General features: G+C 44.1%; 1 protein-coding gene across 1 annotated transcript; it reads left to right on the top strand.

The window, feature by feature from the left end:
• The first annotated feature begins 33,435 nt into the window (after nucleotides 1–33,435).
• Nucleotides 33,436–65,695, top strand: nr2f5 (nuclear receptor subfamily 2, group F, member 5). Its single transcript, XM_061717426.1, has 4 exons — nucleotides 33,436–34,605; nucleotides 50,149–50,429; nucleotides 53,630–53,876; nucleotides 63,478–65,695. The coding sequence occupies exons 1-4, from the start codon at nucleotides 34,239–34,241 to the stop codon at nucleotides 63,795–63,797; spliced, it is 1,215 nt and encodes a 404-aa protein (XP_061573410.1). The 5' UTR covers nucleotides 33,436–34,238; the 3' UTR covers nucleotides 63,798–65,695.
• Nucleotides 65,696–72,089: the final 6,394 nt, after the last annotated feature.

The raw sequence follows: 72,089 nt of genomic DNA, 5'->3' as shown, positions 1-72,089 counted from the left end.
AGAAAGGCCCTGCTGGACGGTTACAACAAAGAAATAATCTATGAAACACAAATCTCCTTTCAGCTCTGGCAGCACCAGTTTTGGATGTTGTCTCGGTAGCTACACTTGAAACGAGGATGTTTGTTCAGATAGGGTAAGAATGACTGTAAAGTAATATCAGTTAGCGTCATAGCTTAGCATAGGCTAAGTCAGCCAAGCTAAAATGGCTAACCTCGACCTAACCAGGGTGGGCATGAGAGATTTCACACGCTTTCCCAAGAAAACCCACGGGTGACATCACAGCGGGTTTAGTCCAGTTCTTCTTTTGCAGTGGTTTTAATCATGAAAAACTGAGCTATTGAAATAGTCAGCAAATGTTTTAGGAGAATTGAAAGTCTAAAAATACTCAAAGAAAGATGGGAAGAGCTCTTAATATTTATCTCTGAAATAAAAGAATACCGTTGGACAGTTTATGGAATCTGGAGGATTTTTGCCCACATATGACCTCCAGCCCCTCCAATCAAAGACTGATACAACCACATGGATCAGGATCAACTGGGGGAAGAGATGCTATTGAAACACAAGACGGGAAAAAACCCAACAAAACCAAATATCGTATAGGCCACAAATTTAAAGCCCGACCGGTGAAGGATGTTTTGTCTGCATATATATTGATGGTTGATCCCAGATTTGGCAAAAATCTTAAAGTCACATATATTTGTGCATTTCGATCCGGCAAAAGATGCTTTATTTATTTATCTATTTAGTGTGTGCGAGAGTGCGTTCCTTCGCCGGCCACTCGATGGATTCAAAGACAAAGAAAATATCAAAAAATTCCCACGGTTTAAGAATGTTTTTCCATTATCTTTCATTTTTTAGTCGCCATAAAAGTTTATACAGATAAAATCGACACTCAGCTAATATTCTCAATAATGATATCAAACCTTAAATCAGATTTATGCTGCTAATTCGACGATGTCCTGCGAAGAATCCAAAATCTGAGAACCGAAGCCAAGAAATCAAAACTTCTAACTGAGAGCATCATCCCCACTTTGTCTCTCCATCTGACCATCAGACGCCACGTCGCTCGGCGGCGGGGAGGCGGGACCCAGCTGAGACCCGATGGCACCAGAAACCTGCTCGCACAGTCACGGACAACCAGCCAGAGGAGGTAAGCTGTTGACATAAGGCACATCGGTTAGCGATGACGAGATTCTTGGCATTAACCGACACCATGCAAATGTTTCCTTGTACGTGTGAACGTGCTGTCAGTTAAGGACCACGGCGCTTGGGATTTGATGATAAATTTGAAAAAGGTGTCTTAAGTTTAGGCAGCACGGTGGCTTAGTGCTTAGCACTGTTGCCTCACAGCAAGAAGGTCTCCGGTTCAACTCCCAGGCCCAGCAGGACCTTTCTGTGTGGAGTTTGCATGCTCTCCCCGTGCTTGCGTGGGTTCTCTCTGGGTACTCCGGCTTCCTCCCACAGTCCAAACACATGCATGCTAGGTTAATTGATGATTCTAAATTGCCCGTAGGTGTGAGTGTGGTTGTGAGCATGGCCCTGTGATGGATTGGTGACCTGTCCAGGGTGTAACCCCTGCTTCTCACCTGAAATGAGCTGGGATAGGCTCCAGCAGACCCCCGTGACCCTGCAAGGGATAAAGCGGGTATAGATAATGGATGGATGTCTTAAGTTTTTGATTTGCATTTCAGGAAGGTTTCAAAAATGATGAAGCTGATCAAACTGATCACAATAGTTAATAAACAAGGTTTTAGCCTTGCGTCCAGCATCGTTTACTCGTCGTTGGATGGAAACTGAGCCTGAGTCGTGTTATCGCCGAAGGTCGAACCTTCGGTCGTCACGGGAACCTTTGGACCGAGATCCAAACCGGTCGGGTCAGCAGTTGTGAAGCCAGTTCGTTGCATCAAGTCCAACCGCCTGCTCCCGGGCCTCCCCGGACCTTTGATACCCCTTTTCCATCAAACTGGTTCCAGGGCTGGTTCTGGTTCTGGGCCAGTGCTGAGTTTGGAACCGGGTTTTCTGTTTCCACTGACAAAGAACTGGCTCCGGGCCAGAAGAACCCATTCCAAGGTAGCACCAACTCTTTGCTGGACTAGAGCAGGGGTCGGCAACCTAGAGCCGCATGCAGCTCTTTAGCGCCACCCTAGTGGCTCCCTGGAGCTTTTTCAAAAATGTTTGACCTTTTTTTTCTTCTTTTTTTTCTCTTTTTTTCCTTTTTTTCTTCTTTTCTTTTTTTCCCTTTTTTACTCTTTTTTTCTTCCTTTTTCCTTTCCTTTTTAATCTCGACATTTAGACTTTTTTTCGACATTTCAACTTTTTTCTCGACATTTCGAATTTTTTCTCAACATTTCGACTTTTTTCTCGTCATTTCGACTTTTTCTCGAAGTGCATAATTTTTTGTGGCTCCAGACATATTTGTTTTTTGTGTTTTTGGTCCAATATGGCTCTTTCAACATTTTGTGTTGCCGACCCCTGATCTAGAGGAAAGAACCGCTTACGTAAGCGGAGGGGGTGGAGTTATTAAGACCAACAGCAATAGCAAGACTGGGAGACGGTGACATTTTCAAATAAGAATTAATCTGGATGCAGCAAAGCATCATGGGTCTGAGGAGGAGACAACCTGTCTTTTAGAGATGTGTCCACGGAGGAGCTACGTGGACCAAGTCCTGTTAGAGCAGATACCTTGTTGTTGCTGCAACTTTCACGCAAACGTAGCAACATAACTGACGTTTGCAGAGACATAATGACGTGGCTCTCCTTAGCACCCGAGCTGTGGAAAACCAATCCAGTTCTCAGTTGGTTCCCAAGTTGAACGAGTTGTGAACCAGCACCAGCACTGGCTCAGAACCAGTCCTGGAAGCGGTTTGGTGAAAAAGGGGTATGAGACGTTCACCTCCCTGCTGGTCGGCTGAAAGCAGCGTGCCGGTTATTAGCCCTTTCTTCCCGAGCGGGTGGAGGCGCAGCTCTCCCCGGTCGCCCCGACAGGAGCCATTCAGACGTCACGGCTTCACAGCACAGGCGTGAAAATCAGCTACATTTAATCAGGCATGGTGGGGAACTTAGAGAAAAGGATCAGGAGAGCTTTGTCTTAATGGATTGGGCACAGTTTAGAATTTAGAGATCCTAGTAGACTTGTAGTCAAGACCACCTAAACCGAGAACTAAGACGAGAGAGTATCAAGACCAAGACAGACCTAGTAATGTCCTGATCCTGCGTGATTGTAGAACATCATCCTGGTTCAGCTAGTTTCCATATGAGGTTGTATTCAACTTCAGCTCAATAACACAGAGAAGTGGATGATGATGTTAAACTCACTATAAATGTTTTCATCCATCAGCTGAGATCAGATATGTGTGGCGACTGCACTACCGCTATTTCTACACTATTGGAGGATTGACTCCAGTGCTTTTAAGGATTGACACGACTACTAACTAGTCCCAAAGTATCTAACAGAATAACCAGCTCCAACACCCCCCTCCACCTCAGAAAAGTCATGAATAGTAAATGTTACTGATTTAAATTGGACTTAATTTGGAGATGAAACCTGAATTTTAAATATTAAAGATACAATTATCAACTTGAAATTACATTATTTACCATTATAGTAATCAGATTACACCGTATATCAGCATCACTTAAATGGACCTGATGCTTAATCAATCACAAGGATATGCAAATATTATTCATATATTTATTAAAACAAGGCCGTTATAAACACAAAACTGTAATTAAATACAGACACACATGCAGATGCAGATACACCAAAATATTAAATCAGATGCAAAATACAAATAGTTTTCAAAACTGTACATTAACAAGAGGAAGAACTGCTGATCACCAGATTCTGTCACCTTGGTGTTCAACGGCATCTCAATGATCTTAGTCTGAGACCTGGAGAGACCCGAGACAAGACCAGGACCACAAAGAAGTGGTCTCTAGACCTACAAGTCTAGATCCTAGTTTCAGACCTCACAGCTCGGTTTTAGCCGTTTTTGGAGGCAGCAGAGAAAGGTTGGTTCTGATATGGTTCTGTGGTATTTTTTGACATTTGAGAGTCAAATGAATTTGTGCAGTCGGGGCCCCAACAATGGTTATGATTGACTGTCCCCTCAATCATTTCATCCACGTTCCAAAAAAGCAGAAAATTAAAGAATAAGTCGGCTTTTGTGCGTTGGAAGTGCATGGAGTGACTCCCGCGTACAGTGGCTCGATTCTTCCAGCTTGTCTGTACATTAAAATTTCAAGCTCACGGCCATGGCAATTCTTACCACTACAGTACGGCCATAGAAGACGAGGGCGACATTCAGAAAAAAGGGCCAGTGCACTCAAACAAAGCAGTAAATCAAGTGGCTTGACACATGCTCGCCAGACAGTTTGCCGTTTGTCACAGGCGCCTGAATGGGACTAAAAGCAAAGTTGCGGACGCGTCGTGGCGATCGGCATTGCTCAGATGCTGCACAAGAGGCCTTTTCAGACAGCTGCAACACTGATTGCATTGTGCGAAGCCCAATCAAAGGGGAAGATGACGAGAGCAGCCATGCCGGACACACACACAATGCACAAATGGCCGCTGTGGTCAGATGGTGGAGGAGCGAGGTGGCGCTCCGGGGGAATTTAAAGATGCTTTTTAAGGGATCGGGGTCGGAAACGCGGACCACTCTCTCACACCCGTGCAGGACAATGGAGGGACAGAGCGGGTCAGAACCAGCGTTGTAGTGCCACCGGTGGGACTCCGGCCAGATCCAACGTGACAGAAATGAAATGTAATCTAAACTTTCTAACCGAGAGATCAAAAGTTTGGGGGGCAGGGCTGCAAGAACCATCTCCAAACTAATTTTAAACCGGCTTGAGCTGCTGGTGTCACAGGCCGTGTTAAAATAACTGGACAGGGTGGAGGCGCAGCTCGAGTGGTGTTTCACCAGACTGCAAGAAGTTGCTGCATCTGCGATTAAAAAATGGGAAAAAAAAAGGCAAAATAGGACAAAAAGGAGCCCCGGAGCCCGTCTGGATCACGTCTTCCCTGAGATCGGCTTTGAGTTCTCCAGAGCTTTTGTCAGAGCTCGGTTCTGGAGAAGGTCCTGCAAAAGTTAGGATGGTGCAGGCTTCGCTTGTGAGGCGGCTCGGCCGCATCAGCTGGCTGCTACCGGTTAGACCAGGGGTCGCCAACCCGCGGCTCTAGAGCCGCATGTGGCTCTTTAGCGCCGCCCTAGTGGCTCCCTGGAGCTTTTTCAAAAATGTTTGACTTTTTTTTCCTTTTTTTCTTCTTTTTTTTCTCCTCTTTTTTCTTCTTCTTTTTTCCTTCCTTTTTTTTTCCTTTTTTCTTCTTTTTTTCTCTGTTTTTTCTTATTTCTTCCTTTTTTTCTTCTTTTTTTCCTTTTTTTCTCTTTTTCTTCTTTTTCTTCTTCTTTTTTTCCCTTTTTTTTCTTCTTTTTTCCTTTTTTCTCTTTTTTCTTCCTTTGTCCTTTCCTTTTTAATCTCGAAATTTTGACTTTTTTCTCGACATTTCGACTTTTTTCCTCGAGATTCCGACATTCGCCATTTGCCTTCATTCTAAGGCTTATACAAGACTTCATTTTTTGCGGCTCCAGACATATTTGTTTTTTGTGTTTTTGGTCCAATATGGCTCTTTCAACATTTTGGGTTGCCGACCCCTGGGTTAGACCAAGTAGCGTTCATTGATATTAAAATCTGTGTGTTATATTCTCATCTGCCACAAGTTAAAAACAGTGTGTGACAAATATAATACAAATGATTTGTTAACAGGTTTAAAATGACAATCAGTTCATGGTAATATCATAAAAATGCTTAAAAAGATTAAAAAAACCTCATAGAAATGCTGATATGATTAAAGAGATCAGTCACAAAAAAGAAGTCATAAGGTGGTAAAACGGTTTAAAAACAGTAAAAAGATGTTAAAACGCTAAAAAAGTATTTTATTTCAGTGTTTACCTGTGATGCTAAATTAGTTTTAATGTGAACGGTTCTGGGATCGATTGCTTTTGTCTCTGCCCACATACCTAGGAGAAATCGCGTTACTTCCTCACTTGAGTAAATGCTCTCGTTTGGGAAAGACTGCATCACTCTTGTGATTATTTCTCGCCCTTTTTCGCGTAACATAAATATATTTATTTCTGCTCTAAAGTTGCACATCATGGTTTTTATTTCCTTGATTTTGAGTCCTCTCATTCAGGAAAGTCATCTTTCTACTAGTTATTTAGCCTTATTCGCCCATCAACCAGCGTCTCCAGCAGAAATGGGTGCAAAGGTCCGGCAGGCGCTCAGCTGAGAAAAAGCATCCGGAAACTCAGAAAAAGTCTCCTAAAAAATGTTTGGTATGTCCATATTTGCAGCCAGATGCATCACAAGCGCGATGAATGCTGTCAAATGTCCCAGCGTATCCGCTGTTGCTTCCTTCCCAACAGTAAACCGCTTGTCTTTTGTCCTGGCTGTTTAAAGGGTCGTTCTGAGCGTTTATTACACTTCTGTCCTCCATGTCGTCAGGGTGACACTTTTCTTTGCAATTTTGAAGAAAAACGAAGATCTCGACCTGGATCTTTGGTGTTTTTAAGCCCAACGACCCGAAGGTACCTACTTCGGTTCTGACGTGGAGCTTTGTGCAGAAACTAAACGTTAATCTCAACCGTGATTTTCTCCCGACACAGAAAAACACAAACCAAACCCGACTAAGAGTGGAAACAGAATAAGAATAACTTTTATCAATGCATTTAGTCCAAATCTAACCCACTGTGGACCCGGACCCCTCCTATGGTGGGTTATTGGACCAGTTCATGAGGCAAACACGTGCATCTTGTTGTAGTTTGTGCTCGTGGTCAGAACATCCGGCGTCCCGCTCTGGCTTCAGCTCTCAGATCTCACACGATGCTTCAGCTGCCCCTAAGTATTTCTGCAGCCTCTGCTCTTTTTGGGAAACCAGCATCAGGTCCGGCATCTCGATAACGGCACCACGGGTTGGGAAAAACCCTGAGAGGATTCAGGCCTGTGGTTTGCAGAGACGTGCAGAAATATGTCTTTATTAGAAAAGCGTCCAGCTCATCAGTTCATCTCAACTCAGCCTCGTCAGCGAGCTGTTCTGCAGAATTCAGGCGTGTGCAAACTAAAGTTGCTTTGGTCAACGAAAATTATGATTAAATATTGTCGTCAACGAACCTTTATCACCTGAGGAAAACGAGACGAGACGCAACGAAAATGCTGGTCATGTGATGATAACGATAATTAAATATATAATGCAATATCGACGAATAAAAACAAGACTGAAATGTAGATTACAAAATAAAAACTGCTAAAATGTGTCTTTTCATATTTTCATTGACCAAAACGAGGCGATATGTTCTACCAAAGATCCTTAATGTCCATGTTTTCAGTAGTTCCTCTGGTTTAGTTCTGCTGCTGGGTGACGTCACGTCCTCAATCTCAGTCTCGGCCCGCGGGGAATCAGATCCAGAAGATGCAGCTGCAGAGTTAGAGGCTGATGCCGTTAACGCAGAGCTCTAGGTTCACGTCAATTAAAAACAAAGTTACATAGAGAAACGCGGGGATCTTCTCTGGGGCTGGAGAAGAAGAAGAAGATCCATCTTTGGATACACTTTCCTACATAGACGTGGAAAAGAAAACCGGATGTGTCGTCGGAAAAGAAAAAGATTGGGAGAAATGCGGAAAAATAAATATGTTGTAAAGTCAAATTAGAGTCTTCTGTATCTGGAATTAATGTATTCTTGAGTCTATAAGGTAACAATAATATAATAATAAGATTAAACTGAATTGTAAAATGAGTTTGGCTAAATACAATCTTTGACTAAAACAAGACTAAAATGGACAATTCAGACTAAAATAAGACTAAAATGCTCAGACTTTTAGTCGACTGAAACTTGACACGACTAAAAGGAGAATGAACGTGACTAAAACTAATAAAAACTAAAATGATATCTTGACCCAAAGACTAGACTAAAACTAAGATGGAAACAGGCTGACAAAAACAACACTAGTGCAAACACAATGCCAAGGGGGAACGATAACAGCAAAGACTGTAGAGGGGCAGCTGTCCATCACCGTGGGAGCAGCTAAAGATCACTGACGAGTGGGAGACAAGTGGGAACATCTTGAATCTTTCCGGTCGTGTCACAGCAAGTTCACCCGCGGGTCAGCCCTTCTAGCGCTCACAGAAAATATGAAAAACCCCAAAGATTTACATCCTCGAGCCTTTGAGACCACAGCGACAGAGAGAGTGGTGAATGTTAAAGTTCACATCAGCACAGCGAGACAGAGACCGAACAAGTGCGGCCTGTTTGGGGAAGTAGAAGAAGAAGAAGAAGAAGAAGAAGAAGAAGAGTCCTCTTTAGTAGAAGCCGGCCTCAGCGCGTTGGGCGGCGAGCGCTGCATCTGAGAGAAGCTCAAGACTTTAAAAAACAGTGTTTTTTAGACAGTCAGGGCCCGAATCAAGAGAGAAGACCTCAAATGTCTCGGTTGAGAGGGATGGAAGTGATGGCGCAGTCATGACTTGTACTTCTGCACACTCAAGGGCGTAGGTTTGCATAGGGACGGTAGGGACATAACACTACCAACTTTTCAGGAGGCTCAAATTGTCCCCACGAGCTTTTAAGCAACCTTATTTGCATTATATAATGAGTTCAGATATATAGGTAATTTAGATTGTCTTCCCAAATCTTGTAAGGATAGAATTGACCCTACCATTATTAAGTGAATTATTTTCATTATGTTCAGACTTACATTTACGCCTTTTCACTTGCTGAATTTGTCGGTCCATTTTTTTCCCCTCAAACGCACGTTTGATTGACTGATGACTTGATTATTAATAAGTTTGTTTTTATTGTGTATGTTAATATAATTTAAGTTATGTTCAAATATTGCAATTTAAATTGCTAATAAAATCCTGGAATATTCTGGAAGTTTTCGAAAATTTTTCTTTAGTAGTTTTTGAAAACAAAGGTTTGAATCGAACCGTGTATCAGGTGAACCAATACACATGAAAGTTAGTATAAGTCAATACAGATTTATTTTGCATTGATCATTTAGCCTATCAATTAATTAGGTTCATATTCATGACAAATGTAGCCCTGACCCCCGTTCACCCAATCTGTTTGGTCTTATTAATGTCCCGTCCCCAGCAAAAAGTGTACATGCAGGTTATGCTGTTATATCGTCCCTACCAATGTTGAGACCAAACCTACGCCCTTGTACACAACACTACTTCTTCATTTTTGGCCTGTAGGGTTTTATTTATCTAAATAAAAGCTCCACATGACTTTAAAACTATGACTTGTCTGAGACCGTTGGAGGGAAATGGGCCGAGTAACGTATGACACGAGGACCAAAGTCACCAAACCCGGCAGGAGATGTGAAGCAGGTGGTTCTGGAAACCAGTGTTGGGAATAACGGCGTTAAAAATAGTGGTGTTACTAACGCTGTTATTCTTTCCCAGTAACGGGTAATCTAACTAATTACTATTTCAAAAGTTACAACGCCGTTACTGACAGTGAAATGTGGTCCGTTACTACACACTGACATGGTATCTAACTGCTGTTATCTGACCTGACTCATTCTGAGTGAGTCAGGTTGAGGTGAGTCTCGTTTGAAATAGTAATTAGTTAGTTTACCTGTTACGGGGAACAAATAACTATTTAAAGGAGCATGAGGCAGGATTGAGGCAGGATTTATGAAAAAAATTTGTATACGTTTTAATTTTTCTAGTAATAATGTCAGATGAAGCGTTCCAAACCAAAAAGAATGAGCCCTCTAGTGTATCTCTCCGTTGCCTTGAACAGGCTGTGTGCTGCAAAATGTGCTGCAATTGTGACCAGAATTTCCCGTGCTGTCCTGCAGATGTGACGTCACATGACGCTACATGCGCGTTCTCCCCGCCGGATTTGCTGTTGGCTGCAGTACCCCCGACGGCCATCGTTACGAAGGGTGGCGCTAATGAGTCTCATTTCTTAAAAGGAGCCTCATGCTCCTTTAACTAAATAGTTATTTTTTACGCCGTTATTCCCAACACTGTGAGTGAGTCAGGAGTCAGGTCGGATAACATCAATTACAGTGTATAGTAACGCCCCACATTTCACTGTCAGTAACAGCGTTGTAACGTTTGAAATAGTAATTAAAAATAAAAATAAATAAAAAGTAAAAAATATATATATAAAAAAGTTAATATTTATGCAGATATATGCAGACTATTTTTATATTTCTTATATGCAAAAGAAATAGTAATTAGTTAGATTACCCTATCTTTAGCTATTTTTAACGCCGTTATTCCCAACACTGCTGAAAACACAGGAGATGCTCGAGAGAGAGATCCACAAGCAGAGATCCCCGATCATGATGATGATGATGATGATGATGATGATGATTATTATGATGATGATGATGATGATGGTGAAGATGGGTATCTGCTAACTTCGTATCAGCGATCATTTTGATCACGAGCCTGACGGGAACCAGAGAGAGAGAGTGTTTGGCCACGAAGCGTCCTAAATGGGAATCTGTGTGTGTGTATGTGTGTGTGTGTGTGTCTGTGTGTGTGTGTGTCCGTGTGTCCATGTGTGGGAGGGCTGCTAGAACAGGGGATTTTTTGTGTTGGGGAAAAGAGAAGCTCGGGCACTTCATCTTCTCCTCTGTGCGCTGCCAGAAAGGTCAGAGGTCAAAAGTCAGGGCGATTGGAGAATTCCGCGCTGCATGCCGACAGATCGGGTTTCAGGGCTGGGGGAGGGTGGCGCATCGCCCCGCAGGGATAGGTGCCTGTGTGTGCATGCGTACATGCATGCACGTGTGCATGGAGGTCCGATTTTTAAGATCCCATCGCCGCCTTTGTATTCAGAGCCTCGGGGAGGTTCTCTTGATGTTTGAACTCTGGAGGAACGCCGCTACCTGCACGGTCATTTAAACGTCACCAGGGGTGAAAACAGACTTTTTACTCTTCTCTTTCGCCGTCATCCACAATTTAAACAATGCAAGGCTCCTTTTAGCATCTCGGCTGCACAGACAATACAGTATTGTGTCCTTTGTGACCGAAAACAGGGCGAGTGATCAAAGATTAAACCTGCATAAAAGAGCTGAGTCATGCATACTTTTACTACTTGCATACTTAGTTAAAGCTTTTTTTTCACACTAAAGCTCCACATTTAACAGACAAAGCACCGACACGCTTAAAGAATCACCGATTGAAGGAGTCTCGAGCTGCTTCATGACTAACGGGGACGTTGTTAAAACCTTCAAACTGTCGACTCAGCCTCCATCAATCCACGGACGCGACTGCAGTTTAAACATTGGGCAGAAGGTTTCGGTCGTTCACTCGGTTCGACGTGCAAAGCAGGACGGACTCCAGCGAGTTGCAGCTCCTATTGAGGCCTTTGTAAGCGATCGTTAATGAACATGTGCTCCCGGGGAGCCCGGACGGATCAACACAGTTGTGTTTTATTGTGCTTAACACCCGGCGCTGGAAGAATAACACAACCCCCCCCCGCTGTGGTCATGAGCTGTAACACCTTTTTGAAACTGAAGAAAGTCACTCATGTCCATGAAGTATTGATTATGGTTGTTTAAGGATGTTTAAGCCACTTGTGATGCAATAATGGAGCTAAATACCTTAAAATACTACATTAATGACTTTATTGCACAGTACCCTCTCTTTACTTTTCCTTTTAAAGATCATAAAATCTTAAAATCCTTCCAGTTTTTTCTGATTTGACTCACTGATCATTCTTATTTGGGTCGATACTTCCTCATTCGTGAATCCTGTGACAGGAATTTTGAAATCTGGGGAGTTTTAAGCTCTCAGGGAATAAAAAATCAAAGTCAGAGGATAATTTAAAATTGATTTCATTCAGTCATTTTAAAGTCTGGATAGCTTATTGATTGGTACTGTCTGTTAGTAGTGTTTGTTTTTGTCAGCCTGTTTCAATTTTAGTTTTAGTCTAGTTTGGGTCCAGCTATCATTTTAGTTTTTATTAGTTTTAGTCACGTTTATACTCCTTTTAGTCGTGTCAAGTTTCAGTCGACTAAATGTCTGAGCATTTTATTCTTATTTTAGTCAAAGATTGTATTTAGCCAAAACCATTTTACAATTCAAACAAGGTTATCTTATTATTATATTATTGTTACCTTATAGACTCAAAAATACATTAATTCCAGATACAGAAGACGCTTTAATGTTTACGCATTTCTCTGCATCATTTTAGCATAGTTTTTATTTTGTAATCTACATTTTAGTCTTGTTTTTATTCGTCTACGATATTGCATTATATATTAAGTTATCGTTATCGTCACATGACTATTTTCGTTGCATCTCGTCTCGTTTTTCTCAGCTGATAAAGTTTCGTTGACGACGATATTTAGTCATATTTTTCGTTGATGAAAGCTACTTTATCTGTTAGTAATTTGTACTTTTAAAAAGGTACTTTAAAATATATGCTATCAATTGTATAAAAATAATCCTTTCACATCTATTTGTCGGGACAATAAAACTCTAATAACACATACGATGACGTTTTAACAAGTTTGAAATTGATACCCATCCCAGACTCCTCCGAGCCCAGAGATGTTGACCAAACCTCTGGACAGGGTTGAACATAAGAACAATAAAATAGTAGACGGCATTTGTGAATTTAAGAAGAAGAAATCCAGCCCATCGGACAAAACTTAAGAGCCCGCTGACATTTGATCAATCACAAAACACTAAAGACGATTCTCGTTTTAAGGTAAATCCTTGTGGTATTTTTCTTTATCATTGTATCATTATAAACTATTTGGACATCTAAAGGCTTCAAAGACTATGTAGAAGTACCAGATAAGACAAAAGGACCTGGAAATGTCCTCTGATGTCCGCTTTAAACTTCCCGTCAACATTCCATAGGAGAGGCTGAGTAGTCAAAAAGCAGAAATACCAGCGTGGACGTGGTTGCTCGCACGCATCCTGCTGTTCTTCTATTTATCTGCACAAATACCAGTTAGTATCACTGCATGACAATACTCAGACCACCCTTTGAATGCTGCTGCTGCAAAGCATTGTGGGCCGGCATTATCTCCTTTCCTCTCATAAAGGATGCTCCAGCATATCCTCCGCTGGAGATAAGGGGGGAGGACTGAAGCTCCTTTCCTCGGGGTTCGGGGAATGTAAAACCGGCCTAATCACGGTCCCCACCTGGACATTTCTGAGTCGTTAAACTTTCTTAAGAACCGTCGAGTTATCGGAGGGTTAAGTTTTAGTTTCTGCAGGTCAGCTGTGAAGAATAGGTTTCTTCTTCCTTTTTTGTAGCTACTTCACAGTGTTAAAATGTCCCAGAAGCACAAATACTGTCATTCTTTTGTTAATATTTTTTTTTAAAGTTTGTTTTATTAAAAGTATTCATGTTTTGGTCATTTTTTCATGCATTTAATTTGAAACTTTTGCTCTACCATAGCTCTGCACCTGGTACAGGTCCAATAACCCGCAATTCCTTTACAACAACTAAGGAGAGGCTCCAGTGTTTTCTGATTGGCCAGACATCTGTGTTTGGTGTGTTCTTTCCTTATTAAACTGCTGTTGCGTAATATTAGCCCTCATTTATGCTTTTGCGTAGCTGCGGCTCACAACATCTCTGCGTTATTGTTTGGACGCTGTGTAATTACACCACCAACTTGGTTACTTTACTTTCTGTATGTAGCAAAAACGACGGAGAAGCGTATATTAGTCTTCATATATTAACCATCATGATCAACCCACACTCAGACGCTCTATCTATCTATCTATCTATCTATCTATCTATCTATCTATCTATCTATCTATCTATCTATCTATCTATCTATCTATCTATCTATCTATCTATCTATCTATCTATCTATCTATCTATCTATCTATCTATCTATCTATCTATCTATCTATCGAAACCGAACAGGAAGTTTAATTTCGAATTAATCGTGTAATTTTGGCGCAATTTATGCCATTCCTTCGGCAGTTAATACGGCCCGAACCGTAACGTGCACCCAGGTGTGTTATACATCAAAATGTGCGTCTCCATCCAGCGACAACGCGCATTACTTTTCTCAGTCAAAAGCGTTACCGTAGCGACGCTAGACGCCAAAAAGCGCGCCCACCCTTCATCTGATTGGTCCAGACAGAAAAAACTTTGTGCCTCGAGCCCCACAATACGGTTTGACGTACATGCACGAAAATCGCTACACACCTTTTTTTAGCTACTTCACAGTGTTAAAATGTCCCAGAAGCACAAATACTGTCATTCTTTTGTTAATATATTTTTAAAAAGTTTGTTTTATTAAAAGTATTCATGTTTTGGTCATTTTCATGCATTTAATTTGAAACTTTAACTCTACCGTAGCTATCTATCCATCCATCCATCCATCCATCCATCCATCCATCCATCCATCCATCCATCCATCCATCCATCCATCCATCCATCCATCCATCCATCCATCCATCCATCCGTCAGCATTTATAAATATTTTTCTTTTGGTTTGTAATTTAAGCAGCAAAGTGCAGAAAAATGTTGAATGAGAAGAACATCTGCAGCCAAGCGATTTAAAAACAGCTCATGTGTAAAGATGGGAATTGATAAGAATTTATTGATCCATGCGCCATCACCATTTCTGCTTATTGTTTTGGTTCCCTTATCAATTCCAGTGGGTAAACCATCACACTTTAACGTGTTTTTACCCTCAACACAACAACAGAACAGTCAGAAACACCCATGGAAGTGAATCCCACGTTGACTAGACAGCTGGTGTTTCCATCAGTCCTCCAGAGGACTATTTTATTGTAGATTGCACGTGTCTTTCCTAGTAAATAGTTTTCTCCTCCTCTCTCCATCAGGACTCCATTGTCACAGTTGTGGTATTTCCTGAAATTCTGACCTGGTTCTGAGGTAAAACTCGGTCATGGCTTTTATCGTGTGAGGCTCATGAACATTATATATTTATTTTGCATGAATTGAATTTTGTTTTTGTTTTATTTTGCAGCAGAAGTCGGATCACAGAACTGTGGAACATTTGCCGCTATAGTCGCGATATTTCCTCTAAAATACTCATGTTTGTTGCCAAAACAACACACAAAAGCAGTCATTTCTACAACTGTGTGACGTTTCTTTTGTGTATTTTCTTACATAAACAGAGAAGTGTTTTACATGAGTGGGACCGAACCGGCTCAAAAAGAGTCGGCAACTTGGATGTAACCGCTTACAGAAAATAAAGGATGCAGTGGTTGCACCATAGATCAAATCCCTGCACATGTCACCTCCCACAATCCTCTGCTCTGACTCCTGCTTCATCTCGGAGGTCGAATCCTTTCTGATTATTTGGTTCCACAGCTGTTGCCGGCCTTTTTCCACTTCTGCTATGTTTTCGCCGCCAGCAGCCAGGGATCATGAAAGAGTGCAAACGAGTCATTGATGGATTGAACGAAGCAGCCTAAACGTCAGGATTTAACCCCCCCCCCCTCCTCCCGTCTCCCACTTCCCGAGCCGTTTGAGCGGCGTCCGCATCAGGACCGACTCCCAGCAACTCGTTTCAAGGGGCTCTTTCATCTCGACGCTGCGGCGGCTAACAAAGCGTCCCTTCTGTGACTGTAAGGGCTGGCCAGCGGGGGTCCAGCGAGAGGGGGAAACGTAAACGGAGGATTAGCCGGACTAATGGCCCCGACTTGTCGTTGATGTTAATTAGCGTTAATTAGGACCCTCTCGTTTAGCATCTCGGACTGAAAGTCCAGGTTAAGCTTTTTCACACTTGCCAACATGAGGAGGGAGACCTCCTCGTTAGTTTCAGCGTTCGCACTACAATGACTCCTTTTCACCAGTTTAATCTTCACAGATATTCATCCTCCTCTTTTTTTGTGTTCAAAAGAAGAAACCAGCATTTCAGAGCCGGTCGGACTCCCTTCCCCCTCTCCCCATCTTCATGTGTGTGTGTTTGCATGTCCGCTGATCCAAGAGGACAACAGAGGTGGGATCTGAGATCAGCCACTTTGTTCGGACGGTTGACCCCGCCGAGTCCCAGAGGTCCTCAGAGACCGGGATGGGAGACCGAGATGGGAGACAGGGATGGGAGACCGGGTTAGGAGACTGGGTTGGGAGACGGAGATGAGAGACCGGGATGGGAGACCGGGTTGGGAGACCGAGATGAGAGACCGAAATGAGAGACCGAGATGAGAGACCGAGATGAGAGACCGAGATGAGAGACCGGGATGGGAGACCGAGATGAGAGACCGAGATGAGAGACCGAGATGAGAGACCGGGATGGGAGACCGGGTTGGGAGACTGGGAAGGGAGACCAGATCGAGTGACCGGGCCGGGAGACCGGGACGGGAGACCGGGTTGGGAGACCGGGTTGTGAGACCGGGACGGGAGACCGGGTTGGGAGACCGGGTTGGGAGACCGGGATGGGAGACTGGGAAGGGAGACCAGGTCGAGTGACCGGGCCGGGAGACCGGGACGGGAGACCGGGTTGGGAGACCGGGATGGGAGACCGGGATGGGAGACCGGGTTGGGAGATCGAGATGGGAAACTGGGAAGGGAGACCAGGTCGAGGGACTGGGACGGGAGACCGGAACGGGAGACCGGGTTGGGAGACCGGGTTGGGAGACCGGGTTGGGAGACCGGGTTGGGAGACCGGGACGGGAGACCGGGACGGGAGACCGGGACGGGAGACCGGGACGGGAGACCGGGATGGGAGACCGGGATGGGAGACCGGGATGGGAGACTGGGAAGGGAGACCAGGTCGAGTAACCGGGCCGGGAGACCGGGACGGGAGACCGGGTTGGGAGACCGGGATGGGAGACTGGGAAGGGAGACCAGGTCGAGTGACCGGGCCGGGAGACCGGGACGGGTGACCGGGTTGGGAGACCGGGTTGGGAGACCGGGATGGGAGACTGGGAAGGGAGACCAGGTCGAGTGACCGGGCCGGGAGACCGGGACGGGAGACCGGGTTGGGAGACCGGGTTGGGAGACCGGGTTGGGAGACCGGGATGGGAAACTGGGAAGGGAGACCAGGTCGAGGGACTGGGACGGGAGACCGGGTTGGGAGACCGGGTTGGGAGACCGGGATGGGAGACTGGGAAGGGAGACCAGGTCGAGTGACCGGGCCGGGAGACCGGGACGGGAGACCGGGTTGGGAGACCGGGTTGGGAGACCGGGTTGGGAGACCGGGTTGGGAGACCGGGATGGGAGACCGGGTTGGGAGACCGGGACAGGAGACCGGGATGGGAGACCGGGATCAAGACCAGGTTGGGAGACCGGGATGGGAGACTGGGTTGGGAGACCGGGTTAGGAGACCGGAATGGGAGACCGGGTTGGGAGACCGGGACAGGAGACCGGGATGGGAGACCGGGTTGGGAGACCGGGATGGGAGACCGGGAAGGGAAACCTGGTCGAGGGGACGGGAGACTGGGTTGGGAGGCCAAGATGGGAGATCGACAAAGGGGACCGGGATCAGAGACCAGGTTGGGAGATCGAGATGGGAGACCAGGATGGGAGATCGAGATGTGGGACTGGGATGGGAGACCTGGGTCTTGTTTTTGCTTCGGTTCACTGGTGTGAAATAGGGGCCCCCGGTTCTGCTGCTGGTGGGACTTAAGCCAGAAGGGGGGGCCTAGAGAGAGAAGGGGGGGCCTAGAGAGAGAAGGTGGGGGGGGTTCTGGCCAGCACCTGGTATCACTTTATTAACCCTGGACTGTCATGACCCCTGAGAGCCGAGGAACACCGGGGCCAGAGGGAGCCGCGAGGGAGAGAGAGCGGTGGGGGGGGGGGGTGTATGGATGTCACCATGTAGTCTTTGAAGGGGGGGTGGGGGGGGGGCACTGGCCCTCAGTCCAAGGCCCAGCGATGACTTTACCAGGACCGTGACCCTCCTTAACCCTGACACCCCTTTCTGCCCGACCCCAACCCCATCCTGGCCCCGCCCCGCCTGCAGCTGCCGGGCCCCGTTGGACCCGCGGCGTCCCACCCCGGCCGGGGAGGGGGGGGGCAGCGCCGAGGGGGCCGGGCGAAAGGTCAACCGCTGGTCAGAGGGTTTTATTGGGATCTGGAGCTGCGTTAAAGACCACCGTCTGAGATTTTAACTGCAGGGAGGGACTCTGGCCTCTTTCCACCCCGGCACACATTTAACAGCCGGGCCTGTGGGCCGAGCCGCTCGCAGTTAAGAGCGGAGAAGTTAAACGAAGTGACACCTCCGGGCTCGGCAGGGTCACTCCTGCCTCGTCTGCTCTAATGCAACATTTTTGAGACCTTTGCACAGCGGTTTGACCGGCGGTCTGATCAGCGCTGGGAAGAGGTGCGGAGAACGACCTCGGGTCGAGTGATCGTCATCGACGGAGGGCCCGGTCCGTCCTAGAAGTCCCAGGCGAGTCGGATCAGTCGCCGGCGAAGTCGATGGGGCTTCATCGTTCATGTAGGACCACTGACCTTTCATGGAAACCACCACGAATAAATTAAAGGGTTTGAACAAAATCAAATTAGTGCATCAATCTGACTGGAATCCTCGTTTTAGCGTAAACATCTTATGGAAATAACCACGAAAATATGCTGACTCATGCTTTTATATGTATATATACATATATATATATATATATATATATATATATATATATATATATATATATATATATATATATATATATATATATTTGACTGTTTTCAGATGTGATCTAAATTAAACTGTAAGTCAGAACTTGTAGCCACACTTTTATTTTTGCTTGTAAAAGTGAATCGGCCAAAAGTGCAAGCATGAAAACATTATATATATATTATAATGTTTTCTAATAAACTAAAGTGTTTGAACAACATCAAATTATTCCATTGGTCCAACTGGAATCCTCGTTTTAACATAAACATCTTAAGGAAACAACCACGAAAAAATGGTGACTCATGGTTGCACTTTTGGCCAATTCACATTTACAAGAAAGAAATAAAAGTGTGGCTACAACTTCTGACTTACAGATGAATAGTTTGATCGGATCACGTCTGAAAACAGTCAAAGTATACATATATATAATGTTTTCTAATAAACTAAAGTGTTTGAACAACAGCAAATTATTGTATCAGTCCGACTGGAATCCTTGTTTTAACCCTTGTGCTGTATTTGGGTCAAGGAAGGAGGAAGAGAAGAAGGGAGGAAAGAAGGAAGGGAGGAAGGGAGAAGGAAGGGAGGAAGGAAGGAAGGAAGGAAGGAAGGAAGGAAGGAAGGAAGGAAGGAAGGAAGGAAGGAAGGAAGGAAGGAAGGAAGGAAGGAAGGAAGGAAGGAAGGAAGGAAGGAAGGAAGGAAGGAAGGAAGGAAGGAAGGAAGGAAGGAAGGAAGGAAGGAAGGAAGGAAGGAAGGAAGGAAGGAAGGAAGGAAGGAAGGAAGGAAGGAAGGAAGGAAGGAAGGAAGGAAGGAAGGAAGGAAGGAAGGAAGGAAGGAAGGAAGGAAGGAAGGAAGGAAGGAAGGAAGGAAGGAAGGAAGGAAGGAAGGAAGGAAGGAAGGAAACGACTGAAGATTGAGGAATAATATTTTGAGGAATACATTTTTAATATTTTAAGTTCAAGTTAAAGATCTGAAATTTCATATTTAACATTTAGGAATGATCTGTCAGCAGAAATGCAGCTGCTGCAGCTTCATGTCTACTACACATGACCAATTGCACATAGTGCACGGATCCAGTGAGTAAGGCTGGTAAACGCCTATGAAAAGCATCTTGGGAAGGTAAGCATTCAAGCAGCGAGTCTAAAGTTGAGCCAGGTCCAACTTGATGCAAATGAAAGCATCCAATGTGAGAATAATATCCAATCAAAATATACATGGTTCTTTACATCTTTTCCTGCAACAGGAAGTGACGTTTCCATCACACGTGAGACGCTGGACCTGGAAAAAACGTCTCTTTTTGTTTAATGTGAAACTTGATATTTGGTTCTTTGATATTTGACAAAGACTTTATCTTAGTAACCACACGTACCACACAATCACAGTACATGTAGTACTAACTTAGTTAATTACCAGATGAGTGACGACAGAACAGAATCGATCCTCACCAGAATAAGTTGCCTCTTCAAGCCTCTTACTGACCTAAAAACCCAATTTCAGGTAGATAATTGACAAACCGAGGTTATTTTACGAGGCGTGTTATATAAAAAACTGCATATGCTTCCATTCACCAGCGTGTTGAGAGTTTATGGCCTCATTCAAGAGTTTACCTGCTCGTTTCTGCCACAACACACCTATGAATGAGTGATGTCCCAACGTGCTTTTCTACTGTTTACCCGCGGCCTCCAGTGGGGTCAGGTGTGTTGATCAGATTGTGTTTTATTTTGAGCCTCTCTGGTGGTGAACTTCTTGCCATCTCTCTCTTCAAGTATGAAGCCAGAGAGAACCAGGACAGGAGTCCAGAGTTGTTTAGTGGGGATGGGGGGCCGTACCCGCCTCGACTGGCGAGTCCACCTGAGTCCAGACTCTAGTTAATCTGTTAGCTGGTCACATGACTGCAGCTCCGAGTAGGAACGCCATAAAAGTTACAATACGACGGGTGGCGGATAGATAGATAGATACATAGATAGATACATACAGGACTGTCTCAGAAAATTAGAATATTGTGATAAAGTCCTTTATTTTCTGTAATGCAAAAATGTCATACATTCTGGATTCATTTCAAATCAACTGAAATTTTGCAAGACTTTTATTATTTTAATATTGCTGATTATGGTTTACAGTTTAAGATTAAGATTCCCAGAATATTCTAATTTTTTGAGATAGGATATTTGAGTTTTCTTAAACTGTAAACCATGATCAGCAATATTAAAATAATAAAAGACTTGCAATATTTCAGTTGATTTGTAATGAATCCAGAATGGATGACATTTTTGCATTACAGAAAATAAAGGACTTTATCACAATATTCTAATTTTCTGAGACAGTCCTGTATATATTTACTTATTTACTTATTATATTTATATATATTATATTTATTTATTTATGTAGTTTATATAGTGTATATTTATATAATATTTGTATTTTCTATATATTTATATATTTATGTAATATTTATATTTTCTATATACCTATATGGATAATTATGTAGTAATAGGGATGTTTACGTAGTATTTATATAGACTATATTTATATGAATATTGTGTAGATATAATAACAATAAATTCATAGTTATAAAGGGTTAGGAACTAGGAAAAGTGTATACATGTTCGAAATAAAAAATCATTCATTCAGTCCTGTAGATAGATAGATAGATAGATAGATAGATAGATAGATAGATAGATAGATAGATAGATAGATAGATAGATAGATAGATAGATAGATAGATAGATAGATAGATAGATAGATAGATAGATAGATATCTCTATTTCCTTGGATCTCTGTCTTCCCTCCTCTCTTTTTATGGAACTGACATTCCTGGAGTGGTAGAAACAGAAGCCCTTGTTTAGAGGCGAATACCCCCCCCACCTCCACCTCCACCCCCAACCCCCCCACCCTGTCCCCTTTTTTCATCTTCCTAGTTTTGGAGCCCTGGGGTCAAAGGTCAGGACCCCCTCCAGCTTCAGAGACATGTCAGGTCATGCAAGCCACATAGCATTCCCTGTATAGCCCCCACCCCTCCATAACCCCCACCCCCCCACCCCAAGGCCCACCGCTTACACAAAACGTGTGAGACCGTGTGCAGCTGTGACATGTTGGAGAGATAGTGAGCTGCAGGATTCAACGTGGCTGAAAGTGGCACATGTTTCACTTCCAGGACGACGAAACGATTAAAAACCACGATAAAGATCGAATTCATGACTTTAATAAAAAAGAAGCGAATAAATCCAAACACAGAGGACAAGTCTCTTCCTGCGAAACGATAAGCTGATGTTTCACTTGTCGGGATTTCAGAGCCATCCGTCACCCGCCGCTACGAAAACTACGCAAGCACTTTCCCGAATTCGTACAAAAATAGGAAATAAAGAGCAATAAATTACAGCGCGGCTGAATTAAAGCTGTCAGGAAGCAATTAGGAAAACAGCATAACTCCTCTGCGCGGGGCCAAAGTTGAGCAGATAGCGAAATGTGTTAAGTGAGAATAACCAATTTTGGGAGTGCATCGCTGCCAAATGTGAAAGGTCACGAGACTCGGCGGGGCCTTCGCTCGCGTCCTCCGCTGCTCGGTCAGCAAACGGACCCAGCGCCGCCGCGATCCCACAAGAAAACGGGGATGAAAAATGGGCCGGAGAGGCTCGAACTGGGCTGAGATGTAGCTCCGAGAAAACAAAACAGAAAAAAAAAAAAAAACCAGGGTGACCCCGTCCAGCAGATAAACAAATAACTAAATAAATCCCGGGGACACTGGGGGGTGAGGGAAGCTACCCCCGAGGGGTCAGAGCAGGAACAGATAAATCTCCCTTAAAGACGCCATGCCTCTCCACAGTTAACCTCTTAATCAACCCCAATCGGCCGAAGGAAGCGGCGCTGACTCTCAGGAGCTCGGCTCGGTGTCTCTGCCAGGAGTAAACACCCAGAGTAGCCCGGAGAACTCACATACAGACAATTATATCACAAATGGAAGTTAAAAGACGAGGAAAGGTCCTCCGAAGGAATCGTGGAGGGTAGCTTCCTAATTAGCCGTATATTTAGGTTGATTTGATTTTTTTTTTATTTTATTTTATTAAGGATCCCCATTAGCTGGTGCCATAGCAACCAGCTAGCAGAGTTGTCAAGTAACAAAGTACAAATACTTCGTTACCTTACTTAAGTAGAAATTTGGGTTATCTATACTTCACTGGAGTAATTATTTTTCAGACGACTTTTTACTTTTACTCCTTACATTTTCACGCAATTATCTGTACTTTTTACTCCTTACATTTTAAAAACAGCCTCGTTAATCTATTTCATTTCGGCCTTTAAAAAAAAACTATCCAGTTAAATTGCTCCATCCGGATAGAGTGAATTTGGTTGTGGTTGGATGAGAAGTATAAACATAATACCATTCCGACACCCTATTGGTTTGTACGCGTCTGCTCTCTGAAACACATGTTAATACTCAATAGTACACATATATGCTTCTTTAATATATTTACATTATACTAAGATGCATTCATTTTCAATGGCTTTTGTCCTTAATGGCTTTTTCCCCCTTACATAACTTTTACTTTTATAATTTAAGTAGTTTTGAAACCAGTACTTTTATACTTTTACTTGAGTAAAACTACTTCAACTTGTACAGGAGTATTTTTAAACTCTAGTATCTATACTTCTACCTGAGTAATGAATGTGAATACTTTTGACACCTCTGCCAGCTAGTCTTCCTGGGGTCCACAAAAAAAGAAAAAGAATTATACAATTGCAAATACAAAGTGATTACATGATTTAACTCAATGCACAATGACAAGTTCGATACTAGATAAAATGACATTAAAGAAAAGAAAACTATTAAATAATACAGAATGCAATAAGAACAAACAAACAAAAAAACTTTACAATGTTAAGAAGACTTTAAGATTCTTTTTAAAAGTGAATTTGTTATATATGCAGCAGAGGTTTTGAGGCAGGTTATTCCACAAAGTCACTGATCTATAAATAAATGATCTCTTTAGATGATTGGTCCTTGGAGTTGGTAATTTGAGCTGACTGGAGGTCGCAGGTTTCTGTCACATGATGCGTGTTTTTGGTGTTCAAGCTAGACTTGTAGTTCTTGAGAACACTTTTTTGTGGTCTTGGTCTTGTCTCGGTCTCACCAGGTCTCTGACTCGGATAATTGAGAGTATCAGAGAGTAGCAAGACCAAGACTAGACTATGAAGACTAATGAATAGTAAATGTTACTGATTTAAATTGGACTTAATTTGTAGATGAAACATGAATTTTAAGGCAAAACAAAGCAAGGCAAGTTTATTTGTAGAGCACAATTCAACACAAGGTAATTCAAAGTGCTTTACATCAACATTAAAAGCGACAAGACACAATTAAACAGTAAATAACAGATAAAATGATAAGAAAAGAGGTAAAATAATAAAGTTGTTTCAAAGTAAGAGCAGTAGAGTACAGCTGTACCAATTCGTACGGTGAATTAAACCAATTTTTAAATATCAAAGATACAATTACCAACTTGAAATTACATTATTTACCATTATAGTAATCAGATTACACTGTATATCAGCGTCACTGAAATGGACTTGATGCTTAATCAATCACAACGATATGCAGATATTACTCATATATTTATTCCAAAAAGGCCATTATAAACACAAAACTGTAATTAAATACAGACACATGCAGATACGTACTAGGGCAGAGTGCAATGCAACACGCACTCTGTCTGTCACACCACTTGGATACTCTCAGTACCATGATATTACCATCGCTGGTATTTCATTATTGTAATATGCATTTTTTGCTCAAGTCACTTTAAAATCAAGTCATTTTAGATACAATCCATACTGCTTTTAAATCCTGCTAAATCTATTTTTGCCATTATATATGTTTTATGTTTGTTCCCTTGTTTGATTGTATTGTTTGACTGAATTGTTTTTATGTTTTCTGTGGGGACTGCGGGTGGAAACATGCATTTCTGCTAAAATCCAGTGTATTTACACTGCAGTGTAAATACACTGTAGTGTTCATTAATATGCATTGTCCCGTCTAAATAAACTTTGATTTGATGCACCAAAACATTAAATCAGATGTAAAATACAAATAGTTAACAAAACTGTACATTAACAAGAGCAGGGGTCGGCAACCCGCGGCTCTAGACCGCATACAGGTCTTTAGCGCCGCCCTAGTGGCTCCTGGAGCTTTTTCAAAAAATGTTGACCTTTTTTTTCTTCTTTTTTTCCTTTTTTTTCTTCTTTTTTTCCTTTTTTTCCTCTTTTTTTCTTCCTTTTTCCTTTCCTTTTTAATCTCAACATTTCAACTTTTTTCTCAACATTTCGAATTTTATCTCAACATTTTGACTTTTTTATTGAGATTGTACTTCAACATTAATCTCGACATTTCGACTTTTTTCTCGACATTTCAACTTATTTCTCAACATTTCGACTTTTTTCTCAACATTTCGACTTTATTCACAAAATTTTTATTTTTTTCTCAACATTTCGAATTTTTTCTCGACATTTCGACTTTTTCTCGAAGTGCATAATGAAAAAAAAAATCTTCCCCCAGTTATAACTAATATAGATACATGCAGCATGTGTTGCCTTCATTCTAAGGCTTATACAAGACTTTTCATTTTTTGCGGCTCCAGACATATTTGTTTTTTGTGTTTTTGGTCCAATATGGCTCTTTCAACATTTTGTGTTGCCGACCCCTGAACAAGAGGAAGACCTGCTGATCACCAGATTCTGTCACCTTGGTGTGCAACGGATTCTCAGTTATCTGAGTCCGAGACCGAGAGACCTGGAGAGACCGAGACAAGACCAAGACCACAAAGAAGTGATCTCTAGACCGGTCTTTAGAGCACAGGCCCGAGGTTTCCATCACTCATCTCGCCCGTCCCTGTTACCACGGAAACTGAAGCCGCCGCGGATGAACTTTGTTTTACCGAGGGCTCGCCGCACGCCCCTGTCATTTTAGACATCGTACATTTTTGTGTTCTAATTTGCAGTTCAAATACACGCTCACCACCTCTGCATGCCGGCACTCGCAGCTTACGTGAGCGTCGAAGGCCACATGACAAGGTTAGCGTGTCTGAGCGCCGAGCGCTGATCTCCGGACCGTAAATTTCTCATCTTATCTTCATCCCCTCCAACCTGGGCCGTTTGATCGCGCTCAACTTTGCCCCGTCATACCTAAAATGTTACAGCCGATGTGTAGAATAGCCTGCAACGTCTATTTGATGCTGGGTGATGGATGGCGGGAGCAACTGTTGCAGGGGGGGCCCCCGCCTCGGCGGGGTGTCACGCTGGGGCCAGAGGGTGGTAAACGTGGCCGCAGCGCGCGGCCGAGGAAATAACGGGGCCCCTGGTTTATGTGTTAATTTATGGAGGAGCTGACAACGCCAGTGCCGGTGCCAGCGCCGCGCTTTGCCTCGGCTGACGCTAAATACGACCCATTAAAGGGAAAAGGGAACCTCCGGGGGCAGGGGGGGGAAATCCAACGCCGAGAGAGGCGCGTTGACTCGGAGGTCTAGAGGCTTGCGTGACCCGTGGAGAGATAATATCTGGACGCTCTGCTCTCACAGGTTATGTAGTGCTTCGGAAGGGCTTGTTGACAGACGGACAAGGGAGGACCAGATTGTAGCCGGCTGGGAAATATGTCTCCGTGCTTGAACTGGACTTGTAGTCCAGACCGCCTAAAGCAATACCAAGTCAAGACCAAGACCAAGACTAGTTCAGCTCAAGACCGAGACCAGAAAGAAACCTAGTTATTTCCTGATCCTGTGTGATTGTAGAACATCAGCATCATCCTGGTTCAGCTAGTTTCCATATGAGCTTGTATTCAACTGCAGCACAATAACACAGAGAAGTGGATGATGATGTTGAACTCACTATAAATGTTTTCATCCATCAGCTGAGATCAGATATGTGTGGCGACTGCACTACCGCTATTTCTACACTATTGGAGGATTGACTCCAGTGCTTTTAAGGATTAACACGACTACTAACTAGTCCCAAAGTATCTAACAGAATAACCAGCTCCAACACCCCCCTCCACCTCAGAAAAGGAATGAATAGTAAACGTTTCTGATTTAAATTACTTAATTTGAAGTTGAAACATGAATTTTAAATATTAATGATACAATTATCAACTTGAAATTACATTATTTACCATTAAAGTAATCAGATTACACCGTATATCAGCATCACTGAAATGGACCTGATGCTTAATCAATCACAACGATATGCAAATATTATCCATATATTTATTCAAACAAAGCCGTTATAAACACAAAACTAATGAAATACAGACACATGCAGATGCACCAAAACATTAAATCAGATGCAAAATACAAATAGTTGTACTGTACATTAACAAGAGGAAGAACTGCTGATCACCAGATTCTGTCACCTTGGTGCAACGGACTCTCAATTATCCGAGTCCAAGGCCGAAAACATGACCAAGACCACAAAAAAATGGTCTTGAGACCTACAAGTCTAGGTCTTGGTCTACTGTGTACAAATACGCACTAAAAGTCAGGCCGAGGTTTCTCTACTTTTTTTTCTTCATAAACAAAAGTTTTTCCCTCAACTAAAACTCCATAATAGGCTCAGCTGAGCTGTTTATTTTTAGGAAGCATCGTCCAGCTCTGCAGATTTAATATTCAATACTTTATTGTCATGTGGACAAAGTCCATAATGGTAAAAACACTCGACCACGACACAATAAAGCATCTCCCCGGCTACGAATCCAGACAATAAAGTAGACGCTTGGCGAGGAGGCAAAAACTAAAAGACTAAATACTGAGTAATAAAATGCTGAAATAATATAATAAACAGTAAAAACAGCTGTAGAGGAGTTGGCAGCAACATGAATGCACCATAAAACGCTCTCGGAGTAACTTTGGACTCCCGGCCCGGGGATGTGTCGTGACAACGGCATGTTACTTCAGGCGCTACGTCGCACGCTGAAAATGGTGGAAACAGCTCGCCAAGCTGCAGCGGCTTCACGTTCATTGAATACCTGCTGACCACCTGAGTGTCTCCAGCCAATCACACACACCTCTATGTGGTCGTCTGAAGCCAATACAAGTCTCCAGGCCGACTCTGATAGGGGTCAAGGGTCATTTATATTCATATGTTCATGCTGTGAGTCAACGAAATACGAGTAAACCAAACATAAGAGGAAGAAGCCGCTCAGACTCACCAGACAATGGACGAAGCATCGGATCACATGACCCACTGGTTTCTGAAGCTCATTGTTTCTTCGTACGGGGCGGAGCCATGTAGGAACCATGAGCCATCACACCTCGGGAACAGAGGTGTCAAGTAACGAAGTACAAATACTTCGTTACCTTACTTAAGTAGAAATTTTGGTTATCTATACTTCACTGGAGTAATTACTTTTGAGACGACTTTTTACTTTTACTCCTTACGTTTTCACGCAATTATCTCTACTTTTTACTCCTTACATTTTAAAAACAGCCTCGTTACTCTATTTCATTTCGGCCTTTAAAAAAACACTATCCAGTTAAATTGCTCCATCCGGATAGAGTGAATTTGGTTGTGGTTGTTTCAGATGTTCTTGTAGTTTTGTTCTTACATCCGTTCCCTCAGATTCCTGCAACTAAACTTGGATGTACATTCCAATAAAGATTAGGATAAATGATAACATGCCTCTGAAGTTTGACTTTTTGCACCATTACAATACTTATAGGCAACTAGTCATCATATCTTCTGCTTTCTGAAACACATGTTAATGCTCAATAGTACACATATATGGTTCTTTAATATATTTACATTATACTAAGATGCATTCATTTTCAATGGCTTTTGTCCTTAATGGCTTTTTCCCCCTTACATTACTTTTACTTTTATACTTTAAGTAGTTTTGAAACCAGTACTTTTATACTTTTACTTGAGTAAAAAACTTGAGTTGATACTTCAACTTCTACAGGAGTATTTTTAAACTCTAGTATCTATACTTCTACCTGAGAAATGAATGTGAATACTTTTGACACCCTGTGCTCGGGAACAACCCGCCATATGTCAATCAAAGTTAGCTCCTTCAGCTGAACCCGCTGAAATAGCTCCAGAGCTCCCGCCAGACGTTGACATGTTGATTTGATGGCAAAATCCAAAATAAGTCACGTTTAGCCGACGTAGGGGTTCATACAAACGGCTGGTAGCTTCACTAAGCGCAGTAGCATAATGACAGATCCAGAATTGATAATTTCAGGCGTGGTGCATATAAATGTCGTCTCGGGTGGGAAATCAAATGATTGAGACCTAAATGTATCTTCAGCGTGTAAATATGTTTATTTCTGCTCTAAATTGAGACATTTTGACATGTTAAGGCTGGATTATGGTGCACACGCCACTGCCGTGACGCCGTTATGAATCTTCCGGACTTCTCCAACACTCCATTTCGACGCGGTGCAATACCCCCCGCGAGTGCTAGGGTGGCGCAATCTTTTCCTGAATGGTTTAGCGGACTTTTCCGGTCACAGTGAATCAAAGAGATAAGGACAACTACTGTGCAAAAAAACAAAACAAAAAAAAATCACAGATACATGAAGAAAAATTTCCGGAACCGGAAATGCATTGCTACTAAGCGAACCAATCACAGCCCTCTCGGTCTGCGTTGGGTCGGCGACCTCTTGACGCGTAGTTACAATTTGTGGGAGGTGTGCGTCAGGCACGGAGTGCCGTGTGGCATGGGGTGCGCAACCTACGGCGGACGCTCGGCGTTGATTTGTTGCAGAACCATAATTCAGCCTTAAGTCAAAGTTTTGGAGCCGGCCTCTATTGGCCAGTCGAGGAACTGCAACGACTCTTATTTCCACATGAAACTCGGCGCCGATCATCCAACTGGGTGCCCTTTTTTGTTTGCAGTTGGAAATATGCTCTTTACTACCATAAATTCAAATCAGTCATTACAGCATCACTTTTATTGAGTTCTGTTTGAAGAAAAAAAAAAGAAAAAGCAGCATGACATCAGAATCAGAATCAGAAAGAAGTTTATTGCCAAGTAGTTTAACACACACAAGGAATTTGTTGTGGTGATTTGGTGCAATAAAAAAGAACAAATAATATTAAAAGAAAAAATGTACAACATGTTGGTTTTAAAGGGCCGGAGTAATGAGTGTACAAAAGTGACCTAGGATGTGCGTTAATGTGACGCACATGCTCTTGTTGCACAATGGAACCACCTTTTTTTTTTATTGAGCAAAGATTTACAAAACAAACAGGTACGGGATTAAACAGCACAACAAATCGCTGACAAGACATGTATAAAGAGTCCGTTGTGAAACAATCACAGGATCAAACGAAGCAAGATGACTAAAGATACATATTTCTGGAAACTTAATACAGTAATACAAAATAAATGAATATAGGTAAAAAAATTAAATAAATAAAACAAGGTTTTGAGCATTTTTTTTGTAATTAGAAAGAAATATATTGCTCTCAACACTTTTACACACCGCCGTGGTTTGTGCCGCTGTTGTCATTTCTTGTGTCACCTAAGTAGCACAAATAAAACGTCTAACATGAATACGTTAACTTTTATCCTCCGTAGTCACCAGACCTGTAAATGTGTCTATAAATAAAAGGTTTTTGCTCAAATTGATAGCTAAAGACGACCTGCGGTACCTGTTTGTTGATATCCGACGTTGACTCATCACTGCCCCCCAGTGGTCGTGTCGCCAAACAACCATACAAATCCAAACAATATTGGATATTTTATTTCCAACATCAACAAACATGACAACATCCAGAAATCCCTTACCCTGCCTTTAAATCTGCAGTTTTACATAGAAACTCTCTCTCAAATTAAAAAAGAGAAAATAAACTATTATTATTATTATTATTATTATTATTATTATTATTATTATTATTATTATTATTATTATAACAGTAAATATGTACATATAGTATGCAGCTTTTTAGGATAGTTGTAAAAAAAAAAACGTTTTAATAATTTTTTTATGCATGGCCCCCATGTGGTCAAAAGTTGTATTTACTACATAGAGTGGCTTTAAAACAAACTTAGGAAAATTGATTTTAATTGTTTTTAATGTTCAATGATATTTAAAAAAATATCTAATGCCCTTTCTCAACTTCAGTTTTGAGTAAACACTATTATTTAGAGTTCATTTGATATTATTTTAAACTTAAATCTGCCAAGGATTTTATATCAGAGAGCTGTCTGGGCTGTTCTCGTCTTCATCTGCAGAACAACGGCTGGACATCCCACCGATCCTCCTTTAATGAGCCTCTTCTGGGTGAAATCCTGCTCAAATTGATATTAACCCTCTTCTGTATTGAATTACACTCTAATTATCAGCCCCCCGAAGCCGAAGTGGCCCCTGCTCACGGGCCCTACAGCCCCTGGAATCTGCCAGCAGCGAGGCGCGGGGCTAATTGGGAGACAGGTAAGGTTACATGTGACAGCAATTAAGCCGCGCGCGGGGCCAGCGTGGCCCGCGGCGAGAGCGGGGCCCTAAGTGCGGCTCTGTCCTCTCAGCGCTCCTGGAAAATAACGCTAAGTAGGAAATTACGGGTTAGACTTTGGTCTGATGGAACCCAAAATCAATTCTCCATTTATTTACTTTTCCATCTCATTAATTATTATTATTATTATAATTATTATTATTGTTATTATTATTATTATTATGATTAGAAGTAGTCGATTTGTTGAGAGAGAAAACAGCAACAGATCACCAGAACCTCCTCAAACCACAGACCAAGACAGTCAGCCTTCTCCTAAGAGCTGTAAACTCTGGATCACTGCCATCAGAAACTAAATCCATCTCAGAGTTTAATTCATCACCAAAACTAAAACCTGGTTAAAGAAAAATCTAAACTCTACTCATCTGTAAATAGTGTGTATATTTGTGTGGAAGAGTGAGTGAGGGAAGGTTTTTTTATCATGTAAATGCAATATTTCATTATTGCATTATTGAATTGTGGTGTTTTTAATTGATGTATATGGAGTTTATATTGCACAGCAATGTTGTGGAAGAGCCCAACTGGGGACTGGAGTTGAGAATTAGCACTAGCTATAAACTTTACATGCATCGCATCTGCAAGCTTGTATCTATGTTTGACTGCGTTGTCCCTGTCAAATAAATACATAAATAAATAGAAGTAGTCGTCAGAGCGCGTTGGTGTTGCACGGCTGTGGCCGCAGGGACGCCCTTCTCCCCCCGCGATGCTGCTTACAAGCCCCTCACATGACGAATGAAGGCCATATCTGGGAAAATAATCAGCTCTCCGTCGCTGCTCGGGGCGTGAAAATCCCCGTGAGCGCAGCGACGTCACCGGTGATTACAGAGGCCTTTTACGCGCTGGCAGCCACTCTTAACACAACAAAACCCACCACATCCACACTTTCTCTCCATGCGGGACTATTTCATTCTGATGAGGTTTATGACTTGTCGGCTTAACTTTTTGGTTCCGTTTGAACATATGTATTTTTTTTTATGGGGGAGCTAATAATTGTGTGGCGGTTTTCTGTTACTTGAGAAAACATTTTAATGCAAACTGATTGATTACCAGGCGCCAGTGGTGCTAAATCATGACCTCCTCGTTCCTCGCAACACCAGAAATACGTTTTTCCCCCCACGAATATTATTTTTTATACATGCACAGTGGTGGACAGTAACGGAGTAAATTTACTTGAGTACTGCACTTAAGTACATGTCCAGAGGATTTGCACTTTATTTGAGTATTAGATTTCTTTGGTACTTATTACTCTTACTTGAATACATTTCCAAGACAAATATTTTTACTTTTACTCGAGTAAATTTCTAGGAAGGCTGAAAAGTACTCATTACTTTCAGGTCTGCTCTTTTTTCTTCTTCCCTAAAGCTGGTTTCAAAGAGTTAATTCTCAGAAACAAGAGTTAAAAGATCCTTAAATTAATTTAGAAAAAATATAGTAATTTACTGATGTGGAAAATAAGAAATTTACTCTTACTCTTACTCTTACTTTTACTTAAAGTAAATGTAAAAGCATTTACTTCTGGATACTTAAGTACCTGTAAAAGCAAGTACTTTTCTACTCTTACTCGAGTAATATTTTGACTGAGATACTTTTACTTGTAACAGATTAAATTTTGACCAGTAGTATTTGTACTCTTACTCAAGTACTGGGGTCGAGTACTCTGTCCACCTCTGTACATGCATGTCATGCCTTGAAAATAAGTCTCTATATAGGGAAACCTTAAGATATAGTGAAAGTTGGCTTAAAGTGCGACTTGGAGCGGCGGTTTTTGCATTTTTTATAAATTATTTTGAAATAAACTCGTTTTTCCTTAATGACAAAAACAAAAAAGGATCATTTTAAAATATTTAAAATCTGTGCACATGCACGGATTGAGATAAATGAAAGGACGTCTGAAAACGGGAACCTGTAAAAGCCTTTGAATAAATGTGGCACTTTAGGCGACTTTAAACTCGCTCCGTCGCGGTGATCGATCATGATCGTGATCGCAGATCAGATGGAGAGTCATTCGGCCAGTCAGCTGATCATATTGATCAGCAGCACATGAGAGCTGCACTGATGCTTAATCAGACACACAAGACGCACGATACTTGAGTTTTTTCCCTGCAAAGCGACACCCGCTGCAGTCCACTTGAAAGCACTTGGACGATAACCTCTCCGTGCATGCGCCGTCCAACCAGATGGCTCCTTACGTTTTTCCCAGACTTTTGGGGCCAATCGCTCTGGGCTCCTGCCGCCCCCCTGGTAGCTCGGAGGGGAGGGGGAGGCCGGCCTTATTTGGCCTCCCTGCCCGTATATGGAGCCGCCGGGGGGCCGGGGGGGGCGGGGGCCGCTGCGTCCTGGTCCTGCACTTTCCCCGGAGCGCCTGTCAGAGACGCGGCGGACGGACGGCGGAGAGGTGAAGCGGCGCTCCCGAGCGGCTCAGACTGCCTGGCTTGTGCGGAGTCTTACTGGTCATACTAGTGTCCAGCACTGAGGATTTCCCCCCTCCCCGTGATCCCCGATCTGTGTCCTCTGGTAATCAAACACCCAGCAAAGCGCTCGCTGACGTCGCAGCCGAAATCCTCACCGCGGCGCACGAGAAGAAGTGGATCCCAGGATTTTGCCCACACTCTTCTGGACTCGTGCCGTTTTCTCCAGGAGCTGGACTTATTAAACCTCCGAATTTACTGAGCCAAATTGAAATTATGATTTAGAACAACCACACTTTAAGGAACCCTGAGCGCGTTTCAGTCAGAGCAGATTTCCAAAGAGGAGGTGCGGTTTTTGCTTCTGTGTGCTCTTCGGCTTTCCATTAGTCTCGAGATTAGGAGGCAGGAGAGAAGTGTGACAGCCGAGACTTGTTGAACTGATTTCCCCCCAGAGGTTACTCTCTGAGGAACATCGTGTTTATGGATTGCTGCGCAGCGAGGGGCTCCGGGAGTTGCAGGCTGTGCCGTCGCGTATCGATCATGTTGATCCCTCCCCGCTGCTGGGAACTTTGATGCATGTTTGCTGTAAGAAATTAATAGTATTGCAGAATAATCCAAGGCTGCACCTCCGTGGGAACTGAAGGTCGCCCTCGTTTTTCCTTTTTTTTTTCTTTCTCCAAAGACGTAAGGACGGATCTTTATCACACCCATCTGACTCCTTCTGTGATTTAAACAAAGACCAGTTGTTTTGGGGGGGATAGCATGGCAATGGTAGTAAACCAGTGGCCAGAGAACATTTCTGCAGATCCGGGCTCCCAGCTCCAGATGTGCGGCCAGGAGCCCGGCGGGGGGCCGGGGACTCCCAACGGCTCCACGCCGGGGAACGACGCGCTCTCCGGGGATAAGATCCCCAACGTGGACTGCATGGTGTGCGGGGACAAGTCCAGCGGGAAGCACTACGGCCAGTTCACCTGCGAGGGCTGCAAGAGCTTCTTCAAGCGCTCCGTGCGCAGGAACCTCACCTACACCTGCCGGGGGAACCGGGACTGCCCCATCGACCAGCACCACCGCAACCAGTGCCAGTACTGCCGGCTCAAGAAGTGCCTGAAGGTCGGCATGAGGAGAGAAGGTAAGCCCGAGCTGGGCTCCGTTGCTATGGGCGACGGACGGGGATTAGTTTGTTTAAATGTTATGTGCGTAAAGTTCTGCGCAAGTTAGCAGGAAATCAGGTCAGAGGTGGAAGATTTAAAACAACTGATCGGTTCCTCACTTTTGGAAGTAAAGTTTTGGCTTCAGTGCTGCTTTCTTTGCTTTTATTACTCTTAAAACACCGATCCGTGTATAATATTTCAATAGCAGATTTTGCACATGAAGTCGTACTTTTTGGCGGCATTTACAACCCCACACTTGTATAATTTGCCATTTCTGCTAAAAAGTCGACTCAAGTAAAATAAATAAATGATATGATTATGATTATATAATGATATGAATGAATAATGATCTCTGTAAAGCGCTCTGGGTGCCTTGAAGGGCGCTATATAAATCCAAGTCATTATTATTATTATTATTAGCCTAATATTAATAACAAAATCAAGAGTGAAAAGGGGCCGACAATAAGTCATTTTATTCCGAACCTTAAAGGTTATTATGTGCGTCTAAATGATTTTGCAGCGCGGCTGTTGTTATGGGTAAATAATCAGTCACCACCTGCGGAACCGCGAGGCTTATCCGACATTCATTTACCAAATCCCAACCATTCACCCCCCCGAGCGCTGCGCTCCGCCAAATCCTTCTTTTGTCTCTCTGCTTTAATTGTGCTTTTCTGTTCACCGACACCCCGAGCCGCTACAAGAGGATGCCGCTACATTTGTTGCATTGTGCTGGATTAACAATGGGTCAGTTAATGCCAAAGAGGTTCAGCGTAAACGTGTTGGCGAGGATGAGCGCTCCCCTCACTAATTATCAGTAATCTGCGGCTCCATCCGCGAGGCTTTTGCAGGGGTGCACGGTTCATTCTGGGAAGCAAATTGGGGACAAAAATCATCTCTGCTAATTTCTGTGTGGACAGCATGAGTTAGTGTTTTTCTGGCGGTGGTTGACACCGGGGTTTTTGGAGAGAGCTGTGCGTAATTACGCTTTTAACCGCTTTGTTGGTGCAAAACGATCCATTTGGCTCATTTCTAATTTCTGTTATCGGAGGTCTGCGTGCATGCAACCAAGACGTCAGGCCATTTATCCGCCTCCTCGGACTCAGAGGACAGAATAGGGTCAGCAGCAGCCAGGCCGGCTCAAGGACACTCGGGGAATGGATGTTGAATGGATGTTGAAGGGCAGATAGCGTCTCCGCGCAACAGCGACCCCCGCTTGCCCTTTGTTCTTCACCAAAGCAAAACTGACGCCGGGAACACCCGCCCTCCTCAGATCTGAGACCTGATCCCTCAAGGGTTCCCGGGAGTGTCTCCGTGTGTGTGTGTGTGTGTGTGAGAGAGAGTGTGTGTGTTTGGTGTGTGTAGACTGTACACACACGGGTGTGTAAAGAAACCCGCGAGCCACACGGAGTCACGTCACGCTCCTTTCCGTCTGAGTGAACCCGAGGAAAAAACGGCTGACGGGCCGCAGCGTGTTTACAGCAGGAGGAAAAGTAGTCCCTCCATCTGATTAAGTGATAATCACGCCTAAAGTGCAACAAAAAATGTATATTATGATGAGGATCTTTCCCTCCAACCAGTGGCGTCAATTCAGTGGAAGCTAAGGTATGGCAAGGTTACGAGTCACAGAACTGAACTAGAGTATCAATCAACACGTCCAGCAAATACTCATCACAGAAGTCTATGGAGCTTATCTGTGTGGTCAAGAAAATTGGAACTTTTTCAAATGCAGTCTCGCTCACTGCAAAAACTCAAAATCTTACCAGGAATATTGTCTTATTTCTAGTTAAAATGTCTAATTTTTAGTCAAAAAATCTCATTACAGTTAAAACAAGAGTCATCACCAAAAAAAACAAACTAATTTGACAATTTTCACCTGTTTCAAGTAAATTTTCACTTGAAATAAGTAGAAAAATCTGCCAGTGGGACAAGATTTATCTTCTCATTACAAGCAAAACAATCTTGTTCCACTGGCAGATTTTTCCACTTATTTTAAGTGAAAATCTACTTGAAACAGGTGAGAATGGTTGTTTTTGAGTCTTGTCTTAAATTATATGAGATTTTCTTTTACTAAAAATTAGACATTTTAACTAGAAATAAGACAAATATTCTTGTTAAGATTTTCAGTTTTTGCAGTGTATAATAACTAGTGAAATCGATCATGTTGTTCTGATTTGCATTTGTAGTTATTCTATATGTATTAAGTAATAGAATAATCAATACAAATAGACACAGAGTAATTCCATAAATGTATTTAAAAAACAAACATTTACATTTTCCCTTGAAGCCAAGGTGTGGCGGCTGCCATACCTGGCCATACCCAATTGACGCCCCTGCCTCCAACCCTTCCTCTAGGAAAAACTAAAACTGGAGGATGAAGTAGAAGGACACAAGTTATGTCATATATTCACATTTTTTGGGACTAAAAGTAATTATTAGTTGTTTTTGTGATGGTGCAAATATTGAGAAGGTCATATGATCAGAAAGACTAAAGAATTAAAAATTACTACAAATAATTCTATCCTAATTTCCATGAAGATAATAAGCAGAGCGACGTTGAATGAGGTGACTGACGGAGTCGCTTCCTCCAGGCGGGAGTGGGACCCAGAAAAATAAACGGTATTTGTGTTCCTGCTGAATATCCATAAATATTTGAGAGAAATGCTGACATGAATTATATATTTCCTGACATCTCATTCCTGGAACCCAAAGAATAGAGGCCTCAACAAGTGGCGCTGCTGTGCAGGGAGCAGCCGCCGTCCCCAGAGGTCAAACGCACAAGTCCTGTTTTCTGTGTTATTCACAAGTGTCACCGACTAGGGTGACGTTTTTATTCTCGGCTGCGATGCAGGTGAAATATGAATGCCATGCGTCTGCTCGCATTTGGAAATTTGAGACTTCACAAAGCATCCGATTGGTTGACATGTAACCGCTCCACTTCATCAGAGCATGAAGGGAATATTAATGCGGCTCCTGCTGAGGTGGTTTTCCTCCACAGATGAGGGACGTTACGGCGCGTAAGGATGATATTTTCGGAAAGGAGAGCTGCGTGGCATTTAACGTCCACGTTGAGAATCATTAAGCTAAAATGTGCATCTGAGCAGCAGACATTAACATCCCTCGTGCTCCCGCCCGACTTCTGTTCAGACTGAATTAATATTAAGCTGCCTGAGAAGACGTTTTTAAGGTTTCATGAGCGACAGATTTAGAAGTCTTTTGCTTTCAAGTGAGCGCTTCTTTATCTTTTCCTTCCCCCGAGGGGACGTTTGACCTGTTTCTGGAGACGGCTGTCTCCGACATGATATCATTTGTTGGAGACTTCAATCCGGGGAACCTCTCGGCAGCGTGGCAGCGTCTTAGCGCCGGGTTTTCAGAGGGCGCTGAAGCTCCCGAAACCTCACCTGGCTGGGGAGACAACCAGGGAATCCTCCCAGTCATGAATACTCTCAATGATGGGGTCACGTTGTCGTGAATTAGCCGTGTGCACGTGTAAATGCTCCCAGCTGCCAGTTATTTGAGAGTGGTGACGGTAAACATACCCATAATCCATCTGCAGCAGAGGAGCACAGAGCAGGGAGGGCTCGCCGCCTCCTCTGACCCACATCGCACCCTGATAAAATCTTCCAGCGGCGCAAAATATAGGTCACCCACAACTAAACCAATAATAGAAGACAGGCTGGAGTTAAAGTCCAAACATGTCGACCGTTTGGGGCCTCTGCGGTGTGTAAATACGCCGCCGCGGCACCCGAGTCCACCAGTGTGTGTTTGCTGATCCGTGCTGCACCGTGAGGGGGGTGAGGTTTTACCACCGAAACAAGCCGTTTCTGGTGCTTTGGCCCCTGAAAAACCTCTCACTTAGTCCCGTCGTTTAGCTATTGACAAAGTCAAATACTTGACCTCTGTCCACACACTGCCGGGCTCAGTTATCGCCTGAGGCTCGGCTGTGAGAGGCGGCTGTCGTTGGCACGGCGCTGATCCAGGGAAGGAAACATCCTGTGTTTCGGCGTTTCATCCCGAAAGATAAACGTGAGCTTCATTAACTCTAATTAAAGGATTTAAAGGAACAGTGCGCAGATTTAGTGACATGTGGAGGTGAAATTGGAGACGGGAAGCCCCCGAAACGCCGTCCACAGCTGAAACCTGTTTACGGGGGGGAATAGCATTCCCAGTGGTACGAAACGTACCGGACCAATCACAGCAGGGCAAGGGGGTGTGGTCTATGCGTTGACTCGTACAGAAACAACATCCAAAGCCGCCACATGCTCCGTTTCTGCTCCACTGGTACCGCTGGTACTAAAGCCAGTATTAAAGCTGTATAGATGTAGAAACGTGTTAATATCTTCACCAGCGGTTGCATGTCGGTACTTATTGACGGGGATGCACCGATCCGATATCGATATCGGCCCGATCTTGTCTGAATAGTTTGATTGGGTATTGGATGGCGGTGTAGATCCATGAGGCTCATCTATTTACTTCCATCCTTCCTACGAACACTTTAATGGGTCACATGTCAGCTGCATGTGCAGTTACGAGCAAGAAAAAGTATGTGAACCCGTTGGAAAAACACAAATTCTGCGTTAATTTCCCGTAAAAATCTGATTTAATCTCCATCCAAGTCCCAAAAACAGTCAAATTACTTCAGCTTTTTTATTATTTCACATCTGTTAAGCAGTCCGAGTGCAGGAGGACAAATAAGGGACGACAAAGTCCCTGTTCAGACCTGACATTAACATGCGTCCCAAACTTTATTCAACAAAAGTTGCGTACGGTTCAGGGAAACATCCACCACAAACACGGAGAAGAAACTCAGTGCGTCCATTTCCATGTGATGCTGTCAGACATTCTGTTTTATGAAGTTAAGAAAGCAATGTTGAAGTCCAATAGTATCAGCTCGGTGTCGGGTACCATTGAAGTGCCATTGAGGGGAAGTTAGGTAAGTTTTAAGTATAAAAAAAAGTGGAAGTACTTTGGTGCTTTGTCTGTTTTTGGGACTCGGATGAAGATCAGATTAGAATTTTACGGGAAATTAACGCAGAAATCCGGTTTTATTGTAATCTGATCTTCATCCGAGTCCCAAAAACAGACAAACACCTAAATACTTCCACTTTTTTTATTGTTTCACACCCGTTAAGCAGTCAGAATGCAGCAGGACGAGTAAGTGAAGACAAGTGCCCTGTTCAGACCTGGCATTAACATGCGTCCCGGGGGAATCCCATCACATGTGACCGCCGATTATTGTGTATGTGTATGACCGAAGAAACAAACGTGGTCACAAACTTAAAATCTAACCCTCTGAAGATCCTCCACAGAGTTTTTAAGTTTTTTTTCCCCCAAACTTTATTCAACAGAGGAATTAATTTTTATGAAGTCAAGAAAGCAAGATTGGGTTCAAACAGTGTCCGCTCAGAGTTGGGTATCAGCTAATTTGGAAAACCCAGGTACTGGTTGCTGGTATTAGAATAGAGATTGAGGTACGAATGGTGGATCCTGGGTTGTCCTGTCTCCCATCTTCTCTCTCCGTCACTCCTGCAGGTTTTTCAGGTTCGGTTCATGAGCAACCCGACAGGTTTGAGTAACATTGATGTACCATTGAGATACCATTGAGGTATCGGTGTGAAAGCAACCATCTCAACTGTCCAGCAACAACCTGGATCTGTAACAGAAGCCAACAATGAATTAAGAAACTTCAGCATCACCTTCGTTTATTCTGCCATGTCTCAAAATCAAGACTTGAGACTCTTTCTTGGTGATGAAACACTTAGATCGAGTCGGCACCCAGACTAAGATTACATTGAGATGTCGTAGAGATGGACGTAACTCAGCCGCTACGTAGAACCAAACCGGGTCATCAGGTGGGAGCAGGGAGGAGCCTATGAAGAAAATGGAGCGGTGGGATTAAACCTCCCATACCCCTTTTCCACCAAACCGGTTCCAGGGCTGGTTCTGGTTCTGGTTCTGGTTCTGGGCCAGTGCTGAGTTTGGAACCGGACTTTCTGTTTCCACTTACAAAGAACTGGCTTTGGTTCCAAGGTAGCACCAACTCTCTGCTGGGTTTAGAGGAAAGAACCGCTTACGTAAGCGGAGGGGGGTGGAGTTATTAAGAGTAAGGGCAATAGCAAGACTGGGAGACGGAGACATTTTCAAATCAGAATGAATCTGGATGCAGCAAAGCATCATGGGTCTGAGGAGGAGACAACCTGTCTTTTAGAGATGTGTCCACGGAGGAGCTACGTGGACCAAGTCCTATTAGAGCAGATACCTTGTTGTTGCTGCAACTTTCACGCAAAAGCAGCGATGTAACTAACATTTGCAGTGATGTAATCACGTGGCTCCCCTTAAAAACCGAGCTATGGAAAAACAAACCAGTTCTCAGCTGGTTCTCAAGTTGAACGAGTTGTGAACCAGAACCAGCCCTGGAACCGGTTTGGTGAAAAGGGGTACCAGAGGGGTGAAAGAGCTCCACAGGTCGCATCATTTCTTCACCTGTGATTTCCATCTGGGGGAAAACAGGCCTATTTCTGCTTCACCTTTTCTGAATCAGCTCTCTTCTTCTACGGTGATGAGAGCCGTTCCCACGTAGAAAGGTATAAATGGTTCATTAAGGTCACTCGGGTCGTTTCGGGTCGCTCAGCGTTGAAACAGAGACTCTGAACTTGAATATATAACCCCTGAGAAGCTTTTGCTTCGTGCATCGTATTTTAGACATTTATCCCAGATCACTGGCTGTGCTTCGTGGGTAAACGGGGCGACTAGGTCCGTGCAGCGAAGCTCCCAAACCCACGCCGACCTCCTCCAACGCCGTCATCGCCTCTGTCGTTTTCTGTCTGGGTCACGGCTTCCCCTCCTGCTGTGCCTGCAGGGCTTTTCCTTCCCTTTCCTCTGTTTTTCTGCTGACGGCCGCTGCGAAACTTTGCTCTTTCATGTTTGACAGACAGCCGGGGATAGACCACGTCTACGTTCAGCTGGTTTGATCTCAATAATTCATCTTTAAATGGGCAGAAGGAGAAAAGAGAAAACCGGACCAAACATCTCTTTTCCTGCAGTCTGAAGTATTTATTTGACACATGCAAAGTTAAAAGACTCGCCCAACACCTGCTTTCTCGCACGTTTGTCCTTTTTTGTCTTTAAAGCTGCAGTTTTTTAAACTTGGGACCAGATTAAAGGCATGTGACCTCGTCCCCAGAGTTGATAAACCTTTTAACAGCCCCCTGTTTCCACGGGCGGCTAATCCTCACACCAGCAGCTGTTTTCGCTCCCATCATATAGATTTAAGTATAATAGTCATGCATCCTTTAGCTCTCGCTGTCCGCCAGCGCCTGAGGGAGACATCCGACTCTAAAGCTGCTAAACGCTCCGCTCTGCACCGGCTACGCAACGCCGCGCATCTGCCTTTTGTTGCAGGGCAGCTTGAATGCATTTGAATCGAAAAACAACACGGTGAGAGGCAACGGCTGTGCCTTTAAGTGTTTGAGGCGGCAAATAAACATGTTTCTGCAAAATAAACGATTTTTTAAACATCAGGGGAAGAAAACGCCGGCGGTTTGAGTCCACCGGCCGCAGTATTTGTGCAGAAATAATCGCAGGATGAGCGTTAAGTCCGAGGTGTGAGCCCTCTGCCTCGTCTACAGAAATCCCACGAAACAGGGAAAAAGCTGCAAACTTTTCCCTTCAGCTCGTCTGCTCGCTGACCTTTTTCTATCTTTGTCAGGGAAATTTCTCTCCTCTTTTTTCTGCTTGCAGCCTGACTCTTGTTACTCTGCCGCTGCTGACCTGTAGGTCAAAGTTCAGGGCCGAAATAAACCCAGGAGAGCCGCGGGGATGTCGCCTCGGTGTCGCGTCGCAGGCCGAGCTGAGCCTGGGACTTTTAAAAATTATTTTTTTTAACAAACTTTCATTTCTTTCTTTCATAGTTCTTTTTATTGATTTTCACTTTCACATAGACAAAACATTAAACATTCCCTCCCCACAGCGAACTTCCCTTATACACTCAATGATGTTAGGCTTACTCTGCTTACTGAAATTTAACAACATATGTTTGTATAAAAAAAATGTCCAGAGTGAGAAACAAATTGCCACAAGGCACTTAGTGAAACACAGTATATTTGAAGACTAAAACAGATTGTAGAAGCAGCAGGACAAGGCCTGAGACGTCAACAACCAAATACGGGTATCTGTCAAAAATTAACTACTACACTTGTGTGGAGGGTTTATCAAGAAAGGTCAAAAAAGGTCTCCACACTTTAAAAAACTTCTTTTTAGAGCCCCGTAGTGTATACCTGATTTTCCCCAGTTTCAAATTTGACAGCACATCCCTTATCCAGCCTCCTTCCTAGGGCTGGGGATTGATTCAAATGTCAAGAATCGATTCAATTCCGATTCTTAAAATTCAGAATCGATTATCACACTTTGATTCGATCCGATTAGATTCCGATATCGATTTGGGTTATTGTTATTAAAACTGAGCTGTTGCCTGAATTACATGACTGTGTAGTTATGCAACATATTAATACCAGTATTATATTGAGATTCAACAGCAAGTATTGGCAGCTAATGATGCTGTAAGGACCAATCACCTCCCAGAATGCTGATATAACTGTTTTCAGAAACATCGTGGGTCAGAATTATCAAACAGATCCAGGGAGGAAACAGAGACGTATGAAATCGGTTTTATTTTTTCCCATTTATGAGAATTTGGTTTTTAGCATTTTATGTAAATGTAACCCCAATACGGTATATAAAGCAAAGAAATATAGACAATTTATGCAATTATAACTGAACACTTTAATGTTTTCATACCTTTAAACATATTTAAAGGCAAAAACATGGCACTAGTTATGCTCGTGTCCAACAAAACATTCCTTTTTTGAGCATAAACAAAAAAATACCAAAAGTTGTAATGATGAGGAAAAAAAAAATCGATCTTTAGACATATGAATCAATTTTTAGGAATTAATATGAGAATTGGTTTAAAATCGAAAAATCGATCTTTTCAACTCTTTTCAACTTCCACCCCAAAAGTATCAGGCGGCGTGCCAGAAGGGTGGTAAAGTGATTACTTCGTGTCCCCCTACAGGTAGCTTCATCCCGTCAGGAATAATCCCAAATAAAGACATAAGAGGGTTTGGGTTGATTTGAACTGTTAACACCGTGGAGAGAGCTTTGAACATAGCCTTCCAATACCCCTTTAACCGACAGAGCCAAAACATGTGGATTAATGTTGCGTCCTCCAATTTACATCTGTCACATATGGAGTTAATTTGTGTCGAACTTTCATTTCTAATCTCTGGGTTGTAGTTTTTATTCTCGACACCGAGCTGCAGGGATCGTGTCGGGTTTTTTTGTGTTTCCTCCAGTTCTGCTCTCCAGAGGAGGTTTCAGAAGCGCCAGTGCCGGATCCCGGGCCGCTCCGGCGCCGTGACCTTTCAGAGCAAATGTTGATAGGCCTTAATTGTGTTTAGCTGCTGTAATTCCTCCAACCGTCTGACCCAGAGGCTAAACCCGGGCGGGGGGGCGGCTGGCAGCTCTCCTCCGTCTGCTGAAGCGGCACTCCGGCAGTCCCACGGTTCCCTATTATCATTTTCTCTTCTTTTTTTTTTAGCCTTTATTTAACCAGGTTAGTCCCGTTGAGATCGGGGTTTTCTTTTACAAGGGAGACCTGGCCAAGATAGCAGCAACACTTACAGAATTAAAAGACAAAAAACAAATAAATTAATTCCATAAAGACATAATTAATTAAAACACTTGCATACAGACATTCTGAACTCCATTGTTTTTGTCAGAGCTTTAAATTCAGTCACAGGTATGAGGTTTCGGAAATGCAGTTCGGATTGAAGTTTATTCGAAGCATCTGGTGCTGAAAAGCTAAAAGCTTTCTTCCCAGATTCCGTTCTTGTTTTTGGAACAACCAAATGCAAAATGTCCATTGAGCGGAGATTGTAACCTCCTTGTTTCCATGTTAAAAGAGAAGATAAATAAGAAGGAATTTTACCCAAAATGGGAACCACAGTTTATTATAAACCTCAGTGCATGATACACACTATCCAACATGCAACTTTTCTTACCCGGATGCTTTTATTTTGGACTTTAAAGACTAGTTTGTGTTATGTTTTTTTTCCTCCTGACGAGTGCTTATCTGCAGATATCCAGCTACGAAGCAGATTACTGCAAACACCCCACGTGTCACGGCCCCCCTCCCCCTTTAATACTCGATCTGTGACCCTGTTTCTCCTTTATCCTCAGGCATCTGCTTCTAATGTCATCTCTGCCTCTCCTGCTCCCCTTCCTGCCCTCCCACATGTCGAGATACGGCATCTCCGTCGCCGCGGCGACCGTTCCTCCTCCGTGGAGGGGGGCGACGCAGAGCGGTTTTGTTTCAGGCGGCCGTACTCTCAAGTGCTCGGCCTCTCCGACACCAGTGACCCCCACAATGAGGCTTTTGAAAAGTCAAGTGGATCAAGTAGATTCAGTAGCATCTGCAGGGATTAACCCGCTAATCGATCCCGGAGCAGATTAATATGGTTCACAAATCTGACGGAGGAGGAGCAGGAGGCGATAAATGGAGGGTCGGGTTATGATTAATATGCTTAATTCCTCATAGCGATCTGGGATGAAGGGGAGGAGTCAGAATCTGTTCACTTTCATTCGAGTTTGAACGTCCTGCAAAGATAAATCACTTTAAAATCATTTTTAAAGGGAAGATTAAAAGAAAAAGGTGGATATTTTTGTTTCTCTGGTTTATATTGTATCTTTGGAGCCGGGCGCTGAGTGCTGCAACCAGACTGTAGATGTGTGGCTGAAAAGGGAGCTGTTGGACTCCGTGTCCGTGCACCAGGTCCAGGTTTGGCACCGAGACCTGAATCCCAGACTCTAAAGAGTCCAAAACCCTACTCACACCAGGGAAACACAAACCATTTTCCCACATCCTTTACATCGCAACATTTTACGAAACTTTCTTCTATACTTCCGGAGTCGGAGGGAATGCCGGCAGTCTGGACGTCTCGCTGACACAGAAGGGATGACAGATCCAGGCTGACAAACCAGGACCCGTCTCCCAGGACTCACCTGGATCCACGGATCCACCCGCGGCTCCGTTTCTGAGAGCAGAACTTTCAGTGAGCTGCTCCTCAGACGCATTAAAGAAGGGAAACTTTTACTCTTTGTAACTCTTGACATGTTTTTACCTTTGGATTTGGAAATCGAGCAAAAGAGCTAAACGGCCCGAGTTCTTTATCGCCGCAAATACATCGCATTAGTTGTCTATGGAAAGCAAACCAGCCTGGTCAATGCCTGTGCAAAGCATCTTGGGAGTTGCAAAGGCTTCACACGAATGAAAGTGTCCACCGTCATGCCGTTATATGTCATGGTGGAGAAGCTGGTCGTGGTCGTTGTTCTCGGTCCCTCTGTTTCCCACCTATCGGTGCCCTCCTTGCTTCTCTTTTAGTATTTTGAACAAATCGTGTTTGCAGACATTTTATTGTGATTTCAGGAAACGACCTCAGCTTTTTAAAAAACTGGTCAACTAAGTTTGTCCTTTTACATATTTTACTAATCCTCTCGCTTTTTCTACGACGATGAACGGTTGAAGTTTCATCCTCCCTTTCATCGAAAAAATGAGGTTGTATATCTGCCCCATCCATCCATCCACCCATAGATCTATCAATCCATCCATCTATCCTTTCATCCAGCCATCCATGGTGGATGGATGGATGATGGATGGATGGATGGATGGATGGATGGATGGATGGATGGATGGATGGATGGATGGATGGATGGATGGATGGATGGATGGATGGATGGATGATGGATGGATGGATGGATGGATGGATGGATGGATGATGGATGGATGGATGGATGGATGGATGGATGGATGGATGGATGGATGGAAACACCACATTTAGGCTCAAAAGTTACAGACATGAAAATGGACCCGAGTCTTTGCGGTTCTCATAAGTTCTTTGTTACCAAAGTTCACTTTTGTTTCTGGCTCACAGGTTTGTTTCTGGGCACTAATCTGTATAATTAGACATAAGCATTTGCTTTAAGATTATTTAATTACTTGTGGAGGTTCAGGGATTAAAATCAGAGCGATTAAAGCGAGGAAGGCGTCACGGCTCATGAAGCACAAGGCCTTGTAGCGTCGGCCAAATGCTCTGAATGTTTCCTTTTCTCTGATTGGCGGGTAGGGGGGCGTTTCCCGCCAAAACTGACGTCCGGCTGAAGGAAACCCCTGGTTGTGAGAAACGAAACCAGCAGACTGTTGTTTTAGCTTGATATCCGTGTTGAATCATTTTGAACACTTTTTTTAATATTTCCACAAATGTTGTCAGACGTTTTTAAATTTTTTTTATTTACAGTAATAACTTAAAGTTGCTGAAGTGACTGAGAAACATATTTGACCAGTTAATCTGCAGACGGCCGGCCTGCCGGAGCATGAGTGGCGAGGAATGTCTGTTGTGCAACCCCACCTTTTGTGACGGCGCTTCGTAGCCCCGCCTTATTTGCCGAAGGACGCCGCATTCCTTCTTCTTCTTCTCTCCAACGACGCGGGTCGACGCAGGTTCAGCGGCGAGACCGCAGCACTCTGAGGTCACGGGCCCTTTGTGTGCGGAGGTATTTCTTCCGCGGCTAGAATTAGAGGCATTTTTACGACGCTCGTGAGTGATTTGACCTCTCGTTTTTTCGCGGACGCGTCGCGCAGCTGCCGCGCGAGCCGACAGGTGACGGGGTTGAAAAAGCATTTTCCAAACTCCTCCTCCTCCCTGCCAATTATTTCACCCCTCGTTCAACCTCCTGCCCACACCTGTCTCTTTATTTTAGACCAACTCCGTCCGTCCGGGGCCTCGTCTCTCCGCCGGTGACCAAACATCCCCCCCAACCTCCTCCTCCCTCCACCGTCTCCTTAGCCTTCACTTTGCCCTCCGTCTCCCTCCGTCTCCCTCCTCTCAACTTATCACCTCACACCCGCTCCACCTTATCTCACCATTTCAGCCCTTGGCCCCCCCGCCCCCCCCGCCTCACACATGGCCTCTCTTTGCATTTTCACTGCCCCCCCCCCTCACACTCGCTGTGTGTAACAGTAGATGGAGTTATTAGTCAGACAGTGGGGATGGCGGAACAGGTGTTTTCCAAATGGGCCTTTGAGCTGCATCATCATCACTCCACACGGCTGGGGGGTTGTGTGTGTGTGTGTGTGTGTGTGTGTGTGTGTGTGTGTGTGTGTGTGTGTGTGTGTGTTTGTGTGTTGTAAAGCTTGGCCTCTGCGTGCCCTTTTCGCCTCAGGCTAAGCCATTTGCCAATACAAGGACTTTGTGTGTGTGTGTGTGTGTGTGTGTGTGTGTGTGTGTGTGTGTGTGTGTGTGTGTGTGTGTGTGTGTGTGTGTGTGTGTGTGTGTGTGTTGGGGTGTGGGGGGTGTTACATGTATTCATGTGTGGGTGCATAACATATGTAGGTGTGAAAAAGTGTTATATCTTTACCAGCTGCTGCTGGTCATTACTCATTGATGCACAGCGGCGGCGGAGAGTGGCCTCGCCACTTGCCACTCACCGCCAACACTTCCCACCGCCGCTCCTCCGAAACCACGACGACCGGCGCGTTTAGAAGTCAGCAAAACGTTGCACTATACGGCTAAAATCCAGCTCGTTTTACACACACCCCCCCCTCAGGTGCCCCCGCAGGCTTTTAGGACTATAAACTTTGCATGGGCCCTTTAGATGTCGCGGCTTTGTTCCCTGATTAAAGTTTGATAACATGTTTTCAGTGTTTAGGATTACTGCCCTCTAGTGGTCAAGTCGGGGATAGCAGTCACCGGAAATGCAGACCGCTTCTGTTGAGTGACAGATTGCACGTAAAATGGAGGAGAAAAGAAGCGTCTTTGGTCTTCATCAGCAGTCTCCACGTGGGGAAAGCCACATCTGACCGTACTCACGCTTCTGTTTGTTGACTTTCTTCTGCTTTGTAGTTGCGGCGTGGTAGTTAGCATTAGGTACTCTTACGCCAGTGGTTCTCAACCTTTTTGGGTTCCTGGACCCTTAGGACCCCCCCCGCAAAGTTCATGTTGCTGAGGGTCCCAATCAGTTCCTGTAAATCCCAACATATTCTTCTTTGTAAGGTCTCTTTTTGCCGTTTTCTTTTACTTTTCTGGAGTCTTTTTTTAATACGAGCCATCATCCTCTACTTCTTTTTTGTGTTACTGTGTTTATCGTGTTCTTCTTTGTTTTTGTTTTTTACATTACTGCAATTTCAAGGCTAACTTGAACGTTGCAAGTTAATAAGCTTTCCCACAACAGCTTCCTGTAAATATTTCACAATAAAAGCATTTTAAAGAAATGAAGGGTGTATTCCCACTGAAACTAGGGGGCTCTTATTTTGAAAAGGAGATGGTGTTACATTTGTATTAGTGTCATGCAGTAACTTCAATAATGCAAACGGGTGCAAGAGTTCTTATTAAAATACAACAAACTACACTTGTAAAGAGTCATGTGACCCTCTGTAGTTTAGGTAGATAAAGGTCTCGGCCACATTTGAGTAATATAATAATCTCTATAAATGTCAAAGGATCATTTAAAAAAAAAAAAAATGTTATTACCACGGACCCCTTGCAATTACACCATGACCACTAGGGGTTTGCCGACCCCCGTTGAGAATCACTGCTCTACGCCTGTGAAAATCGCGTGAATTGGAAGAAGAAATAGAAAATACCTTGCATGGAAACACTTTCAAGGAGGTTATTAGGCGATATGAAAAAGGAAAATGTTGCAAAACTTTCATTTAATTTAATTTAATTTAATTTTTATTTATTCCGTATCATGGAAATAGTTCACATACATGTTCCATTCCATGATCGAAAAGGGGCAAGAAGAAGAAAGCCTTATATAACAAGCCCCTTTCTCAAAAAAAATAAAACAATTCGTATGAAGATGGTCTGTCCGTCTGTTCAACAGTCACTACTTATATAATACCAAAAAAAATAAATAATGAAAAAACAAAACAAAAAAATAAGAAAACATACACACTAACTCACCAACAACACAACTTTAACTTTATCTTCAACCTTTTTAGCATCTGTGCACACAATTCTACCAAAATAAGAGCTGTTGCTTCAGTTTTGAATCAAAACAGTAACTAAGGCTGAAAACATCCTCTGTTGCCTCAAAGCGAGAATGTTTTTGGGTTAAGTCTCAGCCGGGGGCCGATTTGTTTCAGCCTTAGTTACCAGGATGAGACAGAGAGTTGGACTCGGGCCAGCAGCGATGGGGACCTTCGCCCCCGGGACACGGGGTGCCACTCGGCTACACGGTGGCCCAGCGAGGGTCTTTCCCTGACGGGTTTGGATGCTCTCCCTGTGTTTGTGTGAATTTTCTCCGAGCAATCAGAACTCCTGGCAGAGTCCAAGAACCTGCTTGAGGGGTTGATTGATGCGTCTAAATTGACCGTAAGACTATAACTGGTCCGGCGTGTAACTGGACCCCACCTCCCGTCAATTATTGGGGACTAAAAGACTAATTGTTCATTGTCTTTTCCACAGCAGTTCAACGAGGACGGACTTCCAACTCCCAGAGCAGCCCGGGCCAGTACCTGCCCAACGGCACCGACCCGTACAACGGCCAGCCCTACCTGTCCGGCTTCATCTCCCTGCTGCTGCGCGCCGAGCCCTACCCCACGTCTCGCTACGGAGCCCAGTGCATGCAGGGAAACAACCTGATGGGCATCGAGAACATCTGCGAGCTGGCCGCCCGGCTCCTGTTCAGCGCTGTGGAGTGGGCCAAAAACATCCCCTTCTTCCCCGACCTGCAGCTCATGGATCAGGTACGACAGCCACTTTGGTTATCAGTAAGAATAAACACGAGCCGGGTTTGAAGAACGAATTCACCCCTCATGACTTCGGACCTGACTTCAAGAACAAAGTCTCGACACAGATTTAGATCCTGGTCTATAAATATCACCATTTGGCAGGCGGGGTCATCACAAATATGTCGTGCTCTCGCTGCATTAATTTATAGATCATGGACGTCATGACAGATGTCTTTTCACTGCGTTTCAAACGTTAGTTTGTGTTCCTTCAATTTTATGCAACCAAACAGCTGATTGCTCAAGTTAGCCTGAATTTTTCTAACCTGGTTCAGAGTGTTGACGTTTTTATTTCCTTTATTCTTTATTTTAATTGGTTCCTGTATGTATCTATGTATGTATGTAGCAGTCGGGGCTGGTTTTCCAGGGCGTCCTAGATGCTGAAGCTGAAGCAATCCAAGGGTATCCTGGGCATCCTGGGTGTCCAGGACCTTCAGGGAGTCCAGGGCGTCTTGGGCGTCTTGGGCGCCTTGGGCGTCCTGGTTTTCCAGGGTGTCTTAGGTATCCTGGTCTTCCAGGGCGTGCAGGTCGTCCTGGATGCTGAAGCAATCCAAGGGTTTCCAGGGCATCCTGGTCGTCTTGGTTTTCCAGGGCGTCCAAGGCGTCTTGGTCATCTTGGTTTTCAAGGGCATCTTGGTCGTCTTGGTCGTCTTGGTTGTCCAGGGCGTCTTGGTTTTCCAGGGCGTCCAAGGCGTCTTGGTCGTCTTGGTTTTCCGGGGCGTCCTGGTTTTCCTGGGCGTTCAGGGCGTCTTGGTCGTCTTGATCGTCTTGGTCGTCTTGGTGTTCCAGGGCGTCCTGGTTTTCCTGGGCGTTCAGGGCGTCTTGGTCGTCTTAGATGCTGAAGCAATCAAAGCCTCGGCCGGCCACTTCAACACCTTCTTCTGCAGCTTTGAGAGGATCCGTTTCACACCTGTCCCTCACCTACCTGTAGCTTTCCTTCCTACCCCCCCCTATCCACGCCTCCCACCGCAGCACCACCAAGCCCCCCCCTCCAGCCCTCCCACACCACCAGTCACTTCGAATCAGTGAAGTGAGTCGGCTGTTCCAGAGACAGAAGACTGGGAGCGCCCCGGGCCCACATGCTGCCCCCATCTCCCGTCAGCAGATCTCTGCAGCTGCGTGAGATCCCATCCTGTTCCAAGCGCTCCACAGGTCGGTGGGCGGTGCAGTCAACATGGGACTGCTTCACGTCCTGGATCGTCCCGGGACTTGTCAATTTCAGCTCGGTGTTCAAGTTTGCAGATGACACCACTGCCGTCTCCTCCAGAATGGTGACGGGTCTGCGTATCCACGGGAACATCTGCTGGTCCTCTGGTGTAATCAGAACACGCTCAAGACGGTGGAGTTGATGGTGGACGTCAGCAAACATCCGCCTCCGTCCCTCTCAGGAGGGACTCGGCCCACCGTGGAGAACTTCCTGGACGCGGTCGTCCCCCAGGATGAGACGTGGGAGCAGATTATGAGCTCCAGCCTCCACGGCCCAGCAGCGGATGTACTTCCTGCCGCTCTTGAGGAAACATGAGGCCTGGATGAATGTGTGTTTAACGCGTGTTGGATAATATACACGCGAGGCGTCTTATTTTCACATCCTCCCTACATCAGCAGGATGGAATACGCCGTCAGACGGGTGTCATTTTCCAAACGAGGATGGATGAACATCAGGATGAGCGGTTGCACCATTGTTGTATATTTGTTCATTCTTGCATTAGGATTATTTCATTTTTTCTCTCGCCACTATTTCCCACTTTTTTCTGTATTGAATATTTATAAAATTTCGTTAAGCAGAGCGACTAGAATTCTCTGAATACGTCCGCGTACCTGGTGAATAAAGCTGATTCCTGTTTTCACTGAATGGATTTTAAAAGTGTGGTTTGTTTTGTTTTTTTGTGAGGATTTATAAATGTATAAATAGTGTCAAATGTATTTTTACTTCAATTCAAAACATTTTATTAATCTCCGAAAGGAAATGAACAGCAGATAAAAAGATGCTTGGATCTTCTCAAAAACGCTTTACAATTTTTGTTTAAGTCATAGGTATTTTAGTTTTAATTCTGCCTGTGGTCACGCTTTTTCATAATTTTTCAGTTGTTTTTACATTTTCCTGCTGCAAAACAAATACCACAATCGCCTATGAACGGTTTGTTTATTTAGTTATTTATTAGGATCCCCTTTAGCCATCACTCCGTTGTGGGAGTGATGGCTATTCTTCCTGGGATCCTCACACAGGACACAATTATATACATAATAAAAACATACAGAATAACAATAAAGTATAGAATTATACATGGTAGTAACACGGAAAAAACTACAATATTAAAATAATTTACCACAGTGTCGACTACTAATTACAATTGGAAAAGATTGTTAAAACCTGTTTTCACGCCAACTCAATACCTAAGCTTATGAAACCAAAAAACAACAAAAACAAAAGCTTACCAAGAATCCAAGAAGTCAGATATTAGTCAGATATTATACACACACCTTTCTAAAATCACCTTTTTCAGTTTGTTGAATGGCTGAAAATGTCAAACCCAGATTGTTCGACCGTTTCGTCCAGATTTTATATTCTATTTTATATATAGCATATTTTCTGGACTATAAGCCGCATCCGCTCTATTTCTAAAAAAATAATAAAAAAAAGATATACAAGCCGCATCTGCTCTATTTAAAAAAAAAGATATGCAAACCGCAGATATTTATGTTGTTAGATTAGATATTTACTACATGTACAGAAGGATTTTGAACTGTAAATGATGTACATGTTTGTACCTAAATAGATCTTTCCTAACAGTGTATTTTAACACGGCAGCAACTTTGCTGATTAAAACTGGACAGAACCAAGAGAAAATAACCAGTATTTATTTATCTATTTATCTGTTTGAAATCTGCTTCTACCTACTTCTATCTGCTAAAGAAGAAGTAGCGTATTCTTCTTTGCATTTATTTTGTCTTAGTTTTTTATTCTAATTCCGGTTAGAGCGCCCCGAGCGGTGGAAGAAAAATCCACAGAATAGTGGATCTTTGTATAAGCCGCATGGTTCAAAACCTATGAAAAAAGTAGCAGCTTATAGTCCAGAAAATACGGTATATATATATACGGATATATATACGGGGGGGCTTTGACTTGTTGTAACCAATCCTCCCTGTTTACGTTGCAGGTAGCGCTGCTGCGCATGTCCTGGAGTGAGCTCTTTGTCCTGAACGCCGCCCAGTGCTCCATGCCGCTCCACGTGGCGCCTCTGTTGGCGGCCGCCGGCCTGCACGCCTCCCCCATGTCTGCCGAGCGCGTCGTGGCCTTCATGGACCACATCCGGGTCTTCCAGGAGCAGGTGGAGAAGCTGAAGGTCCTGCAGGTCGACACGGCCGAATACTCCTGCCTCAAGTCCATCGTGCTCTTCACCTCCGGTGAGTCTGACGATGAAAATAAAACAAAGGAGCAAGTGAAATCTTTGCAAGATCAATCAATTAACCTTAGTGTTGATACTGCAATGCCGTCTGGTCATGCTGGGAGATACACCGGGCTGAAAAATGTCTTTTATAATTGGCCTGTATTTCGGTAACATTACGGGCTTTCAACAAGACCAGTTAGCTCAATAAAGAGTGTGAAGGGTTAGAAAGGTAGTGGTAAGATTCCAGCTCAGGAATACATGTGCTTTAATGCTACGAGCGTTAAAAGATATATGTTGGATCAGTTTTCAGCTTTTAATAGACCCTTACTCACCTTTAAAACTGAAGCAGCCTTAATCTAATAACTTCAGAAATGTAGCTCTTGACAGAAAAGGAGGAATTAGCAGGTGCTAATCAGACTTCTGTGGCACAAGTTAACGCTGTTGATTGGTTTACGCAAATCAACAGAGACTTTTAATCACACGGTATCACGTAAACAACTCAACCTGAATTATAGAAGTGGCCGGTCTCGGGGATTTTCAATAAATTTAAATAAAGTGAAGGGGAACTCCTGGCGAATAATAGATGGAAAGACCAGCGAGGGCTGTTTTAATATTTATCTCAATCTTTATTAACAAAATGTTGCTTTCATGAGTTGAAACAATTGTATGTGTAATAAATGAAAAGGAGACGTAAGGAACTTCAATTTAAGAAAAAAAAAAAAACTTTTTATTGATGATTTATTGAAAGACGTCAGAGAGAAAGGTGATGACGTACGGCAATGGGTTTCCGGCTAATCCGCTAAACTAGGCTGCGCCTCGATTCAAATATGTGTTTCCAGCAAAGAGTAAAATTATTTAATGTGATAGTGTTAGTTCATTTTGACTTTGCATGTGTACAAAAACTGTATAAACAGATCAGGCATCTCCACATCAGTACCGACCCAGTTCTGTGGAAGAAGCGGTCATGAACTCGCCTCTTTTTTTGTTTTTGCATCTGGTGACGCACAACATGTGCTAACTGACTTGTACGGAAGCATAACAGGGTAGCGGGAGATGAATGTGCAAGCAGCCCTTTTAATGGCTGTTCTCTGCTTACTCTTTGTAATTTTCTGTAATTTACCGCGTCATTTACTGCACTCATACAGTTAAAATGGGTTTTCTTTCGAGTGCAGCCATTAATAATTTTATTATTGCAAACATTTCTTTGGTTCTCACTCAAAACTGCTTCGATTGATGTTGTATACTTTCTCACCGGGTCACCTTTCAGGTAAACATGTTTATATGTTAATCCGATGACAATCATGAATTAGTTTTTACAAAAGAAACATAATAGAAGCCCTTTCTTAGATGCGTAACGCTGACCTGAACTCGTTTACAGCAACGATGCAATGAAAAAGAACAAAAGCATTTTTTTTCTTTCGCCGCAAACGTTTGGATGCAGGTATCTTTTTATGAAAAATAAATAAATAAATACAGAACAGATGTGGAAAAACCTCAACCTAATCCACGACCTGTGCGCCCCCCCCCAACGGCTGACCGTGAAGTTACCTCTGACGCTGCGGCGCAAATCGTCTGTTTAAATGATGCAATTCTATACTTCACTGAAACTTATCTTTTAAACTGTTTTCGGAAGGTTTTTAGCTTCTTTTTAAAAATTATTTTTTTTATCATCCGCTGCAAATCTGAAATCAGAGAAACACACAACGGGCACACAAGCCTTTGGAATCTGCAAGTGAGAAAACAAACAAACAGAAAAGGGAACAGGCAGAGACACAAACAGCAACCATTCCAGGTCTCTAAAACTGAATCAGGACTAGGCTGTTTAATTGTGTGTGTGCAAAGTGAAAACAAGGCTTTACCTGAACTGCAACTATTGATCATTTGAACGGGTTATACTTCACCGAAACGTATCTTTTAAACTGTTTTCGGAAGGTTTTTAGCTTCGTGGGGGGATGGTTTTATGCCTACGTAAGATACAGAGCTCAGAGCTTCTGTGGGACAGATTGTCATTTACGTTGCACCAGAACAGCAGTTTAAACGAGGCAAAGTGTATTTTGTTGCTGAAATGCATCGAGACTACTTCACGGCTCATGACCTGAAGAAACCCGGCAGCTCTGACTTAAAATGTCAACTTGCAGCGTCCTTCTTTTGCGAAGGTAGAAGGTCTGAGCGTATCAAATCAAACCCCTCTTTTTCCCCGCTCTCAGCGTCTCTGTACTCCTGAAGGTTCAAGAGCCTCGCGCCCTCACACTATGAGGCGGTGTGATTTCTGCTCATTGAGCTGCGGTCGAGATGAAATGAGAATATAATGGTATTATGTGCAAACAAAAGCCTGGAGGTAGTTACTGCTCGTACACAAGCCCCTGTTGAGGTTTATGCTTACAGTCACTGGACTCCAGCGCGAGCCACAACACTGTCACTTCGGGGATCTTCCTCTGAGAGATCATGCCTTGTGACCCCAGAGGAAGCGGATGTCGAAGAAGCCAACGCTGAGATGTCACTATCCCGCGTTTTCTAATTGCATTTTCCCTCTTTTCAGCCTTGCATGGCTTGTCGGATCCGCTCGGCTCGTACGGTAGTGTCTCTAACAAATCCCCTCAGTGTGTGCGGGGAGGCTGTGGATCCAGCCCTCCCTGCTCCTCCCCGTCTTCATCAGTCATCTCTCCTTCATAAGGCCATCTATTATTGAAACCAGCCGTGCACCCCCTCCGCCCCGTGCATGCTCCCCAAACTCCAAGCCCAGTCCAAGCCCCCGGACCCCTGCCTCCACTGCAGGAGTTGAATTATGTATGCTGCATTTCAGTGAGAAGGAGGCTTCGCCGTGACCTACATAACCCCTGCAGCCCCGAGCAGCTCCTGCAACTTCCCCGTTACGGGCAAAAACCCACAAGGTTCCCAAAGACGAGGCATTTCGCGAGAATTGAACATTGAAAATGTGGATGTAATTGGCGACAGACCTGTCAATAGGCCTGACTCCTGCAGGACCTGGCAAGCTCAGACAAACGGCAATTGTTTCTCACCTCCCTCTGAGTCCCCCCCCCCCTCCACCTCCCTGTGAAGCCCGGGCCCATCACGCTGCATCAGAGCACGGGCATCTCAGCCCTGCCACCCCGATCCCTCGCCCCCTCTGACCCGGTGTGCGTGCCCAGAGATCAGACAAAGGAGCGCGGTGCTTGGCGTGGAAGGGCGCCCTGCAGAGCTGTCGCTTCGGCACGCGAAGTGGTCTCAGCCGCGCAGACGGCCTCACTAATCCCGGGCCAGGCGGTGGTGGCCTTGTCACGCAGGACCCGACCAATACACCGTCCATCTGCCCCCCCCACCCCCATGGAGGGGGAAATATAGCCAAAGTGGGAGCAATTAGAGGGTGGGGAGGGGTTGACACGCTTGATTAAAGTATGGAGTGAATTATATTTCTGCTGGAGAGGACGCAAGGTGAGGGGTTAAAACTCACGGGGGCGACGCTTTCAGGCGGAAACAAGGAGCTTGAGAGCAAATTGCCCTCATCGAATACCTGTCCTCCGACTGCGGGTTCAGTCGGGGGGCAGCGGCACCGAGGCCCCCTCCCCATGCCCTGAACGTACGGTACGTCGCGGGGAACAATAAAAAAAGGAAAGAGTTCACACATTTCTGACCTCCTTCTCCAAATCCCGGCGCTCTCCTCCTCCACACGCAGGGTGTGAAAAGTATCACGCAAAGTGTTACACTTTCTCTCGCTGGAGAGAGGGTCTGGTCGGGGCGAGGGGCCGCCGGAAGGGGGGGATGATGAGGTGGAAACCAGAACACATCCTCCAGCTGAGGGGGAAGTGAACGCCGTGGTGCTCTGTGAACACAGGCCACAGGGGCGACGGGGATTCGGACTTCCTCCCTCTAATACGAGATGTTTAATCTGTAACTTTCCCCTCATCTCTCTCAGGGAACACCAGCGTTTCTCTCCACTACAACTATTCAATAATCCAGAAGCCAACAACTATGTTAGATTATGTCTTAAGGACGTCAAAGCTTCAGGGTTTCGTCTCAGACGCAGAATGCACAAGGTGTCCTTAGATGTCAAAAGCAACAAACTTCAGTTTAGCAAGTTAACTTTTGAAAAAGCAAGAATGTCTTTATGAGACAGGGATCATTAGATATGGATGAAGTCATCTGCTGTGGGGTGTTCAGCCAGTGGGAAGTTCCTGGATGTTGGCCATCTCTGGCTGCAGTAGTGTCCGACTCAGGAAACATCAACACATCTGCATCGATCACTGATGTGGTTATCGATGATGATGAATGACTGAATGAGGTGGAACCATACTTTGTGGTGGTACCTCACCTGTATCAGCCGTCATCAGGGGAGGGGGTTGGATACACCCTGGAAAGGGTCAACTAACCATTACATGATAATGCAGAGATGGTGTTTTTCTTGGCCGATTGCTATTTCGTATTTTTCAGTTGAGATTCTTCTGAAGAACTGTAATTATCCAACTTTTAATACTCCAAACTCCACAATTATTATTTTTTATGAAGGTTTTTATTATTTAGCATATATTCTTTTCAATGTTACTGTAAAATTGGTAGTATAAATAGTTATAAAGTAATTTGTTGTAATTTTTTAAATTATAATTGTTATTATAGTATCAGTAGGCTGCCACCAATGACTTTATAACCTGGGATTAATAACTGGGACCAGAGTGAACTTTTAATCAAAGTTGTCAGACAAAAACAAATATTCTTCCAAATATTTTCCACTACAAATGCTGACTGCTGTAGATTATGTTTTTGCATCACGTCAGGTGCATTAATATCAAGTTTATTGCTTTATATAAATTCCCCTCTATTGGTTGTTAAAATGTCCAACTTTGACTCAGAAATAAACATTTACATAATGAAGCAAAAATCTAATTTTTTCTCCCCATAACAAGATTTCACATCCAATAAAGTTCGAGATCCTCTTCAGATGAATTGATATAACACATGTGGGTGACTGCTTGGTCACCAGTCAGACCGGTCAGGTCAAGGTGGTCACAGGGTCATCGGCCATGTTGGTTACCAGTCAGGCTGGTCATCGGACAACATTATCCGATAAGTTGAACAACAAGGCAGAAGAAGAAAAAGTCAAAATACAAGCAAGCATTAGTCCCCCTTTTAGACAGGTCTTATTAGGGTTAGGCAGTAAGACCCCTTTGGTTAGGGTTAGAGTTGGGCAGTAAAACCTCTTTGGTTAGGGTTAGAGTTGGGCAGTAAAACCTCTTGGTTAGGGTTAGTGTCATGAACTGACTTCGTCATGACAAAAATGGGAGACGACACACAGGGATAAATGTTCAAAACAATATATTTATTTATAATTAAATCAATCAAACAGGTAAGGTGAGGTGTGAGTCATCAGTTTGATCAGTGGTGTATGGCAGGTGTGGATGTGTGTAAGTGTAGTGTATGTGCAAGTGCAGAAAACTAAAGACAAACAAACTCAAAGCAACCAAAAAAGAAAACCATGCTTACTGAGCAGGGGAGAGAGGCCAAATGGCCCTGACCAGCCTGCTTAAATATTGGGCCTGATTGGAGTCAGGTGTGCCTCCTCATCTAGGCACACCCATGCAGGCTGGTCTCCTCCTCCTGCACCTGAACAGAACACCCTGTTAAAATAGGGTGGGTCGTCACACCTCCCCCCTTAAGAGGGGAGACCAACAGGTACTCCATAACTTTTACCCATAACCAATACAGGTACCAAAAAAAAGAAAAATATATATGTAAATAACTGAGCATTGCACTAGACTACACGTGAAAGGGGATCAGCCATTATGTTTTCATGACCTTTAATGTGCCGAATGTCCAAATTGTATGGCTGCAAGAATAATGCCCATCTCATTAACCGCTGAAAAGAAGACTGTGCCTGATACAGCTTTGCATCCACCAGCTGTTGCTGCAGGTCTTTATGCTTCACCACTTTGTCGGTGTGCTCCTCGCGCAGTTTGTACTGTTCGTAGAGTTTCTTGAGTTTTTCTGCCAGGTCTGCGTTCTCTTGTCGAAGGCTGGCGTTTCTCTCGTTGTGCTGCTCCATCTGAGTCTGGATGTCGCTCAGCGTCACCTGGAAATGAGAAGTCACCTCCTTCCTCTTCTCCTCCTCCAACCGCGTTCTTTGGATTCCTTCCTCCTTGAGTGTCCGGTTGTGTCTTTGCAGCTCCCTGGAGAGGCTTTCCAGCTTGCTGCGGGCCAGGATGGCCTTGCTGTGCTCGTTCCTCAGGTTGTCTTTCTCCTGGACCAGCTGGTTCTGCTTCTTCTGCAGCACCTTCATCTGCTTCTGAGTGTTACGGTTCTCTTCCAACAGTTCGGCGTACTTCGTGCAAAGGCCTCCAAGCTTTTCCTCGGGGGTGCTCAGTGTGTTGAGGGTCTGCATGAGGAGGGTGATTTCTTTACCCAGACCTTTCACTTTTTTCTTCTTAGCATGGGTTACTGCGCATGCCGGCAAAACCTCCGTTTTTCCCTCTTGTTTACTTGGGTAAGACGAGACTGGGACCTGGTTAACCAAATTTGGAGCTATAGCCTCAGCCCACACTTTATCCCCTGCCAAATCATTTCCAAGTATTACATCGACCCCTTCCACTGGTAACTCAGGCCGCACTCCCACCACCACCTCTCCACTAACCAACCCACAGACAATGCTCATTCTATGTAGGGGCACCGGAACTATCTGCATACCCATACCTCGCATCAAAACGAAATCGCCCGTGTCTGACGTGGAGGAGAATGGAACTATGTTCCGACGGACATAAGTATGTAACGCACCCGTATCCCTCAAGATGTTAACCTTAATTGCCTTTCCACCAGACAGTGATACAAAACCCTCTGAAAGGAATGCTGAATACTCAGCCTTAGGGTCATCCCCAGCAGAAAACATGTCAGGAACACCTTCCATTTTAACAATTAGCTGAGGTGAGGGGACTGCAGGTGCAGCCAACGCGGACGGTTTGATTTGGCAACCACTCAATGTCGTCTCTTTAGCTTTAAGAGCAAAACAAGAATTTTTCCAGTGTCCAGTTTTATGGCAAAAATTACAAACATTAGGGTCACTCCGTTTCCCGGAACCCTGCTCCGAATTTAGTACCCCTGAATCCCCCTGCTTTCCTGTACGAATGGACCCACCAGTTTGAAGCGTGTAGTCACCAAATACACTTTTGTGTGTTAGACAGTACTCGTCAGCCAAGATGGCCGCTTCTTGGGGGGTCTTCACTTTCCTCTCAGTTATATAAGTGGCAATATCAACGGGCACACAGTTTTTGAATTGTTCCAGAGTCATTAAATCCCGAAGCCCATTAAAGGTTTTAACCTCTGATGCTACACACCATCGGTTAAACTGGACCAACATATCCCTCCCAAATTCCACATAAGTTTGATGTTCCTCTTTCCTCCAAGTCCTAAAACGTTGTCTGTAGGCTTCGGGTACCAACTCATACGCACGTAGCACTGCCTCCTTAACAACCCCATATTTCTGGCTATCAATCACTGATAAGGAAGCATAGGCCTCCTGGGCCTTACCTGTAAGGACACATTGGAGCAGTAGGGTGCGCTCACCATCTGACCAACCTCTGGCGTCTGCCACCCGCTCAAACAGGGCAAAGAACAAATCTGGATCTTTCTCTGTAAACTTGGGGAGTAATTGCAGATTAGAACCAACATTAAACTGTTTTGCTTCATGAACACTCAACTGGAACTTATCATGCTCCAATTCCAATTTTTTTAACTCAGTCCTTTGTTTTATCTGTTCCATTTCTTTCTCATGTTCAAGTTTAATGTTAAGCAATTCCTTTTGTTGTTCAAAGGTTAATTGGCTCGAAGAAAATGAAAAAGTTCCACCAGCACTTGGGTTCTCATCATCCTCTGGGACCACCTCCTCTGAAAACACACCCTTTGTCACCAAACTGTCGATCAGAAAAATCTTCACCCTAACCTTTGACAGTTTTGAATGGACAGCAATTTTGTAGTGCTCTGCTATTTGTACCAGCTGGTCTTTTGTGCATCTGTCCAGTCTATCCACAGATGGATCCTGCAGAAAGTCCTCCACAGAACTCATTTATTTTTTTATTTTTTATTTTTTTTAATATAAAAAAAAAAAAAAAACACTGCAACGGTTTAAACTAACAAGTAGCAAAAGACCCCAGAGCCCAACTCCCCTATGTAACCTACCTACCCAAAACCTGACTGACTGGCTCAACCCTAGTCTTCAGTGGCCCTCCCGAGTCCCCCCCTCCAACAAGGGCCTCTCAGTGGTACCACCACACTCCAGCTTTCGTGGAATGCACTAAACCAGACAAAAAAAAGACAGTGGGTCCCATATGGAGACCCACTGTTAAAAGCTACCGGGAGTTGGAGCCCCAAGGACTAAAGCACTTTATAAACTTTATAAACCTGCAGTGAAAGAATGAGTTCCTAATGCTCTCCCCCCTCCCATACATACAAAACCTATGTGTGTCTCCCAAACCAATCTGTTCCACAGAACACAAACAAAGCTTAAGTTTACCAAACAATTGATAGAAAAACAAGCAAGTAACAACCCAAATCTACCAGTAAATTTAACTAAAAGTGACGAGCCCCCATCTTTTCATGAACTGACTTCGTCATGACAAAAATGGGAGACGACACACAGGGATAAATGTTCAAAACAATATATTTATTTATAATTAAATCAATCAAACAGGTAAGGTGAGGTGTGAGTCATCAGTTTGATCAGTGGTGTATGGCAGGTGTGGATGTGTGTAAGTGTAGTGTATGTGCAAGTGCAGAAAACTAAAGACAAACAAACTCAAAGCAACCAAAAAAGAAAACCATGCTTACTGAGCAGGGGAGAGAGGCCAAATGGCCCTGACCAGCCTGCTTAAATATTGGGCCTGATTGGAGTCAGGTGTGCCTCCTCATCTAGGCACACCCATGCAGGCTGGTCTCCTCCTCCTGCACCTGAACAGAACACCCTGTTAAAATAGGGTGGGTCGTCACAGTTAGGCAGTAAAAGGTCTTGGTGAGTTGGGCAGTAAAATCTCTTGGTTAGGGTTAGGCAGTAGATCCTCTTGGTTAGGGTATTGCAAAAGCTTGTTCAACGCTTCACAACATTATCCGATAAGTTGAACAAGGCAGGAACAACTAGATGCAGTGTAGAGACTTACTACAGATAATAAAGGTTTAATCTGGGCACAGGGGCCCCGACAACACATTAAACATGGCGTTGCGGGTTTGAGAATGAGCTTGGGGGTCTTGAATGAGTTGTTTGTTGGTACTTTTTGATAGTAAACATCCAGGTTCAACATCCAGGCTCTGATGAATAAATCACATTCCTCAGCTGAACATCCTCAGCAATGTGGAGCAGCAACCACGTCGCTCTGGTTTTCCCCAAGAGACTTCAGGGAGTTGTTTTAGTTTTAGCCTGAGATTGTCCTCCTCCAGTCCCACGCCGTTGTTTTTAATAGAGTTGTACAGTTTATTGGACCTTACTTGCTCAAGTTTTTTTAAACATTTACTGTTTAGAAACTCTTTGCTATGCCAGCTGGGCGTCAGCCCGCGCTGATTAAACTAACCCTAATCTGGCTTTCGCTACTACAACTCACTGGCATGAGTTTGATCCATTTTTAAAACATTTTTCCTCTTCTCTGTAGACGCCATGGGGTTGTCAGATGTGGCCCATGTGGAGAGCATCCAGGAGAAGTCCCAGTGCGCTCTGGAGGAGTACGTAAGGAACCAGTACCCCAGCCAGCCCAACCGCTTCGGACGCCTCCTCCTCCGCCTGCCCTCGCTTCGCATCGTCTCCTCTCCGGTCATCGAGCAGCTGTTCTTCGTACGCCTCGTCGGCAAGACGCCCATCGAGACATTGCTGCGCGACATGCTGCTCTCGGGCTCCAGCTACAACTGGCCCTACATGCCCGCTGTGCAGCGCGAGCGGCCCCTCTCCCTTCACTACAACGAGAACGGGCCGTGAGGCGGAGAGGAGGGACGAAGGGGGGAAACCCAGGGAGAAATTCAGGCATCTTTCTTTACGTTCCTTCACGGCCTTCTCAGCTTTCCCCGGGGAAGCGTCTCCCTCTCTATTCCACTATAAAGACACGATAAGTTACCGTCTTGGCTACGAACACCAGCGAACTGTCCGTTGACGTCCCCTCAGCCGACAAGCGCAGCCCACATCTGAGATCTGGCCTGAGCTGGGCAGGTTGGTAGAACGGGTTGTTGAGCAGTTCACCAGCAGGTCTGTTGGACTTTACTTCAGATGTCAATCTCAAGACTGTGCAAACTCACTCTCTCGGAGCAAACATCTTGGTGCCACGCCTGCACTTACAGAGGTGGCGCTTGAACAAGCATCTGTGTACAGTACAAGCGCGGCCAAGAAAGAGCAAGGGCTCTGCCAACGGGACTCTGCAGCCAAGAGCACAAGGCCTGTTGTATATTTACCAATTTCTGAAAAGTAAACCAGAAGCCATTAAGAAGAAGACACATGCCAAAATGTCTTGAACTTTTTGCAAAGGACATGTTTTATTGTGTGTGTTTGTATTAGCACTGTTTATACGGAGAGAGAACTCATGATTGTGTCCATATGTACAGTATATCAATGATTCATAGACATCTAAGGCATTTTAGGGTTCAGTGGAAAAACAAGCTCAGGTTCAGCGGGTGGGTAGACAAACAGGAAGTCAACATCAGTACAAGAACAAGAAGACAAACCCAGACAAACTTAACACTTATCAGCAGCGCGTGCCAAAGCGGAGACATTAAAAAAAGAAGCATATTGTTTGGAGCTAATTTGTGGCGGTGCTGCTGATGATCATTTTACTTTGACTACACATGTTTGGGGTCTTGTGTAGCCTGAAAAAAATGTAGTTTTTAAAAAAAGAGAAAAGAAAAAAAGATTCAAACACAAGCTTAGGCACTTGCATTGTGAACTCGTCAGATCTTACACTTATTCACTCCTGTAAAATCGCAGCACTGGTAGATTCCCTCATTCGATCGACGTGCATTTTTACTTATTCAAAAAGTTCACTACAACTTCCTCCGCGACGCTAATCGCAGGAGGAAGTCACGCAGCTCATCATCTTTAGTGTCTTTTAAAGAAAAAACAAAAAAAGATTGTTGATATTGGACCTTTTAAGACTTGGGTGGGAAAATGTGAGGGGGGGAAGGGGTGGGGGCATTTTACAAAAGTTAGCTGTACTTGCCTTAGAAAAAAAAAAAAAAAAAAGATTTTGTCACTGAGCATTTATCTTATGACTGTGCCATAATCTCTTGTTACCTGTTATAACAGGTATTATGTCCTTTTCAGGAGCAGAAACGAGCTCGCATGACGTCGAACTGTAACGTGCGCACTGAAAACTAATGCAAGATGTGTATGTTTAATATGCAAATGGATAGATTACACACAGAGGAATACAGCGTTCTGCTTTGACATCGTTAGCACTTTTGAGTTTTTAGACCTCATGCAGGTTCTTTTCCACCTCCTGGTGATGTTGTCATTGGAGCTTATCATATGGATACCATAGAGTAATGTATCACTAACCTCTGAAAACCTCAGTCTGTATTGCAGCATTATCCGTGTTGGACTTAGGACTGTCCCTTAGCATAGGACTATTTTTGTTTTTTTTGTTTTGGTTTTCCGTCCTGCAGATGGAAGCGAGTTTGTTTGAGTCATATTTCCAGCATGACACCGTAGTATGAACGTCGAGTATCAGTGTCGGGAAAAAAAAGCCACCTGAGAACGCTGTTTGTGGGTAAATAGAGTCACACAAAGTTTCTACGAGTTTGTTTTTATCCCCTCTACGTTTGTTTGGAAGTATGGATTATCCATTAATTATAATAAAATTTTGTTCACACTAAGTTTCCTGCCGTTACTCTGAAGTCATCGTAGTGTTTGCATCGCTGTGAAAAGTACATACTGCATAGTACGACTTAATGCAAATATGGGTTTGCAAGTGATCAATGTGAAGACTGAACACTGAAGACACCCAGATGTCCACAGATGTTTTGATTCTTGATTGAAAAATTCAAATAAACTGATCTTGGACGGGTGGAATAATGCCACCGGATCCATCAACCATCCATCAACTTCTGCTGATCCAGATCAGACCTCCCTCTCTTTGCTTACCTCCTCCAACCTGAGTAATCTCTTCAGTGTTGTGTTTCTAGGCGCTGCCTCAGGGTCTCCTACCAGTGCCTAAAACGCCTCCCTAGGCAAGGATCCAGGAGACATCGTAACAGGGTACCAGAACCACCTCAGTTGTGGAGCAGTGACCTGACGCAACATCCCTCCCAGATGAATAAACTCCAACCTCCATGCAGAAGAAACTCAATTTTATTTATTTAAACCTTGTGTACTGACATAGTTATGGGATTTTCTACAGCTTCAATGAGGTGATGGGAAGTAGGACCCTGAAAGTGCCTGAAATCTGTTTGAATTTGACCTGGGAACAAATTTAGGAACCAAGTATATACCGTCTTCTTGAACACATTATTTTAGAAATGTGGAAGTCCTTCTAATAATTACCGTAGTCTTTTCTGATTTGACATGTTACTTTACCTGATGCTCCATCTAGTCCGGCTTCTAACCAGTCAGACTTGTTTAACCCCGTCAGACCTTAAGAAACTAGGAAGAAAAAAACAAACATCTGAGAGGTCTGACCTCCTGCTGTTTTTATATTTAAAGACTTTGCTAGAGTTGAAAAATTGTCTTGACCAGCGATACTCTTTTTTTAGCATCCATCCATCCATCCATTCATCAACTTCAGTTATCCGAGCGAGGGTTTCAGCCTAAGAAGAGAAGCCCAGATCTCCGTCTACCCAGCATCCCCGTTCAGCCACCCAGGACCTCAAGGCGTCCCAGAACAGCATAGAAATACGATCTACCCAGCATGCCCTGGGTTTGGCCTCCTCCCAGTTGGACACACCCAAAGCATCTCGCCCCGAAAACGTCCAGGAGGCAAACTGGCCCCTCTGGATGTGCAGGAGCAGCAACTCTACTACGAGATCCTCCTGGTTGGATGAACTTCTCACCCTCTCTCTCTGAGGGAGGGTGAGAAGTTATGAATTGGTGTCAAAGGGAAACCCTGATGAGGTCCAACTTCCGCCTGGAATGAATCCTACCTGCTCTCGGCGATGTGGACCAAACTCTCCTTTCATTTGGACGCAGAATCCCGTCTTCCCAGAGCAACCCCCCCCCCCCCACAAGACACGTTGAGAAACACGGTTAAAGGCCTTTCCAAGTCCATTACAGCGAATGCTCGACACCTGGCTGTCCACAAGAGACAAGAGCCTTTCTCTTAATCAGATGTTTGTGTTTAGCAAGCTTTTTCCTTAAAGATCTGTATTTTTATTCTCTGTTGTCGCTTCTTCAGAAGCTTTCACTCACCTTTGTACTTTGGATGCTCTGGTCGGATGCTCTCCCCACGTAGACTTAGATACTGGCAGATATTCATTTACCAAGTTATTCTCTGTTCCCTCCTGTCCTACATACAGACTTAAACCCTTCAAAAAAGCTCTGCAAGGTATTTGGTCCAAACATTCAATTCTTTTGATTGTAAATAAAGTCCAAATTAAGAAACAAAAAGGGACTTTAAATATTTTGCTTCAATTCCACTTCAAATGCTGTGAATTCAAGCATATTTTAAGTTTTCAACATGCATCATCATCTGGCTGCAGATCATTGTGAGCCTTGTTTGGAATGACTTATTAGGAAATAAAGGTCTAAAATAAGTAGTTGGCCTTCATTGAAGGTTTTGTTGGTGTCAGATGTTTCTCTCCCTGATCAAATCAAAGTTAATAATGACTCTTTACTTACGATATATAACAGCAAATCTCTATAATACTGACATCTCAAACATAATAGTTACCTCAGTGTGGGAGACTTCTGGCTACGTAGAAGTTGAGCTCACACTAACGACCTCTCGCTGGTTTGTGAGTAGGAATCTCAGTTACGTGTATTTTAAGACTCTGTCGGCATTATAGGGATTTTCACGTCAAGTCCATCCCACGGGGGGGTGCAGAGTTGTGTAAGCGATAGCTCGGCCTTTATGTGCATAACTGCTGTGAAACGTTTGGTAATTTATGTTTTATTTCTCGGGTTTACGGCTTTGCTCGGAGACTGACTGCAGTCTCTCCGGCTCTTTGGGAGCCTCGTTGTTACTCTCACTTGAAGTGAGGAGGAGGAGGAGGAGGAGGAGGAGGAGGAGGAGGAGGAGGAGGAGGAGGAGGAGGAGGAGGGGCCCGGACTCGCCGCTGCATTTGTGAACAGGTAAAATCCTTCTTCTTCACACTTACTGGGGAAAAAGGGAAAGAGGAATACATCGCGATCGATCAATATTGATTAAAAAAGAAACAGGGTTTCCTCTTTGCTCACGTTGGGATGTAACCCAAATGTTGATTCAGGCCTGGCAGAAGGTAAACAAACACCGTGACCCGAGTTTGGGGGAGAGAGAACGAGCACACATGGTCTTTGACCTCTGGGTTCAAGGCGTTTTACTATGTGTGTGTGGGTGTGTGTGTGTGTGTGTGTGTGTGTGTGTGTGTGTGTGTGTGTGTGTGTGTGTGTGTGTGTGTGTGTGTGTGTGTGTACTCAGGCCTGAGTAAATATGGCTGCTGGTAGTTCTCTTTGTTAGCAGTCAGACAAAAACCAGAGAAGACAGTAAAACAGACAAGTCAGAGTTTGTACCTGAAACATCTCAAATACGGTTCCTTTTGGACCCAAGGCACATTCCCATTGTTCTTACGACTATTGTTCATCTGTTCTGGGTCTGCAGTCCAACTCTACTTCAAGAAAACTGTCTCTAAATGGTCTTTTGTAGCTTGTACTTCAGAAGTTGCTTTCCTTGACCGATGACAAGTGTCCGGTGGCGTAATAGAAAGCTGATCAACATCACTGCTCACATCTGTATGGGACATCTTAAAGCAGCTGAGAGGAGCTGTTGCTGTTTTTGGTGCCCCCTGTAGACGTGGTGGTTACAGCTGCTTTTCCTGCATCTATCTTTACCATCTTGAATCTCTGACGCTAAACCGACCCAAATCTGATATTTTGCCCGTCTGAACAGCTCAAATGACACTTTATCAGATTTTTCTGACCTGGTCACTTTCGTACCCGGCGCTTTCAGTCTGAACTGTCAGGTCATCCCTCTTTGATGCCACTGCTAAGTGAAATCTGCTTCAGTAAAGCGGGTCATGGACCTCCACGGATCCGATTCCATCGTCCACACTCGTTTCCACACAGATGTTGAAGCCATCGCTGCCCACGTAGCCAACGTTAAAGACGTTGCTCTCGCCTTCCTCAGGTTTCTTGTTATTCTGATTAGTTTATACATTTGACAGCTTCTACCGTGCAAAAACTTGAAAAGGAAATCATCCAGGATCCCTGCTGGCACGTCTTTTCTTTACGTCCGTACACCTGACGTATTGCGTTTGATAACACAAATGTTTCACTTAGCTAGCGCAGGTCACTTAGCCAGTGCAGGTCACTTAGCTAGCGCAGGTCACTTAGCCAGTGCAGGTCACTTAGCTAGTACAGGTCACTTAACTAGTGCAGGTCACTTAACTAGTACAGGTCACTTAACTAGTACAGATCACTTAGCTAGTACAGGTCACTTAGCTAGTACAGGTCACTTAGCTAGTACAGGTCACTTAGCTAGTGCAGGTCACTTAGCTAGTGCAGGTCACTTAGCTAGTGCAGGTCACTTAGCTAGTGCAGGTCACTTAGCTAGTACAGATCACTTAACTAGTACAGATCACTTAGCTAGTACAGGTCACTTAACTAGTACAGATCACTTAGCTAGTACAGGTCACTTAGCTAGTACAGGTCACTGAGCTAGCGCAGGTCACTTAAGTAGTACAGATCCCTTAGCTAGTGCAGGTCACTTAGCTAGCACAGTCTGTCCGTCTGCTTAAACAAAGCTGTCGCTCGACGTTCAGGTGCTCGGTCTCTCTGGTGTGTTTTTGTCATACCGACAGTCAACCAGTTAAATCTCTTTTTACTCAGTGCACAATTAAGTGAGCGTGTTTTGAACCAGTACCGCCCCCATGGGGGACTGCATGGGCTAATGCTGGGGGTGTAGCTACAGTTTGATTGATTCATGCATCAAAGCCGGAAAAATTTAACTTGTGAAAAAGGTGACGAAGACAACGAAGGATAACAAGACCGTGGACGCTTGTGGGTAGAGTTACACAGACGTCAAACAGAAAAGGGGGTGGAGTCAATCAAGTCTAGTGACTCCACCCCCTAAAACCCAAAGAGTGCACTCTGGCTGTAAATTTCTGGTGTTTTGACTAAAGAACAAATTAGAATCGGCTTTTGGAAGAAGGCTGTAGTTTAATGCCAGTTTACAAAGCTCTACAGGGAAAATATGATGCGATTTCCACCGGTTTGCCCCCCACCACCCGTCTGGTACCTGTCGGGTGACCCAAGAAAAGCCCATTCTGTGTTTCAGTGAGATCCCCGAAACCCTCGGACGACCCGCACCAGAACGCACAGAACACACTCCCCCACAGAGTAACCTCGTGCCCTTTAAACCCAACCTCCCCTCCTCCAGCTACTCCCCCACAACCCCTCAGCCTACTGCCCCCCCCACCCCACCCCACGCCTGTGTGCATATGAAGAGTAGCCGATTGACTTATGCCTTCATTTCAGAGCTGTCACTCCTGGCCAAACACCATGACCCCTCAACCTCCATTTTGGAGGCGCACCCCCCACCCCTGCCCCCCCCTCAATCCCTCAGCATATGAATATAAAAAACACATGTGGCCCAAAGGGGCTTATGTGTGCGCACGCGTGCGTGTGAATGTTTATGTGCGCAGGTAAATCAAACTGACACAGCTCCTTTGAATGGCAGCAGCTGAATTACTTTTTGCACTCCAATTCTGCACACCTGCCGTTTACGGCTAACGCCGGGGCTCAGCATAAACTATAAAAGCAAAATACGTTGCGTCAGGATACAAATCAGCACCTGTAAATATTCCAGCCCAGTGCAGTCGGCTGAAGCAATTACAGCTTTTTCTTTTTGGAGATGAATTGCAGGCCATCTCACAAAACATGGGGATATTGCAGTTGGTCCAGTTGGTTTTCTCTTTTTACACTTCAGACATTTACATCATGTAAAACAAGATGACATGGGGGGGGTATGGGGGGTTACAGTCATCATTATCTACGGCCAAGATAAAACCTAAGAAATACATGTAAGGGGCATCACATGTGGGTACGCAGTCACACCAGCCGGGTCCGAGCCAGAGGTCAAAATGACAAACACAATAAGGCAGCGGATTCATCACCCTGTGTACGCTGACAGTAATTGTCCTGGGTGCATGTCAGAAACCCCCCCCCCCCCGATACCCCCGCCTGTTAAAAATACAAGAGATGCTGCCCTGACAGAGATGACATCGGAGCCAGTCACATGCATTTACGCCAGACACCTGAACTATTTGTTATGACACACTTTCCATTTAGCAGAAGGGCTCCGGCAGAGATGAGAGGCGCCCGGCGACGGCGGAGAGACGGGGGGCTCGTGAAAGCGGCGGCAAAGTGCGTGCAATTTAGTCGTGGGTGGGTGGGTGGAGGAGGCGAGACATGCGGAGGGTCGTTGTTTAATAAAAGGGCGTGTTTTATCTCGTGGCGGTACAAGGGCGAGCTCCACGTCCATCTCTGGGGGGGGGCGGTGGATACGACAGCGCAGATCGATAGGCGGGATGTCAGACTGAATTGAGGTCACTCTTTGTCTCCCCAAAGAGGTCCAACTTGCAGGCTCGCCATCAAAATGAAGAGAGGGATTAAGTGCAAGGTGGGGGTGTAACTTTGGGGGGGAGGCACAGGATGGAAAGCTGGGGTCCTCTGGAAGAGGAATAGATGTGACTTAATTGAATGCATTTCTGCAAACATGTGGATTGCAGTATAGTTATAGTTATAATTAAGCTGGACATATTAATGCAGCTGCCAAAAGCATTTTTCTAAAATATTTATATTATCATATAACTTTATTAGAAATTATAAAATCTTCACTATTTATTTGCATTTTTCTGTTATCAGTTATGAAATATGAGTCACTGTTATCGTTGGCTTTTTTTAAAATCATTTATTTATTAAACTTTGTACATGACAGGGTTAATGTGTCTCATACAGAATACCTATAAAAGATTTTTTTAAAAGCCAAGAAAATCAATATTTTTTCCTTATAAAAATGTATCTAAAATATAAAAAATATTCACATGTGATACTAAGAGGTGTGTATAATATTTATATTTCAGTTCTTTGATTCTG

This window comes from Cololabis saira, chromosome 3 (assembly GCF_033807715.1).
Source record: "Cololabis saira isolate AMF1-May2022 chromosome 3, fColSai1.1, whole genome shotgun sequence".
Lineage (NCBI taxonomy): Eukaryota > Metazoa > Chordata > Actinopteri > Beloniformes > Belonidae > Cololabis > Cololabis saira.
Note: the sequence above shows the minus strand (reverse complement) of the source record. Positions and strands in the feature narration are given on the sequence as shown.

Coding starts and splice junctions, on each gene's coding strand:
- nr2f5 (XM_061717426.1), top strand. CDS start 34,239: ATGGCAATGGTAGTAAACCAGTGGCCAGAGAACATTTCTGCAGATCCG. Junction 34,606..50,148: donor GGTCGGCATGAGGAGAGAAG/GTAAGCCCGAGC, acceptor TCTTTTCCACAG/CAGTTCAACGAGGACGGACT. Junction 50,430..53,629: donor ACCTGCAGCTCATGGATCAG/GTACGACAGCCA, acceptor TTTACGTTGCAG/GTAGCGCTGCTGCGCATGTC.